Here is a 70420-nt window from a genome sequence, read left to right as displayed (position 1 = left end):
AAATGAACAACCTCAGAGAAAAGACGTTAGCATTCTGGCATTCAGGGACTCTGCAGCATAGCAAGTTAGCTCTCTAGTCATCCTAAAGGAAGGCCACCAGTTGCCTAACCCTGCCCCCATACACAGAGCTTCTGATCAGATTTTTATTGCTGCATTCTTAAATATCAGCAAACAACTATGGATCACTAGGCATTTGAGAAAAGACTGCAACTTGAAAGAGACCAAAATAAGTAAACAAGGGAAAAAATAATCCAAATGAAATAGATATCTCAAAGAACAGAAAGAAATATAAAAATACCCTCTCTATTATTTTCAGATTCAAGATGATAGTACATCCATAAAACAAGAACAGCATGCAATAAGAAAGGAAAAGAGAACAAGAGTGAATACTAAGAAATTTAAAATGTGATTGCCACATGAAAAGACATGCAATAGAAGGGTTGAAAGATACAGTTAAGTCTTCTCTCAAAAAGTAAACAAAAACGAAAGGAAGACAGGGACAAAGCTAGGGAGGGAGGGAGGGAAAGAGGAAGGGAGCGAGAGATGGAAAATAGGAGAGTGGATAAAAAATTACAAAAGATAAATTCAGGAGATCTAACATCGAACATTAAGGATTTCCAGAAAGAGAGAATAAAGGAAATGGAGAAAAGGAATATGTCTTTAATTACAAAGACATAATATGTGAGAATTTCCCAGAGTTAAAAGACTTCTAAATGAAGGGATGTAACAAATGACCAGCACAATGAATGACAAAAGATCTGAAACATAAACACATAATTATTAAGTTTCAGAATACCAAGAATACAATTCTGAAAAAATAACAGGAGGCCAGTCGCGGTGGCTCACGCCTGTAATCCCAGCACTTTGGGAGGCCGAGGCGGGTGGATCACCTCAGGTCAGGAGTGCAAGACCAGCCTGGCCTACATGGTGAAACCTCATCTCTACTAAAAATACAAAAATTAGCTGGGTGTGGTGGCAGGCGCCTGTAATCCCAGCTACTCGGGAGGCTGAGGCAGGAAAATCGCTTGAACCCGGGAGGTGGAGGTTGCAGTGAGCCGAGATCACACCATTACACTCCAGCCTGGGGAACAAGAGCAAGACTTCGTCTCAAAACAAACAAACAAACAAACAAAAACAAAAACAAAAAAACAGGAGAAGGGATGGATGGAGTAGAAGTACTTTTCCCTATGCTTCCCACCAAATACAGCTAAAATTGAACTTGGACATTATGTATAAACACAAAAATCTGAAAGGTGGATAGAAGGCAACAAACCGGGTAGGGAACTTGGTAGCAGAGAAGTGACATACTGGTGAGTTCCCTGAGTTTGTTTTTTGTCTCATATATCCCAGACTTAGGGCTAGAGAAGCCAACAATTAGATAATAACTGCTCTAACACCACAGAAGAAAGCTGTAGTCCCACTCCTATCCACCAGCAAAGGCCAAGAGGGAAGCTTAGACTTCCACCCTTGCTAGCTGTAACTGGTTGTCCCCTCCCTTTCTGCTGGGGTGGTGTCAGAGAAGGTTGCACAGGCAGCTGGAACTCCCACTCCCACCTAGCAGTAACTAGGAAACCCTCTCCGTGAGGTATCAATAGAGAGTGAGTGGGGAATCTGGACTTCTACTCCCACCTGGCAGTAATGAGGCAATGTGCCCTCTCCATTGCCAGAGTGGTATCTGAGGAAGCAAGCTAAAATCGAGTATTTAAATAGCTCCAACGTCTCACAACGCAATACCAAAAATGCCCAGTTTCAATCAAAAATCACTCATCAAACCAAGAACCAGGAAAATCTCAACTTGAATGAGAAAAGATGCTCAATAAACACCAACATTGAGACGACAGAAATGTTAAAATTATCTGACAAGAGCTTTTAAGGAACTATCATAAAAATGCCTCAACAATTTGCTTAAACATGCTTAAAACAAGTAGGAACTGTCAGCAAAAAAATAGACGACATGAAGAAGAACCAAAAGGGAATTTTAGAACTGACAAATACAAAAAAATCAAAAACCTCAACAGATAGGCTAACAGCAAAATGGAGAGGACAGAGGAAAAAAATCAACGATCTTGAAGATAGAACAATAGGAATTACTCAATCTAGAAAACAAACCGGGGGTTAGGGGGTGGGAATGAACAGAGCCTCAGGGACCTGTGAGGCTACTATAAAAGATCTAACATTTGTGTCACTGAGGTCCCAAAAAGAAGAGAAAAAGTGATGGGGAAAGTTAATTATAAAGCAATGAGACTCAGACTGCTATCGCACATCTTATCATCAAAACTGAATGCTAGAAGAAAGTGAAACAATACCTTCAAAGTTCTGAGGGAAAATGACATTGCTCTTCAAACTTTATAGCCAAGTGTGAGGATGGAATAAAAATATTTTCACCATCCTGGCTAACACAGTGAAACCCTGTCTCTACTAAAAATACAAAAAATTAGCCAGGTGTGGCGGTACACGCCTGTAGTCCCAGCTACTCAGGAGGCTGAGGCAGGAGAATCGCTTGAACCCGGGAGTCAGAGATTGCAGTGAGCCAAGATCACGCCACTGCACTCCGGCCTGGGTGACAGAGCGAGTCTCTGTCTCAAACAAACAAACAAAAAATATTTTCAGACATGCAAAGACTCAGGAAGTCTACTTCCTATACAACCTTTCTGAGAAACTTACTTGATGTGCTCCATCGAAACAATGGAACAAGCAAACAAACAAAACAAAAACCTTGGGAATGAGCAAACAGTGGATATAACCACAGAAAGCAGTGAAGAGAAGTCACAAGATGACAGCTATGCATCAGACCTTAGAAAGCAACTAGTTAAGATTTGAAAAGGAGATTGAGGGCTCTGGGAAGGTCTCCTGAGGGGCAAAAAGTAGACTTGATTGAATTCCTAATGGAGATTTTGAGGGAAAAAAAAAAAAAAGGAATATATGATAAAGAGGAAAAACAGAATTAGAAACTTCAGAAAAAATAGAAAGCTGCTACAAGGAAAAAGTATAAAAAAGTACATTGCTTTGCTCTGCAATGAAGAATACATAGTCATATTAACAGCTGTTTATTGCTTTTCAACTTTTAGAACCCAACTATAGACAAACATAAAAAAACTCAATTATGATTATGGAACAGAATTTAACGTTATGTTTTGACAATATAAAAGACCAGATGACAGAAGCTGGGAGGTTAATGGTGAGAAAGGGGGCTATAGGAAAGGATATTCTCTCATCTAACAAAGTTCTAGTTTAGAAGTATTGTCTGTAGTTCATGGAACAGGAAATAAAGGCATTACTCAATAACCCACAGAAAAACTAAACTATACTAGAAGCAGGAAGGAGTTGAACTTGATATAAATTATCTAAATCCTCATCTCTCAGCCCGAGCGCAGTGGCTCACGCTTGTAATCCCAGCACTTTGGGAGGTTGAGGCAGGTGGATCACGAGGTCAGGAGTTTGAGACCAGCCTGGCCAACATCATCAAACCCCGTCTCTACTAAAGATTCAAAAATTAGCCAGGCTTGGTATCGCACATCATTAGTCCCAGCTACTGGGGAGGCTGAGGCAGGAGAATCGCTTGAACCCAGGAGGCGGAGATTGCAGTGAGCCGAGATCGAGCCACTGCACTCCAGCCTGGGCAACAAGGGTGGAACTCTTGTCTCAAAAACACACACACACACACACACACACACACAAATTAAAAAAAAAAAAAAAAAAAGAAATCCCCATCTCTCATAGCAGGACATCAACGGGTAATGTCTGAAAGTAATGATTTTTTAAATGCCCACATATTATGGAGGTATGGAGATAAAAATCAGAATAAATAACTAAAAGTGGTTGCGAAAAGTGAGAGTGGGGGTGGGGATGTGTGGGGCAGTAGACTTTTGCTTTTCACGAGTCCGTCTGTAGTGATTTGACTTTACTGATTTGAGTTTTCTAAATAAGGTACATGGATTACTTCTATTTTAAAACGAGAAAAAAATTTTAAAAAGGATACTCCTGCCCACAACCCTCCTCCCCCCAAATTCCCTTATCCCTCCAGACCTACTGTAGCAGAATATAATAAAGTTTGGGAAACCTTGCAGTCTCTCTTCCTGCTTCTCCCTTAGGTGAAGCCTCTTTGCTTTAGTCAAAATGGAGTATTTGTTAGCCCAAACAGGGAATATTTATTTTCACCTTCTTATTTTTATGTCTCCCAGGCCTGGAAAGCCTTTCTTCCTTATCTCCACCAGTTGGAATCCTCCCTTTTAAGGCTCAGCTCAAATTCCACCTCCTCCAAAAGTCTTCCTTGTCCCCTGGTAGAACTCTCTCTCCCCCCTTGGGGGTTCCTACGAGTCTTCATTTATGCCTCTGATTATGACACTTAAATGTACTTTTTTCTTTTTTTTTTTTTTCTGAGACGGAGCCTTGCTCTGTCACCTAGGCTGGAGTGCAGTGGCGCGATCTTGGCTCACGGCAACCTCTGCACCCTGAGCTCAAGCAAGTCTCCTGCCTCAGCCTCCCTAGTAGCTGGAATTACAGGCATGTGGTACCACGCCTGGCTAATTTTTGTATTTTTAGTAGAGACAGAGTTTCACCATGTTGGCCAGGCTGGTCTCGAACTCCTGACCTCAGGTGATCCACCCGCCCTGGCCTCCCTAAGTGCTGGGATTATAGGGGTGAGCCACTGCACCTGGCAAATGTACTTTTTGCAAGTACCCTTTTTTTTTTTTTTAGACTTACTCTGTTGCCCAGGCTGGAGTGCTTGGTTCAAGCAATTCTCCCACCTCAGCCTCCCGAGTAGCTAGGATTACAGGCACATGCCACCACACCCGGCATTTTTTTTTTTTTTTTTTTTTTTGAGACGAAGTCTCGCTCTTGTCCCTCAGGCTGGAGTGCAATGGCGCAATCTCGGCTCACTGCAAGCTCTGCCTCTCGGGTTCAAGCGATTCTCCTGCCTCAACCTCCCAAGTAGCTGAGATTACAGGCACCTGCCACCATGCCTCGCTAATTTTTGTATTTTTAGTAGAGATGGGGTTTCACCATGTTGGCCAGGCTGGTCTCGAACTCCAGACGTTAGATGATCCGCCCGCCTCAGCCTCCCAAAGTGCTGGGATTACAGGCATGAGCCACCGCACCTGGCCTAATTTTTGTATTTTTAGTAGAGATGGGGTTTCGGTATGTTGGCCAGACTGGTCTCAAACTCCTGACCTCAGATGATCCTCCCACCGTGGCCTACCAAAGTGTTGGGATTACAGGCGTGAGCCACCGCGCCCAGCCTGAAGTACATTCCTTAGGTCAGTGTTTCATGCCCCCAACCTTCCTTCACTCCAGCTACTAGAGTGGTCCTCCTAAATACCAATCTGGCCCGGTTACTCCCTTGCTTCAAATCCTTCTACAGCTTCCCATTGCTCAAAGCTAAGCTTGACTGCTTGGATTCCACCACTTCTCCCACTGCATGGGGTGATGCCCCGTTCTCCCCTGAAATCCATGCACTTTCACACTCTTAACTGTGCTTAGGCAGCTCCTCTGCTTGGAATGTTTTTTACTCCCTTTCCATGTGGTAAGCACTAATTCCTCTTTCAAGACTCAGTTCAAGTGTTCCATCCTCTATAAAGGCTTCCCCACTCTGGGGAGAACCATCTAATACTTCCTATATGCTCACTTTGCCTCACCTAGACTTCCATTATATCATCTTCCACACTTAGTGCACTTAACTGCTTACTTATCTGAGTTCCCAGTTAATCCAAGAATTCCTGGAGGGCATGTATATCTTATTCCCAGAACCTAGCACAGGGCCTGACACATGACAGGAATTCAACATATCCTGCTGAACAAATGGATGGAAAAATGATGCATGAGTGAATACAGGAAAAAGTAAATGAACTGGTAAATGCTTACATTAATGCATGAATGAATAAGTGAGTCAAGTTGTGAGCTAGTGCATATATAAGTGAATGAATAAATGAGTGGATGAATGAATGATAAAAATAAGCCAAGTAAATGAATGAAAGGTGCCCGTGCCCGTGCCAGTGAGGCAGGAAAGGATGAGTGAATTCCCACCTCTGTGTCTTGCTTCAAACCCACCAGGAAGACCTCCTGCCCTACTTTCCACCCATCTAAACTGCACACCACAGTGTTAACTTCTTTTAGATTCCAAGGAACAAAGACACATTCAGGTTAGTGATGGGGATTTATTAAAGCATTCACAGGGAAATAAGGAAGACGACAGCTACACAGGCAGCCTCATGGAAGAACAGAAACTTGAAAATGGTTCATGATCCAAAGCAGCTCTAGAGCCTGGCTTATCTTGTCACCCCCTCAGCTGCAGGCATCTGTTGCTCCCTTCTCTAGTGCTTCCCAAATTGGTGACTCAACTCCTTTCTGGCTGTATTTATACTCCTCCTACTGCTACTGACTAACTTCTTTCTGCCCCCCTCGATGCTAGCCCATGGCTTTTCCTGCCTCATGGGTCCTGAAGCTTCATGGCTCCCGGGGCTTCGGTTCCTATTAATCCATGGCTTTTCTGCATTGTAGCTCCTGCTGCCTCTTTCATTCCTATTGTCATGTTGCCACATGGTTCTGGCTACCTTATGGTTCTTGCAGTCTCATCGCTTCTACTGTCTCATGATCTTATCTCTTCAAGCCTTCTGCTGCTTTGTGGATCTCATAGTCAGTTTTGTCTCATGGTTTCTGTTCCTCGTGGCTCCTATTGCTTCATGGCTTCTGCATCCTTTTAGCCCATTGTTGCCTTGCTGCTTCATGGCTTCTGCCACCCTGTGGCCCCGTGATCTCATTATACAAATGTCTCATGACCTCTGCTTACTTATGGTTTCTGCAGCTTTCTCTTTGCTTTTGCTGTTTAGTTTCTGGCCACCCCTCATCCACCATTAATGCCTCATTAAATTCTAATTAACTGTTCACTTCTTCTGACTATCTCACATTCTGCCTCCCTGAAAGATCTGGTTGTTTCATGCGTTTGCCATTTGATACATGCCATCCCTGTAAGGTGGAGTCCTTATGCCAGTCCAGCTAATAGGCCGCTGGCCAGCATAGAGATTGGTTGCCCTTGAATCAGACACTATCCACATCTAGCTATCTGTGGCCAGGATTGTGAGGTCACATGGTACAGAGCACGGCAACTTATGCTAAAGAAACCCCTTAGAAGGGACTGCAAGCATGGCAGGTTTGCTAAGCGTTTCCACAAGGGGGCAGTGTAATTGGCAAGCATCTTGTTTGACCCGTCCAATATATCGACCTTCAAGGTTCAACCTAAGTCCCACCTTCTCCCTGACCACCTCTGCCTGTCCTGATCTACAATGGGGTATATCAAGATCAAGACTCTAGAGATGACATAGAAAGGAAACCTAGGTTCCATTTCTGGCTCTGACACTTCCTAGCAGTGGGACCTTAGGAAGTCAATTCCCCTCTGAGGACCTCGGAAGGGGTTTGGGCAGTCTTCCCTTACAGGTCTGACATTCTGGGTATTTTACTATAAGTTATTGTATAAGGGATGTGACTCTTACCTGGGAAGCCCTCAAAAACATCTTGAGGTAGGAAAGAGGGAGTCAGAGTCCTGGCTTGGAAGAGCCTTACTGCACACTGGAGGTGCTTAGCCAAGATTTATTGAACTGGATGAATGAATCAATGGCTTGTGGAGGGGTGCGGGGGGGGGGGGGGGGACGGCAGTGAGAGACCACACAGCACACAGAATGTCTGTCTAACTTGAGGAATTCCAATTGCTGAGGAGGATGTAAGGAGATTCTGTTTCAGAGATGGATAAGGAAAGAGATGACTGGGATAGGGTAGGAATCCTGGCTATTCATGGGTACTCATTCTATCCTCTCAGTCACCCTCCATATCCAATAATCAGTCATTAAGTTCAGCTTATCATCTTCCCTTAATAGTTCACACCTTAACACCTCCAATCTATTCCCACTGGCCTTTGCCCTAGTGCAGGCCTCCTGGTCTTTTTCCAGGTTCCTAACTAATCGCCCAGTCTCCATTCGCTCTCTCACAAATGGATTCACTCATGCATTCATTCATTCAAAAACTTTACTGGGTGCCTGTTTTGTGTCAGGCACTGTGCTTTTTGCAGGGGCTATACTGGTAAGCAAAATATCTCCAGGCCCACCCTTGTGGTGCCTAAAGCTTATTCAGAGACAAAATGAGCAAATATAGTAGTGTAAGAAGCTTATTAATAGGGAAACTACAGCACGAGCACATATAGCATGAACACCTAACCTAATCTGTTTTCCATGCTGCTTGGCTAGCCAGCCAGAAACAGGTTAAGTTCACATCTGATCTGGAGTCCCCCTATTAAAAACTATTTCATGGCTCCCTCACTGCCTTCAAGCTATGCTTTCCAAATCTGGCTGTACCCTAGTCATGTGGTAACCTTTATAAGCATTCAGGATTCCAAATCCTCACCCCAGACTTACTGAACTTTTAGAGGTTGGGGCCCAGAATGCCCCACCTGTTTGTGGTATATAGCCAGTTTGGGAACCACACAGTCCTACAAGACAAATCTGAATTCTGTAGCCATGCATTTACGACCCTCTTCCAATCTGGTTCCTCTCTACCTTTTCCCCCACCCCAGGAATCTTCATGCTTCAGTATTTGTTTTGCTGTTTCTTGCCTTCATGTCTTTATGTGTACTGTTTCCGATATCTGGAAATTCTTTATACTTCCTCAACTGGCTAATTCCTACCAGCTCCCAAGACTCAGTTCAGGTGTCACCACCTAGACTAGAGGATGCCTTCTCTGAATCGTCACATAAGCTAGATGTTTCTCCTGTGCTCCTGTCACAGTGTTGATCACACTGTATGGTTAATGGCTGTTTTACAAATTATTTCCCCAACTAGACAGTGAGCTCCTCAAAGGCAGGATCAAGATTTGACTCATCTTTGTGTTCCTGGTGCACAACACTGTGATTTCCAGAGGGAAGTGCCCAATTAAACTTAGACACTGTTGTGGAGTACTCAACTCCCTATAGCAAGGCTACTGCGTCCACAGTATAAGGGAGTCAAACTAGTTCCTCCAACAAGCCCTAGGGAATCTACTCGGATCCAGCCTGCTCTTGGAAACACTGTGGTGCCTGGCCTCCCGCGAGCACAGCCTTCACTGACAAGGGTTGCACTGTGATGCCAGGAGGTGGTGGGGCACGACAGGAGAGAGCAGGGGGCAAGCACTAAATAGATCCAAGTGGAAGTCTAGGCTCTGCCACCAAACCAGTGGAATCTTGGACAAGTCACTTCACCTCCTGGATCCTTAGGACTTAAGTCCCCAAAGCTCCTTTGTAGCACGTGTGTGCCAGGGCCTTAGCCTAAGGCAGCTCATGTAATACTTTTTATCCTGTGAGGTAGGGGTTATCTGGGTTATTATCCACGCCTACTGAATCAGATGTCCAGAGGTGGGACCAGAGCATTTATTTTTATTTATTTATTTATTTTTTTGAGATGGAGTCTCGCTCTGTCGCCCAGGCTGGAGTGCAGTGGCCGGATCTCAGCTCACTGTAAGCTCCGCCTCCCGGGTTCACACCATTCTCCTGGCTCGGACTCCCGAGTAGCTGGGACTACAGGCGCCCGCCACCTCGCCCGGCTAGTTTTTTGTATTTTTTAGTAGAGACGGGGTTTCACCGTGTTAGCCAGGATGGTCTCGATCTGCTGACCTCGTGATCCGCCCGTCTCGGCCTCCCAAAGTGCTGGGATTACAGGCTTGAGCCACCACGCCTGGCCCAGGGCATTTATTTTTAAAGAGTTCCACATACTTTGGATGTGGGGGTGCAAGCAGGGAACTGCTGCTTCTCATTATAAGCCCTTCTGTACTATTTTATTTTTTACCTGTGTATATATTGCTTTACTTTTTAAAAAGGAAAAAGAAAAAGCTTTACAAACGATTCAGATGTGCAGCCAAGGTTGATAACCACCTGTACAGTGGAGAAAGCACTTGAATGACTTGGAAGACCTGGGTTCAAATCTTTTTGGGCCTCAGTTTCCTTATCTGTAAAGTGGGGAGAATAGCAAAGGTGACGTTTAAAGGGCTGTGAATGATCTAGATGCCAGTCAAATTGCTTCATATATATTTAATTTTCTCTTTGCTTCACTACTGCAAGGTAGGTGTTTATTATCTCCTTTTACAGATGTGGAAACTTAGGCTCAGAGGTGAAGTAACTTGCCCAAGTTTCTACAGCTAGAATTTGAACCAGGTCTGACCCCCGAATTGTGGCTCTTCCATAAAGGCCAGCATTTGCCAAATTATGGCACACAGTACCACCAGTGGTACGTGACTTCTTTGGTTGAAAACAGACAAATTTATTTTGTTTTGATAGTTATGTCTTTTAATATGTATTAGAAAAATACATAATTAGCACACATCAAACCTGTGATTTCACAGATATCACTACTTGGGATGAAAATGATATAGGATAACAATGTTAGACCTCAGATCAACCTCAAGAAAAATACTAAGTAAATAGTACAGGAGGGCAATTTGGAAGTATTATTAAAAACCAATATATAAATATCCTATGACTTTGCAATTCCACTTCTAGGAATCAACCCTAGGTAAACTTTCACACATACACTTTCACACAGGCATAGGGATGCTCCTGTGTAGTATTTTGTAATAGCAAAACCTGAAAACAGTCTTAATGTCCATAACAAGAGAAATGCATAAGTAAAATGTGGTAATCATATGATGGCAATCTATACAGCAATTACAGAAGATGTATTGAGCTACATTAAGTAACATGCACAGATCTCAAAAACATCGTTAAGCAAAGAAAACAAATTGCTAAACAATTCAATATACCACTTGTATTAAACACACAATATTTCCAATGAGTTCATATTATGTAAGTACAAGCATTAAAACAAAGTCTAAATGGAAGTACAACAAACAACAGCCACTAAGAGGGAAAAGATCAAGAGGGGGAGTGGTTGATAGCTGAATGAGACTATCTTTAACAATCTAATTTCTCAAAAGGAGAATGAATTCATGCATTATTTGGGTAATTGAAATGGACTTAACTTTTAAAAAGCAAAAAAGCAATACACAGATTAGAAGTGAAGTGTGATGGTGTATGAGAATGAGTAAAGGCTGAGCTCATCGCACCCGGCTTTGCTGCCTCTGCATGATCCTTATAGCTAATGAGGTTAGTTCCTAAAATGAACCTCACACGTGTTAGGCTGGGATGTGGCCCAGGCTACCTCTCCCCTATTTCCTCACAACCCAGATTGGGGCTCAGGCACCCGGTTACCATACATGATTGAAGCTACAGGTTTCCTCAGGCCCTCCACTTACCAGGTAGACCCCATCAGTGCCCTGAAACTTTCCCAGTCAGCAGGGCATTCAGCACCTTCCAGATTTGAAGGCTTCTTCTGTCCCTAATAGCTGGGATCAGAAGCTCTCAGGGATCCAGGCATGAGGGTTATATTCTGAGGGGTCGGCACCTAGTGGGCTCCACGAAGGGATAAGGCCTCCAGTGAGGAGCTTGACATCATTAAATCCTATGAGGTAGGTAATATTGTTAGCCCCATTTTACAGTTGAGGAAACTGAGGCACAGAAGGTCAAATGACTTGCCCAAGGTCAAACAACTAGTAAGCGATAAAAAAAATGGGACCAGAACCCATAACTGTCTGTCCCCAGAACTCATGCTCTGCTCCTAGTGCCTGACCAAATCCTACCAATTTGTCAAGGTCTAGCTTAAATGTGACCTCCAGGAAGCCTAGAGGGGATCACCCTCTTCTCAAATTCAAAGTACATATGACATTCAGCTAACCATAGTCATTCATGAACCCATTGTATCTCCTTACTAGGAGGGTAGAGATCATGTCTGATTCAACTCTGTATTATAAGCACAGAGCCTGGCAAATAGAGGGTGTTCGGTATGTGTCTGATGAATACACAAATGAATGAATACACAAATGAGTGAATGAAGGCAGTTTCAGGTAACTGCCTAAGACTCCTATGAGGTCCTGAGTACCTTTGCCCAGCTCAGGGGTGCTGTCATCCTAAGCTCTCTTGGAATCAAATTCAGCCTAGGCTCCTTCTAAAACAAGTCTCCAATATCCTTTATTATTTTGCAAACATACTCACATGCACACATGCGGATACATACATACACACATACATACCCACACACACAGTGGGCAAGAGGCCCAAGGGGCCCACGATTATGGGTGACGAGGGGGAGGAAGGGGGTGTGTGTGATGAACAGATGGCCCTGTTCAGCTCAGCACCTCCTTCCAGAGGCCAGAATACTCCCTGTCGTTCAGGAATTTTTGCTCCAGACCTAACATCACCTCTGTTCCTCTTCATGCTTGATTAGCAGTGCCTAAATCCCATGACTACACCAAAAAGGGCCAGGATGTAGGGGGAAGGTTGGGAGTCAAATATCCAGAGATTGGGAGAGGGACAGCTTAGGGATCCAGACAGGGTGGGAGGGCAGAACTACTGCTACTGCTCATTGGGGTTGGGGTTGGCATCTGGGTACTTGGTGAGGTCGAAGGTCAGGACTTTGCTGATCACACAGTCCCCTTGCTGAAGGAGGAGGGAGAAAAAGAAAAATAAAATTGTAAGGAGAGAATTAAGAGGGGTCTAGTGCCCCAGGATCAGGGGCCTCAAACCCTCCTCCCTACATACCTGCCCAAAGCCCAGTCAATGGTTCTCTCTGGGTGTGAGAGGATATGCTCAGTCCCATGTGCCTTCTCTCCCTGCCTACTTCTGTACTCTCCTCCTTTCTCCAGTCTGGCTGCCTCTGCCTACCTTTCCACCTGTCCCCAAATGCAATGGCCCTGCCTGGCTGGGCTGGGTAAGCCTCCAGAGGCAGGGCTCCAACAAGCCCAACTGGCCATTCAGGACCTGATTCCCTATGCTCCCCCACCTCCTTTCCCCTCCTCTGCAGCCTTCCTTTCCTGCCCTGGGAAATCAGGCAGGGAGTAGGGCTGGCTCCTGAGCCAGGCCCGCCCTACCTCAGGATAGACTCCAATAAGGCTCTCGGCCTTGGTGTAGAACTCCTCCTTGAGAGAGATGACGATGGCCTGGAAGTTGCAAGTCGACTGCTCCTTGATGTAATTTGCCACCTGTGGGAAAGGCCGCCAGGCACTTAGCAAGGCTCAAACCTTAACAGTCCCCTGTATTTTCCAGCCACAACCAGAAGGCAGAAGAGGTAGGGTAGGGAGAGGAAGGTGGGGAAAAGAGAGGTTGAGAGAAGGAGACTACTGACTACGACAGCATGGATGACTCTGGGCCCAGCCTCCCAGCCACAGAGAGCAGGCAGCAGGAACGGCTAGGGCACACTCAGGAGGTGTTCCCTGAAACCCAGCCCCAACCTGGGGGCATCCCTCCCAGGCCCCACTTTCTTTGCACCCACCTTGCCAATGTTGGTGTTATCCAAGGCAGCATCGATCTCATCCAGGACGAAGAAGGGGGCTGGCTTGTAGCTGGGAGGGAACCAGTAGGTGAGCTGACACTGAGGTGGGGAGGGGGTGGCAAGGCGGGGTGGGACAGCCCCAGGACCCATCAAACAGGCCAGCTTCCCACTCCACTTCTTCAGAGACTAAAAAACCCAGGTCTCAAAGCTGCCTGAGCCCCTACAAGCCAACACATCAACAAAGCCCTCCCCTCTGCACTCAGCCCTGTGTTCCAGGTTCCTACAGAATCACAAGAAGACATGGTTCCCTCAGGAGCTTCCAGGCTGGCTGGGGAGCTAAATCTGTCCAAGGTTTTAGTCGTAATGATCGAGCTACCTAGAGGTCCACCCCATTCCAAACACACGCCATCACAACATGCTCTGTCATGCCTCCTTGCCTCTGCACATGCTGCATTCTCAGCCTAGAATGCCTGCTGGTCTCCCTGGCAAACTTCTACTCATCCTTTACATCTCCTGCTCAAGTGGCACCTGTCCTTAAAAGTCTTCCCTGGCTTACCCACACCCTCCCCACAGACTGGATTAAGTGTACCTCCTCTGTGTATCCATCACACCCATGCTCACCCGGTTACAACACTTAGCACATGTCTGTTTATGCATCTGGCTTCTACTAGACTGTGAGCTCCTCGAGGCCGGAGACCCTGTCTGATACATCTGTGTCCCTAATCCCTCCGCAGGGTCTGGTACAGAGCAGCACTCAAGAAATTGATGCTGTACAATCAAGCAATATAAGCTGCAGGAGTCAGACTCAAGTACTGGCATTCAGGAGGGGAAGGTCAGGGTATGACACAGTGATCAAGGAGGGCTTCCTAAAGGAAAGGGAGAATGAGAAAGGGTGAAGGGGTGAAAGGTGATGATCAACCTAGATTTACATGGAAAGGGATTATTAGCCAGCAACCTTGTGAGCAAAAGCCTGGAGGTGGGACTGAATACATGCAGAGGCCGGTGAGGGCATGCTGAGCGGATGAGGGTGGATGGGGAAGACAGGTCCAGAAAAACCAAAGCCAGATACGCTGCAGTAGTTAGTGAAACAGGGATGCAATCCAGATTCCACCAAACTATCTTCACCTTTGCAGATCTCTGTGTATCCTTGGGCCCCAGAGCCTCTGGTGGCCTCAGTTCAGTCTTCGTCAACTGACCTAGGGGATCAGCCTTACCTGTGGATGGCAAAGAGCAGGGCCAGAGCTGCCACTGTCTTCTCCCCGCCTGATAAGTTGTCCATAGGCCGGAAGCGTTTTCCAGGAGCCACACAGTTGTAGTTGATGCCATCCAAGTAGGGCTCTTCAGGGTTCTCAGGGCCCAGGAATGCCTAGGGGAAGGCAGATGGGTCAGGATCTGTATCTGAGTCCGGATGGAGATAGGGACAGGAAGCCTAGAGGGAAAGATAACTGAGGATGGTAGCAGCTGGTTGGGTAAGGGGCTCCAGCCTACCTGGGCACTGCTATTGCGGGACAGGGCTTTATAGATCTCATCAATGTTGGTAGCCACAGATTCAAAACAAGCATTGAAGCGGTCAAAGCGCTCCTTCTTGATCTGTTCGAATGCCTGCTTGGCCTTCTTTGCTCGCTTTCGGGCTGCTTCAAACTCTGCCAGAAAGAAAGACAGGTGACCCCTCAGTGCCCTGGCAAGAAGGACCTGCAAATGACAATCCAGAGCAGGGACATCCCACCAAGAGAGAGAGAGGAATGCCTGAGGAGGGTCCCAGAAGGATCTGTATCCAGTGGACTGGCCACTGGATACAGTGCAGAGGAAGAAACAGGGGCCTGCAGCCACACAAATATGGATTCCTGTGTTCCACCAGCAACCAGCTACGTGACCTTGAACAGGTCATTTACCCTCTGGGAACCTCAGCAATTTTCTGTTCTATAAAGCAGGTGTAATAACCCCTACTGTTTAGGGCTCCTGGGAGTTTTAAGTAAGAAAGCATGTCAGAACAGGAACTGCTGTGAGGTACAGCAGGCCCGTGGCATACCTTTAGCCTCTTGTCCTTATCATAGGCCCAAGTAGAAGGGTAAATCTTACCATCTGAGGTCTCCTGGAACTTGTCTCGGACACTTTCCAGCTTTTCCATGGCCTTCATGTTGGGGGCGGCAATACGCTGAAGCACACTCTGCTGCTCATTCAGCTTCTGCTGCAGTGTGTTCATCTCTTGCTTGATCTCTTCCTCAGCCTGGGCATCCTGTAAGCCCCAGGCCCAGCAACATCAAGAAGGGCCTGGCCCCTGTGCCCAGGCCCCCACCGAGAGATGACCGAGTGTGGCCTGGGTGCCTGCTCCTATATGGAGGGCAGGTTCTTCTTCTCCAGCTTGGTTCCTTCCATCAGATCCTACCCATAGTAACCATTCCCACCATCTCTGGAAATTATAGGCTGAGGCTGCTTTCTAATCTCTAGCCCTTCCCCCAGGCCCTGCCGACCTCTTTGTCTCTCAGGAGGAGCAGTTGGTGGTGCCCCTCTCTGGCTCTCAGCCCAAGCCATGAGCCAGTACCACCCCAGGGTGACCTGGAGGCTCCCACACTGGCTGCTCTGGACTCCACTTACAGCTCCACAATAAGTAAGGCAATTCACGTTTTCTGCTTAGATCACTACATTTGAGCAAATTCCATTTGAGTTTAGTTTTAGTTCTTATGGACGTTGCAATGCATGTCTGGGCTTGTGCCTTTCTGCCACTTTCAGTCAATAAATATTTACTGATTGCCTACCAAGTGCCAGGCACTGGGGCCATCCTGTCCTGTGAGCCCTGGTTTCTGTGCTCACAGAGCTCAGGGGTCTAACAGAGGAATGCACATAAGTAAACAACCAGAATACTGTAGGATGAATGTGAAAACAATGATAAGCAGGCAATGTTGAATCAGCTCACAAGAAAGACACCTAACTCAGACTCAGGAGGACCAAGACTCCTAACTCAGAGATCAGGAGACTGATAGTTCTTGAGTGGTGAATGTTAGTACTATTATGTTTAGTGAGCCTAGGGTATTTTAGGTATAAATAAGTATAATAAGTAGAGGGAAGGTCCCACTAGTATATAGAATAAGAAATATGTGACCTGCATTGAGGCGTTCTGGTTGGTTACCTCATCGGGTGATAAAAATTAAGGTAGGCTTCCAGGAATATGTTTAAGCTAAGGACTACAGGATGAACAAGTGAAGACAGAGAAAAGGAATACACTTTTTTTTTTTTTTTGGAGACAGAGTCTCGCTCTATTCTCCCAGGCTCAAGTGATCCTCCCAAGTAGCTGGGACTACGGACACACACCACCATGCCTGGCTAACTTTTGTATTTTTTGTAGAGACAGAGTTTCGCCATGTTGCCCAGGTTGGTCTCAAATTCCTGAGCTCAACTGATCCACCCATCTCAGCCTCCCTAAGTGCTGGGATTACAACACCATGCCCGGCCAGGAACAGACTTCTATGCAGTTGGGAGCATCACAAAAAGTAGCCAGGGGAGGTTGCTCATGGTCCATTCACCGAATTGAAAAGAATTCAAAAGAAAAATCAAGCCAGGAATGGTGGCTCACGTCTTTAATCCCAGCATTTTGGGAGGCTGTCAGGAAAATCGCTTGAGAACAGGAATTTGAGACCAGCCTGGGCAAAACAGGGAGACTCTGTCTCTACAAAAATAAAAAAAATTAGCCAGACGTGGTGGCACATGCCTGTGGTCCCAGCTCCTTGGGAGGCTAAGGTGAGAGGACTGCTTGGGCCCAGGAGATCGAGACTACAGTGAACCATGATGGTGCCACTGCACTCCAACCTGGATAACAGTGTGAGACCTTGTCTTAAAAAAAAAAAAAAAACAATATGGCAGTAGTAGCAATTGTGTGTGTATGTGCATGCGTGTGCATTGATGCATGTGTACAAGTGTGTTGGGGGAGGGCACAGAAAGAAAAGATGCTAGATAGACAAGTAAAAGCCAGATTACAAAAGGCCTTATAAGGTTTAGACTTTATCCTGAGAAAGGTGAGGTACCAGTGAATGATTTCAAGAATAAAAAGGACATAAACATATGTACATTTTAAAAAGTCCTTATGAAGAACTCTATACACTACTTTGGAGTGGTGTCCAGGATAGGTTTTTTTTTTTTTTTTTTTTTTTGAGACAGAGTCTCACTCTGTCGCCCAGGCTGGTGTGCAGTGGCGCGATCTCGGCTCATTGCAAGCTCCGCCTCCCAGGTTCACGCCACTCTCCTGCCTCAGCCTCCCAAGTAGCTGGGACCACAGGCGCCCACCACCGCGCCTGGCTAATTTTTTTTTGTATTTTTAGTAGAGACAGGGTTTCACCATGTTAGCCAGGATGGTCTCAACCTCCTGACCTCGTGATCTGCCCGCCTCGGCCTCCCAAAGTGCTTGGGATTACCAGCACGGGCCACCGTGCCCGGCCCCAGGATAGGTTTTTAAGTCAAATATGAAAGCTACACAATAGTGTATGCTATCTTTTATTTAAGTGAAGGTAGAAGGAATACAAATATATTTGTATTTTAAACATATAACAACAACAAAAAGAATAATCCAAAAACTAATTAAAGGGTTATCTATCGAGAAAGAGAGATGAAAGGGACAGGAACGGAAGCAAGAATTCTCTTCATGTACCTTGTTTTATACTTTTGGTTTTAGAAACACATAAAGATGTTATATATAACTATTAAAACAAATTTAATCAAAATGTGAAAACCACTGGGTAAAAAATTTTTGGGGAACAAGATATTCACAAAATGCCAAAGCATCACTCTAAAGATTACTAATTAATGACAAAGGCAAAAGTGTACATTTAGCGTTGAAAAACCTAGCAACTGACACTTTAACTGAGGGATCAAACTCAGTATCACTAATAGTGGGCACATCCTGACATGATGTACCTCCTGGAGGAATGCCACATAAAGTTCACTAATAAAATGTTCTTGCCAAAAAGTACTTAACATGAATCCATTGAGCCTCCAGACTGGATGAAATTTCCAATTTACAGGAGATACAAGGGTTGGAAGAACAGGTTAAATAATATTGTTAAAAAAAAAAAAAAAAAGAACATATTCATAATGTGGGACATTTTCCACAAAAACTCTCACAGACTCTTTAAAAGATCAGTGCCGGCTGGGCGTGGTGGCTCATGCCTGTAATCCCAGCACTTTGGGAGGCTGAGGCGGGCAGATTACAAGGTCAGGAGATCGAGACCATCCTGGCTAACACTGTGAAACCCCGTCTCTACTAAAAATACAAAAAAATTAGCCAGGCATGGTGGCGGGCGCCTGTAGTCCCAGCTACTCGGGAGGCTGAGGCAGCAGAATGGCGTGAACCCGGGAGGCGGAGCATGCAGCGAGCCGAGATCATGCCACTGCACTCCAGCCTGGGCGACAGAGCGAGACTCCATCTCAAAAAAAAAATAAAAATAAAAATAAAAATAATTTTAAAAAAAAGATCAATGCTATGAATAAAAGGTCATATTAAAAGAAACTGAAGAGACATAAATAAAAGAAATTCACAAATTTTGATTGGATACTAGTTCCAAAAAGAAAAAAAAAAAATACAAAAGACACTTTTAGAACATCTAGGGAAATTCAAATATGGGTTGAAGATTAAATATTAAGAAACCTAATTATTCATTTTCTTAGGTATAATATGAAATTATGGTTAGGTAGGACAATTCCTTGCTCTTAGCATGCTGAAGTATTTAGGACTGAAGTATCATGGCCACACTTCCTTCAAAAGGTTCAGCAAAAACAAAATAACTGCATGTAATGGGAGGCAAAAGGGAAGGAGGGGAAAGATGAGAGAAAAAGCAAATGTGGTAAAATATTCACTGGTGAATCTAAGGTGAAAGGCATATGAGTGTTCACTGTTCTAGTCTTTCAAGTTTTTCATAGGTTTGAAACATTTCGAAATTAAAGCTGGAAAAAAAAATCAAAATGCTAAAAAGAGTAACCCCTAAAAATGAAAAACAAACTAAAGCAAAGAAACTTAACTATATATTAAGCTGGTTAAACACTCAGATAATCCTTTCAAATTACTTTAAAACATAGGAACATGACTATACATGCCCAATGAGGCTTTCCTTAGCTTAATAATAAAAAGAATCTCGGAAAATCTTAAACTATTTAAAATTACATTCAATAATCAAATTGTTACTAATAAAATCTTTTTTGTTTGTTTTTTTGAGACGGAGTCTTGTTCTGTGGCCCAGGCTGGAGTGCAGTGGCACGATCTCAGCTCACTGCAACCTCCACCTCCTAGGTTCACACCATTCTCCTGCCTCAGCCTCCTGAGTAGCTAGGACTACAGGCGCCCGTCACCACGCCCAGCTAATTTTTTGTATTTTTAGTAGAGATGGCGTTTCACCATATTAGCCAGGATGGTCTCGATCTCCTGACCTTGTGATCTGCCCGCCTTGGCCTCCCAAAGTGCTGGGATTACAGGCGTGAGCCACTGCACCCGGCCCTTTTACTAATAATATCTTATTGTGATTTTTCAAACTATTATATACATAGTAGGATAAAGTAAATGTGTTATTATGTTAGTGTTGCTAGGAACTGAGATTTTCAGCAACAACAACTGGGAGACTCAAAAATAAAATCAATGATGTTAAACTAAAAATTACAATTTCAATTCAAAGTATCAATATGAATTCATGATGCATTTTTCCTTCAAAATAATAATAAAAAAACAACACATTTAATAGCCCAATCTATTGAGAAGTTCTGGAAGCACTAACAAACCCAGCAATCATGAATACTCCAATATCCAGATGGTAGTTGCTAAATAATAGCATTTCCCACTAAAGGAAGTCAGAGCTTCCTGGAGAAATAGCTGATTCCAGGTCTGGGTGGAAAATAGGGAGGATGAGCCTGGACATATTGGAAAGCAAGGGAGATATCAAAGACTACCAGGGTTGTGTTGAAATAATTCAGAAGCCAAACTGAATGAGTTACCATTGGCCAAAGATGGGACAACCTGAGCACCAAGAAGGATAATAACCAAAACAGACTGAAAGACACGAAATATATTTAAATTCATAATGATACGAGAACTCAGTGGACAAATCTTGAGAAAGCCAAGGAAGCAATTCCTTATTTTATAAACTGATGGGGGGGGGGGGAATCAAGCATATATATCCTGCCTTTCCTATACAAACTGTATCTCAGAATAACCAAATAAAATGATGAGAGGAAATATCTATAGTACTACAGCTGGTAAACACACAAATGATAGAGTAAGGTCACCATTTTGCAACCCCTGAGTAATTAATGGATCTATGCAATAATAAGCATGGCGGCAAACCATACTAAAAGAGCCACTAATGGACATTATGTACCTTCTGATGGAAGTACCACCACCACCTGTGGAGTTGTAGCTACAACAAACAAGCGAACCCCAAAATTTGAATCTAACCAAGCCTCTGTGCTGTCCAATCTGGTTGCCAGTAGTCACATGTGGCTACTTAGCATGTGATATTTGGCTAGTGCAACTGAGGAGATAAAATCTTAATTTTATGAAACTTTAGTTCATTTAAACTGAAAACCTGATATTCAATTCAGTTACTGGAAAACTTTGATGTATATTTGGAACAACTTGGGTATGTGGGTCTCCTTTTTCAATTGTAAATTTTAGGAAATCTAAATACAGATCAAGTATTTCTGAGGAAATTTTAGCATCTGAATTGAGACGTGCTATAAGTGTAAAATACATAGTAGATTTTGCAGACAGTACAAAAAAGGATCATCAAATATCTCATCAATAATTTTTATATAGTTCACACACTGAAATGATACTCCTGAGGATACCAGGCTAAACATAATATAGTATTAAAATTAATTTCACCTTTGTCTTTTTATTTTTAAAATGTGGCTACTAGAAAATCGATAATTGGCTGGGCGCAGTGACTCATGCCTGTAATCCCAGCACTTTGGGAGACCAAGGTGGGTGGATCACAAGGTCAAGAGGTCGAGACCATCCTGGCTAACAAGGTGAAACCCCTGTCTCTACTAAAAATACAAAAAAAAAAAATTGGCCGGGTGTGGTGGTGGGAGCCTGTAGTCCCAGCTACTCGGGAGGCTGAGGCAAGAGAATGGCGTGAACCCGGGAGGCGGAGGTTGCAGTGAGCCGAGATCGTGCCACTGCACTCCAGCCTGGGCAACAAAGCAAGATTCCGTCACAAAAAAAAAAAAAAAAAGAAAATCGAAAATTACACATGTGGATCACATTTTATCTCTATTGAACAGCACTGATCTACATCTAATTACTCACTTACAAGAACTACGGAGGATAGCAGAACCATTTTTGGGTTTTTTTTGGAGGGGGGGTGGGGTGAAGGGAACATTTTAAACACCACAGGACATAATAGCAAAGTATAGAATGTGAACAATCCTTCAGAAGAAATGAGTTAATTTCTACAACAACAAAAAAATTGTGCAAAGAAAAATAAAAACAGGTGGAGGGGGGATCCTATAAGTTAAATGAGATTCAAGTGACATATCAACTAATGGCTTTATCAATCATCCAATAACTATCGATCAATCATCTTATTTGACTTCCAATTCAAGCAGGTAGAGTGTGTGTTTGCGTGTGACCATCATGGATGTGTAACACTAATTATTGTATTAAGAAATTACTGCCAGGTGCAGTGGCTCACGCCTGTAATCCCAACACTTTGGGAGGCCAAGGCGGGTGGATCACGAAGTCAGGAGTTCAAGACCAGCCTGGCCAACATAGTGAAACCCCATCTCTACTAAAAGTACAAAAAATTAGCTGGGCGTGGTGGCAGGCGCCTGTAATCCTAGCCACTCAGGAGGCTGAGGCAGGAGAATCTCTTGAACCCGGGAGGCGGAGGTTGCAGAAAGCCGAGATTGTGCCACTGTACACCAGCCCCTGTGATAGTTCAAGACTCTGGCTCAAAAAAAGAAAAATTATTTTTAGGTATGTAATGGTTCTAATTATTTTTAAGAATTCCTATCTCTTTCAGAGATGTATCCTGCAATATTTGCAAATGAAATATGATGTCCACAATTTCTTTTTTTTTTTTTTTTGAGACGGAGTCTTGCTCTGTCGCCCAGGCTGGAGTACAATGGCATGATCTTTGCTCGCTGCAACCTCTGACTCCCGAGTTCAAGTGATTCTCCTGCCTCAGTCTCTCGAGGAGCTGGGACTACAGGCAGGTGCCACCATGCTCGGCTAATTTTTTATATTTTTAGTAGAGACGGGGTTTCGCTGTGTTAGCCGGGATCAATCTCCTGACCTCATGATCCGCCTGCCTCGGCCTCCCAAAGTGCTGGGATTACAGGCATGAGCCACTGTGCCCGGCCCAGAATTTAATTTTAAAATAACCTAGGGGTAAGGAGGGATAATAAAGTGTGTGGGGGACCGAGCCCAGGGGCTCACACCTGTAATCCCAGCACTTTGGGAGGCCAAGGCGGGCAGATCACGAGGTCAGGAGTTCGAGACCAGCTTGGCCAACACAGTGAAATACTGTCTCTACTAAAAACACAAAAAAATTAGCCAGGTGAGATGGTGGGCGCCTGTACTCCCAGCTACTCGGGAGGCTGAGGCAGGAGAATCGCTTGAACCTGGGAGGCGGAGGTTGCAGTGAGCCGAGATTGTGCCACTGCACACCAGCCTGGGCCACAGTGTGAGACTCATCTCAAAAAACAACAACAACAACAAAAAAAAACTGTGTGGGGGTGCACATTAAACAAGTTTGGCCAGCAGCTGATTGTTGTTAAAACTGGTGATGGCTATATGAGGGAGCATTGTACTATTTTACTTTTGCATATAAAATTTTCCATAATAAAAATCTAAAAAATAACAACAAAAAAAATAAACTTGAAGTGGTTCCCACTGGCCAAGGATGAACAATGTGAGCATCAAGAAAAACGGGGGCCGGGCACATTTGCTCACACCTGTAATCCTGGCACTTTGGGAGGCTGAGGTGGGCAGATCACGAGGTCAGAAGATCGAGACCATCCTGGCTAACACGGTGAAACTCCGTCTCTACTAAAAATACAAAAAATTAGCCAAGCATGGTGGTGGGCGCCTGTAGTCCCAGCTACTCGGGAGGCTGAGGTGGGAGAATGGCGGAAACCCGGGAGGCGGAGCTTGCAGTAAGCCAAGATCACGTCACTGCACTCCAGCCTGGGCAACAGAGCCAGACTCTGTCTCAAAAAAAAAAAAAAAAAGAAGAAAAATGGGGCTGGGTGTGGCGTCTCATGCCTGTAAGCCTAGCATTTTAGGGGCAGGGGGATCACCTGAGGTCAGGAGTTCAAGACCAGCCTGCCCAACGTGGCAGAACCCCATCTCTACTAAAAATTTAAAAAATTTTCTGGGCATGGTGGTGCATGCCTGTAATCCCAGCTACTCAGGATGCTGAGATAGGAGAATCACTTGAACCCAGGAGGCAGAGGCTGCAGTGAGCTGAGATCATGCCACTATACTCCAGCCTGGGTGACAGAGTGAGACTCTGTCTCAAACAAAAACAAAGAAAAATGGGCCAGGTGCAGAGGCTCACACCTGTAATCCCAACACTTCAAGAGGCTGAAACAGGAGGATCACTTGAGGCCAGAAGTTTGAGACCAGCCTAGGCAACATAGTGAGACCCTCTCTCTACATTAAAAAAAAAAAAGAGAGAGAGAGAGAGAAGAAGAAGAAAAATGAAACATCGAAGTTTCTTTTTTGAGACAGCATCCCCGTCACCCAGGCTATAGCACACTGGTGTGATCTAGGTTCAGTGCAGCCTCAACCTCCCAGGATCAAGTGATCTTCCTGCCTCAGCCTCCTGAGTAGCTGAGACTACAGGTACATGCCATCATGCCCAGCTAATTTTTAAAAATTAGCTCTTGGGCTCAAGCAATCCTCCTGCCTCGGACTCCCAAAGTGCTGGGATTACAGGCATGAGTCACCACACCTGGCCGACATTTATTTATTTTTTATTTTTTGAGACAGGGTCTTGAACTATTGACATTTTGGGTCAGGTAGTTTGTTGCTGTAGGGATTGTCCTGTGCACAGTAGGATGTTTAGCAGCATCCCTGGTGTCTACCCACTAGATGCCAGTAGTAACCCCTCTACTCCAGTTATGACAAGTAGGCATGACAAGAGTATCTCCAGACATTGTCATATGTTCCCTGGGGGAACAAAATATCTACCTTCTCAATGAGAATCACTCCTATAAAAGATAAGGACTTAAAAAAAATAGTAATACCACTATTACACTTAAAAATTTTAACAATTCCCACAGCCGGGCACAGTGGCTCACGCCTGTAATCCCACCACTTTGGGAGGCCAAGGTGCGAGGATCACGAAGTTAGGAGATTGAGACCATCTTGGCTAATGCATTGAAACCCCGTCTCTACTAAAAATACAAAAAACTAGCCAGGCATGGTGGCACGTGCCTGTGGTCCCAGCTACTCAGGAGGCTGAGGCAGAAGAATCGCTTGAACCCAGGAGTTAGAGGGAGGTTGCAGTGAGTCAAGATCATGCCACTGCACTCCAGCCTGGGTGACAGAGCAAGACTCTGTCTCAAAAAATAAATAAATAAATAAATAAATAAATAAATAAATAAATAAATAAAAATAAAAATTCCCTAACATCATAAAATACCTGGTTGGTGTTCAAATTCCTCTGTTTTATACCTTTTTTTTCTTACGGGTTTTTCAAAGTAGGTTCCAAATAAGGTCCACACATTGCAATGAGCTGATATGTCTCTTAAGTCTCATTTACTTTTATAAGGTCGCTCTCCCTTTCTTTTCTATGTAACGTATTCAAGTGAGGTCCACACATTTCATTTGGTTGATTTGTCTCTTTTAGTCTGCAACAGCTCCCCCCTCTCTATTTTATTCTCCCCATTTATTTACAAAAGACATCAGGTCTTCTGTCCTTTAGAATTTCCCAGTCTCAGGCCGGACGCGGTGGCTCCCGCCTGTAATCCCAGCACTTTGGGAGGCCAAGGCGGGCGGATCATGAGGTCAGGAGATCGAGACCATCCTGACTAACACAGTGAAACCCCATCTCTACTAAAAATACAAAAAAAATTAGCCGGGTGTGGTGGTGGGTGCCTGTAGTCCCAGCTACTTGGGGAGGCTGAGGCAGGAGAAACACGTGAACCCGGGAGGTGGAGCTTGCAGTGAGCCGAGACCACGCCACTGCACTCCAGCCTGAGTGACAGGGCAAGACTGTCTCAAAAAAAAAAGTTTTCCCAATCTGGATTTGGCTAACCACATCCCTGTGCATTTCTTTGAGACGGAGTTTCGCTCTTGTCACCCAGGTTGGAGTGCAATGGCACAATCTCAGCTCACTGCAACCTCCGCCTCCAGGGTTCAGGCAATTCTGCCTCAGCCTCCCAAGTAGCTGGGATTACAGGTGTGCACCACCATGCCTGGCTAATTTTTGTATTTTTAGTAGAGATGGGGTTTCACCATGTTGGCCAGGCTAGTCTCGAACTCCTGACCTCAGGTGATCCACGTGCCTTGGCCTCCCAAAGTGCTGGGATTACAGGCGTGAGCCACCACGCCCATCCCTCATGTGCTTTTTTAACATTCCCCTGGCACCAGTGTTTCTGATAGGTGGTGGATACGGAAGCTTGATCAGATCCACGTTTGTTTTTTGGCAAGAATACCATAGCTAATGTTGAACACTGGTCAATTTTAACATTACAAAGAAAGTGAGAACCGACATCAGGTGTCTACTGATGTGATGCAGAAGGAAGTTCACAAGTACATAGTACCACCTATGATATATTCTTGCCAAAAAAAGAACTTGAATCCAATCAAACCCTAGATTTACCTACCAGTTTATAGGAAATACAAGGCATGGAAAAACATGTTCAGTAACATCACGAGGACATAATCAGCCAAATCCAGAATGCAGACAATTCTATACTACCAATGACCCAGTTCCTTCCACAGATAAACAGGAAGGAAAACATAAAATAAAAACAAAGAAGAAAATGTTATAGACTAGCAGAGACCAATTTTAACATAGGGACCTTACTGGAATATTGATCTAAACATATAAACTGCAAAAAAAAAAAAAGTTACAAAAAAAAAAAAAAAGGGACTTTCATGGAAATCTAAACATTTACTGATTAGACGATATTATGGAGTTATTGTTAAATATTTTCAGGTATAACATTGTGGTTGTTTTTCTTAAAAGTTCTCATATTCTAGAGATACATGCTGGGATAATTATGAATGGAGTAATGCTTAGAGTTTTCTTTAAAATAGTCCAATAGGGGGTATAAAAAACAAGATTGCTTAACTGTTGAAGCTGAGTGCCTGAGGTTCATTATCATCATTCTCTTTACTTTCATATGCTTGAAATTTTCCGTAAGTTAAAAAAATCAAATTCTCCTGAATATAATGATTGAAACACATCATAAACTATTTAGGAGGCTCCTGTAGGTGGCTATGTGAGATGAAAGTGGCCTGCATTAGAGACAGTGGAAACAAAAACCAGAATTCAATAGATATTTAGGGCCGGGCACACTGGCTCACGCCTGTAATCTCAGCACTTTGGGAGGCCAAGGCGGGCGGATCACCTGAGGTCAGGAGTCCAAGACCAGCCTGACCAACATGGTGAAACCCCGTCTCTACTAACAATTAGCAGGGCATGGTGGTGGGTGCCTGTAATCTCGGCTACTCGGGAGGCTGAGGCAGGAGAATCGCTTGAAGCTGGGAGGCAGAGGTTGTAGCAGTAAGCCGAGATCATGCCACTGCACTCCAGCCTGGGCAACAAGAGCGAAACTCCGTCTCAAAAAAAAAAAAAAAAAAGAAAAAGAAAGAAAGCTACTTAAGAAGCAGAATCCACAGGGCTTGGTAATTAATTGATTATATAAAGTGAAAGAGGGAGAAGTCAAGGATGAGGCTCAGATTTCTGGCTGAGCATGTGAGTGGGACTGAGATGGGTAAATATGGGGAGGAAGGCTAGGGTTTGAGGTACCTGTGGGACCTAGCATAGAGATTGCAGTGGAAGCCATGGAAGTGAAGTGATACCCAGGATGAAAGAATGCCAAGTGAGGAGGAAAGAGCCCTAAGGAACACCTGAGGTCAATCTGTTCACTGTACTGAAGTCTCTTCTCTGTGTGTACCTAGGCTTAGCTTAGTTATATACACACAGGTAAGGGGAAGACTGATAGCAGGAAAGGGCAGGAGTAACTCGGGGTGTGGGGTAGGGAATGTGCATATGTCTGTATGTATATGAGGGGGAGATCCTGCCTCACAACTCCATACTCCCTCCCTTGCCAGCTTTCCCCGATGGGCTAACCCCCTCTCTGGACAGCTAGGAAGATGGTCCCCCTCACACCCAGCTCCCACCTCCACATACCCCTGTGGCTGATCCTCACCTTCAGATCCTCACACAGATCACCGTAGTCAATCTCAATGAGGGCCTCTCGTGCATAGATACTGGAAATTCTCTGTGAACCACTCACTGAGTCCTCCCCCTGGGAGCTACCCTGCAATGGCAACAGAGAGTCAAGTGGAGCAGACTGGCCATGAGAGTGCACCTCTATAAGGAGCTCCTTTGCAGCCTTCAATCTTTGAGAAAGCACCTTGCTAGAAAGCACCATGGCAGAAGGAGCAGAGGCTTTGCAGGCAGAATGACTCAAGTTCAAAATTGAGCTCTATGGCCAGGCGCAGTGGGTTGTACCTATAATCCCAGCACTTTGGGAGGCCAAGGCAGGTGAATCACTTGAGGTCAGGAGTTTGAGACCAGCCTGGCCAACATGGTGAAACCCTGTCTGTACTAAAAATACAAAAATTAGCCAGGAGTGGTGGTGCATGCCTGTAATCCCAGCTACGTGGGAGACTGAGGCACAAGAATCACCTGAACCTGGGAGGCGGAGGCTGCAGTGAGCCAAGATCACACCACTGCACTTCAGCCTGGGCGACAAAGCAAGACTCTATCTCAAAAAGAAAAAAAAATTGAGGTCTACCACTTACTAACATTGTGATTTTGGGCAAGTTACATTCTCAGATCCTCAGTTTCTTCACCTGTAATGTGGGGATAATGCCTGTCTGGCAGGCCTGTGGTTAGGATTGGGGTAATTATGTCACATGCTACCATGATGCCCAGAACATTTCTGGTATTCAAAATATTTTACTGAATTAAACTGAAATGCCATTTGGAAAGTGAGGAGGGAGAAAGACACATGGGACTGAGATATATGACTAGGTCTAAGACAAGATATTAATATATGCAAACCCCCTCTCAGTTAACATTTCCCACCCCCTTGCTACAAATCTTTGCTTCCACTGCTCCTCTTTGGCTAGTATCTCTGGTTTTCCTGTAACTAAACTTCCTCACCTCTGCATTGCTGATGTCCCTTACCCAACCCTCTCCTGGCCAATCTCCCTCACTGCAGCTAAGCTATCATCCTCAGGTCCCCCAGCTTTCTGTCTTCCTTTGCTCTTGGCTAATGTCCCTCAATTCCCACTCCTACCAATTTATGTCACCTGCTGGAGCTAATATAGCTCAGGTCCCTAAGGTTAATGAATTACTTCATTCTTTCCTGGCTCAACTCTTTCACCACCCACTCACTGGCTTGCAGCTCTACTCCCAATTCAACTTCTCTCTCACACCAAAGCTATTATTACCTTCCGCCTCACCTGCGTTCACCACTGCACCTTGCCTCATCTCTCCTGCATCCCTTTTCATGTCCCTTCACCATCTGCCCACCATGTTTCTCTCTCTCATTGCCCTTCCTGATCACTTTCACTCCCCATCCCTAGTTAATGATGTTCATAGCCCACTCCCACCACCAGCCACAATACTCACCTCTTCCTGACTAATATCATCCATGGTGCCTTTTGACAGTGGCAACTTAATGTCCTGCATCTTACAGGCCTGTAGCAAGTTGTGACGGTCACTGCGTTTCTGTTCAAGTTTAGTCTCAATGGCTGTCACCTCCTTCTGTAAATGGGTCATTTCCCTAAAAAAGGTCCAGGGGCTAGGTGAGACCCAAATCTGGCAGGCTGCCTGCTCTATCTATGTCCTCCCACCCCAGGCCTGAACCCACTCACTTGTTGGCGCCCCCCAGTTTCTTACGAATCTCCTCCATCTCGTGATTCTTGTCATTCACTTCCGACTTCTTGGCCAGATGCTGATTCTTCAGGTCTTGTAGCTGAGCCATGGTCTCATCTATGATCTTCATGTGTCTTTGTTCCTCCTGGTCCCAGCAGCGGGAACAGGACAATAGGTGAAGACTTTCTCCATCTTACCCTGGGATATTCTCCTGCTCCCACCCTTCCTACTAGGCAGTTTATTGGAATCACTCATCAATGAGCTTTGCTTTCACACCCCCATCACCCCTCAGCCTCCTATCTTTTTAAAATTTGGTTGTCCTCTCCCACACATCCCAATTTTACAAGTGATCTAGTGTATGTACGAAAGTTAAAAGTATAGAGAAAGTATTAAGGGGGGAATTACTCACAATCTCATCAGTTAGATAATCAATTAACATTCTAGCACATTTTCTCTCAGCATTATTTACAGACAGCTTTACATAGTTGGGACTAGACTGTAATTAAAACTCTGTATTCTGACTAAATGTTATATTTGAACATTTTTTTCTACATCAAAACTTTCTGTCATGTGCAGTATAGTAACATTTGTTTTTTTTAAAAAAAAAAAAAACCCACACAAACAATACTGTGCATTTTCTATGAATACACATATGTAAATGTACAAGTATTTAAGTAAATCCTTAAAGGGTCTGGAAGAATCACCTCTGACAAGAGGAAGGGGACTAGGTCAGCCAAAGCGGATCATAGCCTTATGTATAATGTTCTGATTTTTAAAAAGGAAAATTTTTGTTTTCATTTTGATCTTAAGTCACATAAAGGGGGCCTGGTGGAGTGGCTTACATTTGTGATTCCAGCACTTTGGGAAGCCAAGGTAGGCAGACTGCTTGAGCCCAGGAGTTCGAGACCAGCCTGGACAACAAGGCAAAACCCCGTCTCTACAAAAAATACAAAAATTAGCTGGGTGTGGTGGTGCACACCTGTAGTCCCAGCTACTTGAGAGGCTGAGGTGGGAGGATCACTTGAGCCCGGGAGGCGGAGGTTGCAGTGAGCTGAGATCGTGCCACTGCACTCCAAACTGGACGACAGGGTGAGACCCTGTCTCAAAAAAAAAATAATAATAATAATCACATAAAGGAGATATATCTGCAACTTACTCCCAAATGGCTCATAAAAAATAATAAGCATATATATAGAGCAAGAGAATGCAAAAGATAATGTGGCAACATGTTAATGATCGATGAATCTTGGTGATGGGTAGATAGGAGTTCTTTGTACTATTCCTTGCAATTTTTTGCAAAGTTGAAAATTATTTCAAAATAAAAAGTAAAATAATTGCGTATATGTAATATCCCAAATCATCTAGGTATCTAACTTGTCTTGCCTCAGGATTTTACTGCCCAAGCTACAACTGCATTTAAGATTTCAGACACCAGGTTGGGCGCGGTGGCTCACACCTGTAATCCCAGCACTTTGGGAGGCCGAGGCGAGTGGATCACTTGAGGCCAGGAGTTCGGGACCAGCCTGGCGAACATCGTGAAACCCCATCTCTATTAAAAATACAAAAAATTAGCCGGGCTTGGTGGCGGGCGCCTGTAATCCCAGCTACTCGGAAGACAGAGGCAGGAGTATTGCTTGAACCCGGAAAGCAGAGGTTGCAGTGAGCCGAATGCTATTGCACTCCAGCCTAGGCAACAAGATCAAAACTGCGTCTCAAAAAAAAAAAAAAAATTTCAGACACCAAAGAGTACTAATTTAATCATCAGGGGTTAATGAAGAAAACACACAAACAAGCAACAAACATAGGCAGATGAAAGTCAAACAGTAAGTTCAAACCAAGTGAAGGCCAAATCACCTCAGGAGGGAATGATGTAAGGAACAAAGGCTTCATAGTAGTTTAAAGAGAAAGAGTGTGAGAAAATTGAGTCATCACACAATACATGGTGGCACAGGCATGCTAAGCTCAAAAGAACTGAGCTGTACCAGTCAGTAGCACAGTCACACTGTGAAGTGACTAGGTTTCAGCAAAACACCATCATTTGTTGCACTGAATTTACATGGTCAATCTAAATTTTGCTCATTTTGCTAGTATTTAATTTTTAACTTAGTCTTAGCATTTGATTAAGTGTTCCAAGTATATATATTTGTATATACGTAAGTAACATCACGGATTTAAGGCAACAATGGCAATCTTAGGGACTACTTTTCCTTTAAAAAGGGTCTGTGTATTACTAAAGTTTGAAAACACTACATAAATAATTTTACAAATGTTGCATGATTTGCTAAATTCCCACTTTCCAAGGGGCACTGAGTAGTTTCCAATTTGGAACTATAAATAATGCTTGTTAAAAACATCAAAGTGTTCGCATAAAGCCTTGCCAGCATTTTGGATGATCTCCTCAGGTATTACTGAGTCACAGGGTATAAATGCATTGTGAAGCTTCTTGAAGGATGGTGCCACATTACGTTAAGAATACTGGTCTCCTGGCCAGGCACGGTGGCTCATGCTTGTAATCCCAGCACTTTGAGAGGCCGAGGCGGGTGGATCACGAGGTCAGGAGTTCGAGACCAGCCTGGCCAATATGGTGAAACCCCGTCTCTACTAAAAATATAAAAATTAACTGGGCTTGGTGGCACGCACCTGTAGTCCCAAATGCTCGGGAGCCTGAGGCAGGAGAATCGGTTGAACCCGGGAGGCAGAGGTTGCAGTAGCTGAGATGGTGCCACTGCACTCCAGCCTGGGCAACACAGCAAGACCCCATCTCAAAAAAAAAAAAAGAATACTGGTCTTCTATACTATGGCTGGTATTTAAGCATTGTGTCCTTTGTTTTTACATTTTCCATGATGTACTAGAAAATACATTGCATCTGACTGTTGCTTTAATTTGCATTTCTTTAGTAAGACTAAATTATTTGTATGGGTTTAGGGACTATTTGAAAGTCTTCTTGAACTGTCTGTGACACTTATCCATTTTTCCTGTTTAGGTCTTGATATTTTTCTTATTGGTTTAGATGAGAAATTTCTAAGTTGTGGACATTATCTTTCTGTCATATTTCTTCCCATTTTTCCTCCCAGTTGTTAGTCTGTCTTTTAATTCTTTCCTTCCTTACCTTTTTGAGCTTTTCTATCTCATTTTCATCTTTTTTCACTGTCTGCTCCCACATGTGTACTTTATCCTGGTCCTCCTTCAGTTGGTTCTTTTCAAAATCCAACTGAATGCCCAAGCGAGTCTTCTGATTCTCAAACTCCAAACTGTGTATAAAAGTGGGGGAGAATCACTCATAATCTCATCAGAGATAACCAATGCACAAAATCCGGCTATGGGAAGAAAGGGAAACTAGACCCAGGGCTCAGGGACCAAGAGTTACTGATTTTCAGTCACAACCTGCTTCATCCATCCATATGCACATAAAACGGTCCCCTGAAGCTGAAGAAGTAAGTTCCTCAGCCTAGCCCTGTAGACATGGTATAAGGCAGGGAAGATTCGGCCAAACCTTATTTATTCCCCTTTAAACACTGGAGACCCTAGCGCCCTCCAAGTTCCTACAAGGAGGCATAAAAGAGTCCATGTGAATCCACCAGCTATGGTAATTCCTATTTATTAAGCTTCTATGTACTTTACATATATTATCTCTAATCCTCTAATCAACAGCTCTGCAAGTAGGCATTATTATCCTAATTTTACAAATGAGGAAAACTTAGGCCAAGAGGTAAAAGATCTTGCCTAAGGCCACACAGCTAGTAAATGGCACATGTGAGACTGAAACCCAGATTTAACACCAAAACTCGGGCTCTTTCTAGTATACCACCACTGCAATATAATATAGTGGATTAGTAAGATTGGTATCTCAACTCTGCCAGTTACTAGTAGTGTGATTCAGGCAAGTTGGTTATACTCTCCAGGCCTGTTTCCCCATCTGCAAAATGGACATAATAGTACTTACCTTAGGGTTATTGGGAGATTTTTAAATGAGTTAATATGTATAAAGTCCTTAGAAGCACACCGGGTCCACGATAACTACTCAATTAATTTTAGTTGCTATTATCACCAGGTATATTGACTGTACTCAGCTTACTTTTGTCCAAGGGCTTCAATTACAGCATCCCAACTTCTGCCCCAAGGTCCCAAAACCTCTTAAAGGGCAGAACTTGGGTAGTACAAAAACATGGAGAAAATACTGGATTCCTGCTATTGTCCTCCTCTCCATCTCTTCAGAAACTCAGAGTATGCAACCAGCATACACAGGCACTGGCAGGCCAGGCAGGACTAACTTCCAATTGCCCTCTCCAACTCCCAATATGGTGTGACAGATGCTGCCAGATGTCATGCTAGCAGCTTAAACCTATTAGCCACTATAATCCAAATGAAATATAACTAACTATAATTTTGAGCTATGCAATTTTATGTCCAGTCTCCTAAGTATGACTCATAAAGGCCTCTGTGATCCGGCCCCTGCTGACCTCTCCACCACTCCCCGCCTTCTTCCTGACCCTGCTTTTATGCTCCAGACATTAAAAACTACTTAGTATCCAGAACAAGGCATGCTCTCTCATACCTCCAAGCATGCTGTTCTCTCTGCCTGGAATTCCCTTTTTCTGTTGCTGCCTGGCTGGCTAAATCCTACTCACTCTTCAGTCTCCAGTCATCACTCCCTGTTTTGTAAAACCTTTCCTGACGGTTCTGAGCAGGTTCCTAGTTTCTATTACACTTTGTTGGGTTCCTCCGTTTTTAGACTTCAGGTGCAGAAGCGAGTTAATCATATCCCACAGTTCATAACACACTTATCATCACTGCCTGGGCAAGACTCTTCCCTTGTCCTCTTTGTTTCAATCCCCAATTTCCATTCCCATTACCTTCCCTACTGTGAACATACACCACAAGTGACATATACACATGCATTCCTTAAAAATGCATATCCTTGTAAAATATCTTAGACCTAAAATTTACACAAATCTACTGTGTTACAAACTTTATTCTTTTTTCTGGTCAATATCCAGTTTATAAATTATCCACTACTGCCCACAAATCTAGTTCTTGCTGTGAACTCCTACATAGTACTCCAGTCTATATATTCATTTGACTTATGCTTCCCCCAGTAATGGCCGTCTACATTGCCACCAATGTCCCACTACTACAAGTTATGCCAAGATGAATAACACTGAATGTGTGTCTCTTTGGGACCCTATGGCAAGACTCTGGGATAAATACCCATAGGTTTATATATATATATATATATATATATATATATATATTTCCCCCCCCCACATACTACACAGGACATCTATAGATTTCCACCAAATATTGTTAGACTTTTTAATTTGCATTTCTCTGATTAAGAGGTTAGACCTCAATTCCTATGGTCATTAGCCACTTGAACTTCTCTTTCCATGAAAGCCTATCTATATTCTTTGCCACTTTTGTTTTTTTAACTTTTTTCATTGCATTAGATATCATAAGTACTTTGCCACATTTCTACTGGGTTTCTTGTCATTGATTTTATTTTTCCTGTTGTTGATTTGTAGCTCCTTGAAAATTTCTTCAGTATTTTGTATCTACCATAATTACACCATTGATCACACTGTCCTCAAATTGATGTTTCCCCCAGTACTCTATAGTTTCCTGAGGAAAGAAACAAGAGTCTGATTCAATTCTGTATCCCTTGAGACTGGCTTAAGGTAGGACAGCAATGAATATTTACTGTATGGGCAAAGCGCTAAACTGCTAACTGAAGCCCAGGTTACAAGGGATGACGTCCTTCAGCAACGACTGTGTTGTGTTCATCTGTCTTACCTCCATCTCCCTCGTCTCCCTTCCAATACCTAGCACAAGACAACCTGGCACAAGGCAGGTACTCAAAAAAGGTTTGTTGAATGAATGAATCAACTAAAGTGAGGAAAAATGAGAAGATTATTTTCTTCTGGCTATTGTTTCAACCAAGAATTTAATCTCCCGCCTCCCTCCACCTCACATTGCCCATTATGATAATAACAACAAAAGCTAGTATTTCTTGCTCTTAGTAGATGCTATGTGAGCTGCTAAATACCTTTTAAAAAGGTAAAAAAAAAAAAAAAAAAAAAAGGCAGGCGGGGGTTAGGGCCAGGCGTGGTGACTCATGCCTGTAATCCCAGCACTTTGGGAGGCCAAGGTGGGCGGATCACAACGTCAGGAGTTCGAGACCAGTCTGGCCAGCATGGTGAAACCCCATCTCTACTAAAAATACAAAAAATTAGCCGGGCATGGTGGAGTGCACCTGTAGTCCCAGCTACTCGGGAGGCTGAGGCAGGAGAATTGCGTGAACCTGGGAGGCGGAGATTGCAGTGAGCCGAGATCATGCCACTGCACTCCAACCTGGGCGACAGAGCAAGACTCCATCTTGAGGAGGAAAAAAAAGGCTGGCACTATGGCTCACACCTGTAATCCAAGCACTTTGGGAGGCTGAGGCAGGAGGATCACTTGAGCCCGAGTTCCAGACCAGTCTGGGCAACATGGCAAAACCCCATCTCTACAACAACAACAACAAAAAAAAAACCAGAAAAACAAAAATTAGCCGGGTGTGGTGGCAAACATCTGTAGTCCCAGTTACTCAGGAGGCTGAGGTGGGAGGACCACCTGAGCCTGGGAAGGTCAAGATTGCCACTGCACTCCAGTCTCAGCAACAGGGTGAGACCCTGTCTCAGGAAAAAAAAAAAAAAAAAAAAAAAGGAAAACAGGTAATCTTAAAAAAAGAAATTATTTCACCTGATCCTCCCAACAATGCCATGAGATAGGTATCATTATACCATTCTGCAGATACTGCAGCTTACAGAAGTCAAGTCACTGCCAAAGATAACGAGTTGTGGAGCTGGGGCTGTAATCCAGGAATCCAGGAAATCAAGTTTAGAGTTAGCACTCTTAACCACTATAACTATGCCATACTGCCCTCCTGATTTCTGTTCTTTAAGGCCTACCTACATAAACTCACACAGTTCTAAGAGCTGACCTTTGCCTATGACAGCATCTGGTTTTCCAAGGATGTCAGGTTAGAAGCTCAAGGGCATCCCAATCTCTTCTACCAATCCTCCCACCTACCGCTTCTTGGCGATTTCATTCTGCCGTTTCACCTTCTCTTCCTCAAACTCCCGGATGTTGCGCACACCAATCTCCCGACAAAACTCTTCAAACACCTCATCCTCTACCTGAGAAGAGAAGCCAGGGAGGGCACCGGCCCTTTTAGTCTGTCCTGCTTCCAGTCCCAGTCCTGCCCTGATGCACACGCTGGCATGGCCCACACCCTACCAACCTGGTTCATCTTCTCCTTCAAGTCTTTCATCTCCCTCTCTCGGCTCTGAATGATCCTCTTGATATCATTAATGCGAGGCCCAAAGTTGGCTAGCTCACTCTCCAGCTTGGATTTTTCCTACAGGCAATGGGTTGAGAGGACAAAACAGACCAGGGTCCTTGGAGGAAAACCTACCTTGACTGCATTGGTCCCACAGTCAGGAAGGGCTAGCTCTCCACATCTGAGAGAACCTGGCTTAGCACTACTGCCCTAGTCAAGTCTCCATGATGTTGCACAGAAGCCATCACATGGCTTCTTCCCTGGCATCCAGTTCAGCCAGCTTCAATCCACAGGGCTGGGCACACAGTAAACATCATTAGGTATAGGTCCCAATCTTTGATCTATAACCCCTGGGGGCAGAACTGTTTCAGAATTCAGTTTAGGGTTTTTGAGTTTAGAAAAAGATATATAAATACACACACTACATATAAGACCTCCAGGGTGGTCTGGGGAAGTACTCAATAATAATAATTTAAAAAAACATTAATATACCTAGAACAGTACTGCCCCCCACCCCACCACTACCACAAGCAGGGACTGAAATGCCCACAGCTCACTTTCAAAAATTCAAATTTGCTGAATGAACAAATTATGCTAACAATAGCACCTAACATAAACTGAACACATAGCAGTCTTAAGCACTTTACATGTTAACTCATTTAATAATGACCCTATAAAGTAGGTATCATTTATTTATTTATTTTGAGACAGAGTCTCTCTCTGTCACCCAGGCTGGAGTAAAATGGCGCGATCTTGGCTCACTGCAACCTCCACCTCCCAGGTTAAAGCAATTCTCCTGCCCTCAGCATCCCAAGTAGCTGGGATTACAGGCGCCTGCCACCATACCCGGCTAATTTTTTATATTTGTAGTAGAGACAGGGTTTCACCATGTTGGCCAGGCTGGTCTCCAACTCCTGATCTCAGGTGATCCACCGTGTTCGGCCGAGTAGGTATTATCTTAACTTGCATTTCACAGATTAAGATGTGAAAGTTGACACTGAGAGGTGAAATTACTTGCCTAATGTCATACTCAACGCAGAGCCAAGCTCTGAATCCCTGGCTGTCTGACTCTATGCTATACTTGGCTTCCTGCGGCAGGCTGGGAGGAGACAGGGAAGTGAAACAAGTTCCCCACCCTCAGAGAAACCTAGGCCAGGAATGTGTGGATGGCCTTTGGAGAACAGGGCTGAAGGCCAGGCCCCACCTGCAGATTCAGGGCTAGATGTCGTGTCTTGGTCTGTTCTAGGTCACTCTGGGAGTACTTGAGTCGCATCTGCAGTCCATGGGCCTGAGACTGCACCTGACGCAGCTCTGCCTCTTTCCGTTTTGCCTTCATCTGCTCCTGAAGGGAACAAGAAAGAAGGGCTAGGTGGTAAGGTGGTGGTTGACCTAGGCTTAGGACTCCCACTGCTAAAAACAGCACTGCCTGTGGCTTACTTTCAGCTCCTCTGTCAAGCGCTCCTTCTTCTCTTTCAACTTGTCTACTGCTTTCTCATCCCAGCGCCGCGCCTTGGCCTTCAGGTCACTGGCCCCACCAGAGATCACTCCTGACTTCTGGAATAGGGTTCCATCCAGTGCCACTGTCTACACACAGCAGGGGGAAAAGAGAAGAGGGGGAGAAGCTGAACAAATGAATCTCCAGTACTGAGCCTGTCCAGCTTCAACCTGGGCAAGAGAATCCACACCTTGTGGCGCTGGTGGCCTCCAAAGGCAATGCGGCGGGCATCCTCCACGTTGTCACAGACAAGGGCATTGCCACAAGCATACTGCAGGGCCTTTTTGATGTGAGGTGGCTCATAGCGAATCACATCAATCACTAGCTTGGCCCCCTTCAGCTCCCGGAGTTTTTCATCTGTAGGCTTCACCTGTGGGGAGAAGCTCAGTTAGTGGCAGAACACAAACAGGGAGTACTAGAAGAGGGGCCCTTGAACACTGGCCTGACCCAATCCCCAAGAAGCCTTACCTCCAGGTAGTCAAGAGGCAAGAAGGTCTCAGGCTCCCCACGCTGTTCCTTGATATACTGAATACAGTCCCGGCCTGTCTTCTCCGAGTCCACAATAATGGCATCCATGTTCTTGCCCAAAACCTTGGTTACAGCAATCTGATACTTCTTTTGTGTGGGCTGGCACAGGTCAATGAGGCGGCCATACTGAGTAAAGTAGGAAGGGAAAACTGAAGTATGAAGCTTTTGGGAGCTGGCTCAGGAATCCTAATTCCCAGTGTGGAAAGGGGGACAGACTAGAATCTATATCAGGAAGTGAACGCAACTGTATTGCCTAGTGGTTAAGATAACCCAATACCAAGCATGGTGGTGTGTGCTTGTAATCTTAGCTACTTGGGAGGTTGCAGTGGGAGGATCGCTTAAGTCCAGGAGTTCAAGACCAGCCTGGGTAACATAATAAGACCCTGTCTCAAAACAAACAAAAAAGACAGCCCACTAGTTCTGTACCCAAGTAACCCTACCTTAACTGAATGGGACTGTATGGACTGAGGAGGAAGCAATTGCAGACTAGCTTGCTGTGTGCACTCTAGATCAGCACAGTGGCCAATCCTAATGTCCCTTCCAAAGGTGGAAAAGTTTGGGTAACAGAAGGGAGGTAAAGAAATGAATAAATGAGTTATGTAATGAGGGAAACTCAGTATTATATTAACACCTCAAAACAGGTTCAGAGCAAGAGATGATATTGTCTCTTAGCACAATTATCCCAGATGCCTGAAAGTGTGAAGCTAGAGAACACTCCTCGTTTTGGAACCTAACAAGATTGAATAAAAGCCTGCAAACCTGAATGGTCTCACCCTAGGAAACATTTTCATGACATGATCATGGACTAGACTAATTATTAATTAATGACTAAATGGGATTCTAGTAATGTACCAGTTATTTTTCTACTTTTTTTTGGAGACGAAGTCTCACTCTGCAGCCCACGCTGGAGTGCAGGGGCATAATACCAGCTCACTGCAACCTCCACCTCCCAGGTTCAAGTGATTCTCCTGCCTTAGCCTCCTGAGTAGCTGGGATTACAGGTGCCTGCCATCATGCCCAGCTAATTTTTGTACTTTTAGTAGATGGGGTTTCACCATGCTGGCCAGGCTGGTCCCGAACTCCTGACCTCCAGTGATGCGCTGGCCCCCAGCCTCTTTCTATTTATTACATGATTGTTCTGATGTAAGGGATCTGTGTTTGAAGATCGAAGTGGACTGTGGTGTTTTATGAAATATATATTTAGTCTTCTACGCGCGAGTTCCCGACACACAACCCCTAAAACCCTTAGAATCTCAGGAATGAGCATTTTGTATGTTAATGAGATGATTATGGCTAGAGGCCCACAGATAGCTTCTGGATAGGGGCTGGTTACCAGAAAGACCAAGGCAGGATGAGATTTGCGACTCTTAGCTCCACCCCCACAACCTTCAGGAGGGGAGAGGGGCTGAAGTTTGAACTGATCACCGATGGCTGATGATTTGATCAATCAGGCCTACGTAATGAAGGCCCTGTGTGGGGGTACCTGGAGGGTGGCTTGCCCAGATTGGGCATGGAAGCTTCACACCTCTTCCCCTATACCCTGCCTTATGCATCCATATGGCTGTTCTCTGCATCCTTTGTAATATCCTTCATAATAAATGGGTAAACATAAGTAAAACATTTTCCTGAGTTCTGTGAGCTGCACTAGTAAATTAATCGAACCCAGGGAGGGATTCTCAGGAACTGTAATTTACAGCAGGTCAGTCAGAACCACAAGTCACAACCTGAGACTTGCAATTGGCATCTGAAGTCTTGGACTGAGCCCCTAACCCATGGGATCTGATGCTATCTCCAGATAAATAGTGTCAGAGTTGAAGTGAATTATAGGTCACCCAGCTGGTGTCTGCTGGAGAATTGCTTGGTGTGTGAGGAAAAACCCCCACACTTCTGGTGTCAGAAGTGAAGTGTTGTGCTGGTTGTGTGAGAGTAGAAAAAACACTTCGGTTTTTTCCTATCTCACAGAAGAACACAGCCCCCATGCTATAAAGAAAAAGACTATTATAGCTCCCAAGCAATGACTTCAGGCAGTCATGTCTGAATCCAGGATCATCTTTCTAAACCTCATTTACCATTTTACAGACCACCGCCACCCAGGCACTATGCCAAATATCTTACATATATTATTTCAAATTTTCACAAGTACTTAGTGAAATAAATCTGGCTGGGCGTGGTGGCTCACGCCTGTAATCCTACCACTTTGGGAGGCTGAGGCGGGCAGATCACTTGAGGTCAGGAGTTTAAAACCAGCCTGGCCAACATGGTGAAACCCTGTCTCTACTAAAAATACAAAAAAATTAGCTGGGCATGGTGGTGGGCACCTGTAATCCCAGCTACTTGGGAGGCTAAGGCAGGAGAATCGCTTGAGCCTAGGAGGCGGAGACTGCAGTGAGCCGAGGTTGTGCCACTGCACTCCAGCCTGGGTGAAAGAGCAAGACTCCATCTCAAAATCAATCAATCAATCTCTTTTACCAGTTCCCTTCCCGCAGTCTCCAAAACCAAGCCTGGCTCCCTAAGAACTATCAGATTAAGAAGGCAGGGACTGACTCTAATCATACTTATCTCCCCAGCAGAGCCTCTAGAGAAGTGACAGGGAAATATTAGTAGAACCAAACTAAGTTGAACCCAGGTATGGGATAATATTCAAGGAACCTGGGAACTCAGGATTTGGTGAAAGAGGTCAAAAGATCAAGAGGTCTGATAAAGCTCAGGGTGTCCCTAAAAGCTACTGGGCCAGTTAATACATGCCAACGGAGCCCATATAGAAGACTGCAGAGAGCTACTTCCTGAGAGAGTAATTCCAGCCCCATGGTCCCACCTGCTTTCAAAATCTTTCCTGGTTTTCCAATTCCCCTCCCAGAGGCATGGACACAGCAAGACAAACCCTTCAGAAAAACGTAATTGTTATGATGAAAAGAACATGATTGCCTAGTATGACAGGTTGAAAAATTAAAAAAAAAAAAAAAAAAAAAAAAAGAACATGAGCTTAGGAGAACAAGTTGGGTTTGAACTGCAGTTCTTCCACTTAGAAGCGGTGCTTTTTTAAACCACTCCGAGCCTCATTTCCCCTGACAATAAAAATGGGATTGGCAACCTGGTCCTCACAGGGCTGCTGGGAAAATCATGTGACAGTGAGTGTAAGTACTCAGGAAATGAGTTCCCCCTCTGCTCTTACCACAGAGCCAGGGTAAAGGCGCTTGATGCTTTCCATTATCTCTGCCTTACGCTGCTGGCGGCTGCTCTCCTGGCGGTCAATGCGGGCATCCCCTAGCTGCTCCATCACCTGATTCAGCTCCTTATTGATTTCATCAATACGCCGCTTGGCCATCTCCACCTCCTCTGTCAGCTCCCCCTCTAGCTTCTTCTGCTCTTCTAGGGACTGCCTACAAAGTGAGGGCACACAGGAGTTACTCCTGCTGGTGAGAAAAATACTCCTGGCTCAGAGAGGCTCTGGGGGTCCTGCATGAAGATGGGTAGGTAGGTAGGGTCAACAGAACAGGCCTGGAAGTAAGGGGGACAGTTGCAGAGCTACATACTTGCTAGTGGTGATGTATTCCTCCAGTTTCTCAATCCGCTTCTGATTCTCTTCAATTTCCCGCAGCTTTTGCTTGATCTTGGCCTGGGAAACAAACGTATTCTATCACCAGGGGCTGCACAAGTTTACGCCAAGACCACGGGAGCCCTAGATAACACCCCTTATGTGCCCACTCATCCAAGAGCCCAACAGTCCAGGATAATCTGTCGCTAATATAGGAGGCCTACTAAAAAGCAGACATAGATGGTGTTCGGTTGGATCTACTAACTGATGATGGGGGCCTCCCAGATCTCCAGAACCTCTCACAGGTGTTCTACTCAGGCAAGGCATCTTCTTCACCAACCATGGAGGCTCAAATCAAGATAAAAGCTTCACAGGCCTTTCTGTACCTGTTTCCTCATCTGCAAAATGTGGGTAATCTCCACTGCATAGAATATACATTAAGTGCTTAATAATAGGGTTGCTATTAATATTAATGACTATCACATTCCTCTTTTAAAAAATTTTATTATTTTTTAAAGTTTGAGACAGGGTCTCACTGTGTTACTCAGGCTGATCTCAAACTCCTGGCCTCAAGTGATCCACCAGGCCTGGCCAACATTCTTTTAAATATTTAAAAGTGCTTAGCAGAATGCCTGGAACACTGTACACTCCTAGGACACTATGACAACTGTCTATCATTGTTGTTATTACAATATTGGTATCAGGGAGGCAGTAAGTGAAGTATATTTGGTAAGAGTATGGGCTTTAGAGCTACATTGCCCAGGGTCTGGTTCTGACACTTCATAGTTATGTGAGTGGCCAGGCACAGTGGCTCACGCCTGTAATCTCAACACTTTGGGAGGCCGAGGCAGGCTGATCGCAGAGGCAGGCAGGAGTTTAAGACCAGCCTGGGAAACCAGCAGAAACCCTGACTCTACAAAAATAAAAAAATTAGGAGGCCGAGGCGGGTGGATCACTTGAGTTCAGGAGTTCAAGATGAGCCTGGTCAACATGGCGAAATCCCATCTATACTAAACATACAAAAAATTTAGCTAGGTGTGGTGGCACCCACCTGTCATCCCATCTACTCGGGTGGCTGAGACACAAGAATCACTTGAACCGGGCCAGGTGCGTTGGCTCACACCTGTAATCCCAGCACTTTGGGAGGCCAAGGCGGGTGGATCACCTGAGGTCAGGAGTTCGAGACCAGCCTGACCAACAAGGTGAAACCCCGTCTCTACTAAAAATATAAAAATTGGTTGGGCGCAGTGGCTCAAGCCTGTAATCCCAGCACTTTGGGAGGCCGAGATGGGCGGATCACTAGGTCAGGAGATCGAGACCATCCTGGCTAACACGGTGAAACCCCGTCTCTACTAAAAAATACAAAAAATTAGCCGGGCAAGGTGGCGGGCACCTGTAGTCCCAGCTACTCGGGAGGCTGAGGCAGGAGAATGGTGTAAACCCGGGAGGCGGAGCTTGCAGTGAGCTGAGATCACGCCACTGCACTCCAGCCTGGGCGACAGAGCCAGACTCCGTCTCAAAAAAAAAAAAAAAAAAAAATTAGCCGGGCATGGTGGCTGGTGCCTGTAATTTCAGCTACTCGGGAGGCTGAGGCAGGAGAATTGCTTGAACCCAGGAGGCAGAGGTTGCAGTGAGCCGAGATGGCGCCACTGCACTCCAGCCTGGGCAACAAGAAAGAAACTGCATCTCAAAAAACAATAAAAATAAAAAAAAAGAATCACTTGAACCCGACAGGCAGAGGCTGCAGTGAGCTGAGATCATGCCACTGTACTCCAGCCTGGGCAACAGAATGAGACTTTGTCTCTCAAAAAAAAAAAAAAAAACAAAAAAAAAACAAAACAGCAGCCAGGCATGGTGGCAAGCACCAGTCACCAGTAGGGCTGGATACTCGGGAGGCTCTGGTTGGAAGATTGCTTAAGCCTGGGAAGTCAAGGCTGCAGTGAGCCATGGTTGCACTATTGCACCTCAGCCTGCGTGACAGAGAGAGACCCTGTCCCAACAATAACAATAATCTTGTGACCTTAGGCAAATTACTCTGTGTTGTAATTTCCTCATTTGTAAAACAGGGTAACAGTAGCCATTCCATAAAGGTAATCATAAATGAAGAATTAAATGACTGAATACATGTAAAGAACACTGCCTATCATACAGTAAGTGCTCAACAGATGTGAGCTATTGTCATTATCATTAAGATTATCATGGCTAGGTGCAGTGGCTCATGCCTGTAATCTCAACACTTTGGGAGGCCAAGGTGGGTGGATCACAAGGTCAGGATTTCAAGACCAGCCTGGCCAACATAGTGAAACCCCATCTCTACTAAAAATACAAAAATTAGCCAGATACAGTGGCACGCGCCTGTAGTCCCAGCTACTCGGGAGGCTGAGGCAGGAGAATTGCTTAAACCCGAGAGGCGAAAGTTGTGGTGAGCCAAGATGGCACCACTGCATTCCAGCCTGGGCAGGAGCGAGACTCTGTCTCAAAAAAAAAAAAAAAAAAAAAAGAAGACTATCATTACAGCTTGGGTAACTCTAATCCAACATGCTTGAGACCAGAAACGTTTCAGATTTTGGATTATTTTGGATTGGGGATGTTCAACCTGTATCCTTTTCTGTGGACCATCATCCCTAATCTTATAACTATAGCCCACCTCTGTCTCTACTTTCTTCCGTTCTTCCAGATCCAGACGGTCCTGGTCAGCTTTCTGGTCTCGATTGAATTTCTCTAGCTCCTGGGCCAGGGTAGCTGCTCTCTTGCTGGCTTCTTCTTTCAACCGGTGGTATTTCTTCACCTGTATTAGGGACAGAGAAGGAGAACAGGGATGACCAAGTCAGCAGATGTCAGCCCAGGGATCTCTTCCCTGCCAACCCCTTCCAGAGCTTACCTGATTCTCCTCCAAGGTCAAATCTCTGCCCTGACTCTGACTCTCTTCTTCCATCCGTTCTTCAAACTCCTGCCGGGCCTTCTCCACTGACAGCATCTCCTTCTCCAGCTCATCCATGTCACCTTTACGCTTCTTATAGTGCTTCTGAGCATTCTGCAGAGACTTCTTGGCTGCTTCCAGCTTCTTGATTTTGTGGGAGGTGTTCTCCTTGGCTTTGATGTACTGAGGCCGCTTCTGGTTCAATTCTGAGTCCTTCTCCCTTTTGCCAGAGGGGTGGGGGAAACCAGTGAGCACTATGGAAGAAGGGAGGGTTCCCAAGCTTTTCACCCAAAGGGGAGCTTGAGCCCCTGAGCCAACCTCAGGGAATTACCTAAAAGAACAAGGGCGTGATGCCCCACAGATCCTGAAAAAAAGGGGCAGTCTGACTACTCCCTGAAAGGTATGACTTTTAGGATCTATGAGCCAGCCACTCCATAAGGCAAAGCTACCAACTCTGCCTCAACCCTGGCCAGGACGCTCATTAACAACTCCCAAGAACATCCTGTATTTACCTAGTTGGCCCCTCAAATTCCTATCCTTTAAACTTCTAGCTTCAGTTTTCCTCTTCTAGGAAGGCCTTCTCAGCCACTCCACCGGCTAGGCCTCACACTGGTTCCTCGTTCTTGGCAAGGCCACCACCCCTTTTGAGTTCTCCCTCATCTGAGCACCTGTTTACCCAGGGCCTGAGTGCTTAAATATTCTATTTGTCTAAACTGCAAGTCAAGAAATGTGTCTGGTTCTCACAAAAGCAAGTCAGGAGAATAACAGAGAAATGAGTATGGGTACTGAACTCCGGGCTCAGAGGAACCCTAATAAACAGCACGGCCTCTTGGTTTCCCATAAGTCGCAGGCCCAGGTCTGTCTCTTACTTGATCTCCTTCTCAATCTGCTGCTGCTCCCGCATCATTTTGCCCAGCTCCTTCTTCTTCTCCTTCAGCTCATCCTCCACCTTGTCCATACGCTTCTTGTCCTTCTCGATCTCCTTGTTCTTAGAGGCCAGTTCCTTGTTGAGCTTCTCAATTTCCACTTCATTATGGTAAAGCTTAAAGAGCTGCAGCTGTACCTGAGCTCGTACTACCTCATCCTTCAGGCGCTGGTAGCGGTCAGCCTGTGCAAACAGGGGAATGGTGGCAGGGGTGCATCGATAAGGCACTGGCTCCATCTTGGTCCCTCAGAGCCAAGAGGTAGCTTGGCCACCTACCTCTTCTTTCTCCTGCTTTGCTTCCTTGCGTTCAGCCGCAATATTTTTCTTGCGATGGTAATTAAACTGTGTGTCCTCTTCAGCCTTCACCATTTCCTTCTTTCGCTTGTCATACTCCTGTGCCAGCTCCCCAGAACGACTAATCTCTTCAAACAGAGCGGTCCTCTCTTTGGGGTTCTTCATGGCAATAGATTCCACAGCACCCTAGTAAAGGTCGAAACACTCTTCCACTTCAGACCCCAGCCAGCCCAGTTCACCTTACCCATTTCCACTCCTTCATCCAGAAAAAGTTACCAACTTTCTCTCCCACGCCCCTGGTGCCACATTTCACACTGGGCTTTAAGGACAAATTCCTTGCCCTCTGAGGAGCACAGGGAGCCAAAGGGACAAAGACAAGAAAGTGTTACGTGCAGTAACAGAAGCAGCACAGGAAAAGGACAAAATGAAGCTTGGGGGTAGGAGACTGATAGGGATATCTATCTCAGAAGGCTTCCCAAAGATGACATCTGTGCTGAGTTTGGAAGATGGAGGGAAACTAACCAAGAAAATAAAAGAGAAAAGGTAGCCGGGTGCAGTGGCTCACACCTGTAATCCCAGCACTTTGGGAGGTTGAGACAGGCAGATCACCTGAGATCAGGAGTTCAAGACCAGCCTAGCCAAAAGGGTAAAACCCCCATCTCTACCAAAAATATAAAAATCAGCCAGGCGTGGTGGCGGGTGCCTGTAGTCCCAGTTATTTGGGAGGCTGAGGCAGGAGAATCGCTTGAACCCTGGAGGAGGAGGTTGCAGTGAGCTGAGATCGTGCCACTGCACTCCAGCCTGGGCGACAAGCCAAACTCCGTCTCAAAAAGAAAAAAAAAAAAAAGAGAAAAAGTTATTCTATGTAGAGGAAAATTAATATGCAAAGACCTGTAGGCCAAAGCAAGCAGGTGAATTTGCAGAACCATAAATGGTTTAAGTAGGCTGGAGTGCAAGGCTGGAGGAGAAGAACATACAGATGGTATCTGGATTTTGATGATGGTGTTTCCCGAATGACAGGCTTAGGCGTTTGGATCTCATCCTAAGGCAATAGTTCTCAAATTTCAGCCAGCATCATAATAACCTGGATAGCTTGATAAAACACAAATTGCTGTGCCCCACCCCACAGTTTCTTCCAAGTCGGGAAGTCTAGGATAGGGCCTGAGAACGTGCATTTTCTAACATGTTACCAGGTAATGTTGATACTGCTGGTCTGGAGACTACAGTTTAAGAACCACCATTTTAAGGCAATAAGGAATCACTGAAATGCTTTAAGGAAAAAAGGGAGGGGAAACAAAACAAATGTGTGTCCTCCTAAGATGAACCTGGCTTAGGGGCCAGACTTAAGTCGGGAAGCTCAGTGAACAAGGTGCTAGATTAGTTCAAGGGAGAGATGATAAAGCCTGAGATGGAGCAGGCACACTGGGGATGGGACATGGTCTGGCAAAAATAGGATAGCCAATAACTGTTAAAAACGCCCACCTGGAAAACGAGGAAGTTACGAGCTTTGATGAGAATGCCCAACTTCTCTAATTCCTCACTGTACTCATGTAGTTGGACCACTTTGTTGTTGATCTTGTACTCAGAGGAACCCCCTACAAGACAATGCATGAGTTGGCAAGGGTCAGGCCCCCTTCCTGTTCCAGTCCACTAGTCTAGTCACCTCCCAGGACCCAAGGAGAGCCTTCTGGCTGGCCTCACCCACCTACAATGACACGGGCAAAGGTACGGTCCTCAGCACCCTCCTCAGAGTAAACCATGCTGACAAAGGCCCGGTTGGCAGCTGGCTTGCCCACAGGAGCTCCATGGATCAGGTCCCGCAGGGTCTTTACCCGCAGGTTGCTGGTTTTTTCACCTAGCACAAAGCTGATGGCATCCATGAGATTTGACTTACCTAAGGGAAGAGGGACAAGGCAGTAGAGGGAAAGTCAGGATGAAGAGGAGAGGAAAAGGAATAAAGATATTGAGACAAACAAGAATGTCCCCTAATCACTCAGTACTCAGACTAATGGGAAGAGAGACTACTCCTCTGTCCCCACAAAGACTGAGCACAACCAAGGCTCTGGGTCAAAGGCTTAGGAAAAACAGTCCTCTTGCAGTTACTATATAGCAGCCAGAAGCTAGAACCCAGGACAAGCGTAGTGACTCACACCTGTAATCCCAGCACTTTGGGAGGCCGAGGCAGGAAGATCGCTTGAGGCCAGGAGTTTGAAACCAGCTTGGACAACAAGGCAAAACCCAGTCTCTACAAAAACTTTAAAAATTAGCTGGGCATGGTGGCATGCGCCTGTAGTCCCAGCTACTCGGCTGAGGAGGGAAGATCGCTTGAGCTCAGGAGTTCAGGGCTGCAGTGAGCTATGATGACACCACTGCACTCCAGCCTGGGTGACACAGCAAGACTCTCTTTAAAAAAAACAGTGAAAAAAAAAAAAAGAGGAAAGAATAATTTAAAAAAAGAAGCTAGAACTCAATCTAAAGAAATGGTATATTCACAGAATGGATAGTTCTACAACCTTTAATGACATGGACAAAAGCCTACAATAGGTGAAACAAACAAGACACAAAACTCAATGATGTTAAAATAATATAAAGTGGGCCGGGCACAGTGGCTCATACCTGTAATCCCAGCACTTTGGGAGGCCGAGGCGGGTGGATCACCTGAGGTCAGGAGTTCGAGACCAGCCTGACCAATATGGTGAAACCCTGTCTCTACTAAAAAAATACAAAACTTAGCTGGGCGTGGTGGCGGGCGCCTGTAATCCCAGCTACTTTGGAAGGCTGAGGCAGGAGAATCGCTTGAACCTGGGAGGGGGAGGTTGCAGTGAGCCAAGATCATGCCATTGCATCCAGCCAGGGCAACAGAGTGAGACTCAATCTCAAAATAATAATAATAGTAATATAAAGTAAAATTTAAAAATAGGCTGGGAGGAGGGGAAAATGGGAGTCTTTTTTTTTTCTTTTGAGATAAGAGTCTTGCTCTGTTGCCAGGCTGGAGTGCAGGGGCATGATCTCAGCTCACTGCAACCTCCAACTCCCCGGTTCAAGGGATTCTCCCGCCTCAGCCTCCCAAATAGCTGGGATTACAGGCACACGCCACCATGCCCAGTTAATTTTTTGTATTTTTAGTAGAGACAGGGTTTCACCATGTTGGCCAGGATGGTCTCAATCTTCTGACCTTGTGATTCGCCCACCTCGGCCTCCCAAAGTGCTGGGATTACAGGCATGAGCCATCACGCCTGGCCTGGGGGTTTTTAATGGGTATAGACTTTCAGTTTTGCAAGATGAAAAAGTTCTAGAGATTGTATTGCACAAAAATGTGAATATATTTAACACTACTGAACTGTACACTTAAAAATGGTTAATTTAGGAAATGTTATGTGTATTTTACCACCATCTAAAAAAAGAGCATATTCCTGTTTTGATACAATATGAAGCACACAGCATCATTTATGATGTATCTTGCCAAAAATATTTAACCTGAATCTATTTTTTCTTTTTTAATTTTTTGTTATAATAAGGACATGGTCTTGCTATGTTACCCAGGTTAGTCTCTAACTCCTGGCCTCAAGTGATCCTCCTGCTGTGGCCTCCCAAAGAGCTGGGATTACAGGCATGAGCCACCATAACCAGCCTAATTTGAATCTAAACAAGCCTTTAGACTTATCTTCCAGTTTCTAGGAAATACAGCAATACAATATAGAGGAACATAGTAAGGTTTCCATGAGGAAATCTTAACACAAACACAGACTGTGGGATGTTCTCAAAGACAAATGGCCTGGTCTTTTCAAAAAATCAGTGTCTAAAAAGAAAGGTTGAGCTGGGCACAGTGGCTTGGCTGAGGCAGGCGGATCACCTGAGGTTGGGAGTTCCAGACCAGTCTAACATGGAGAAACCCCATCTCTACTAAAAATACAAAATTAGCTGGGCATGGTGGCACATGCCTGTAATCCCAGCTACTCAGGAGGCTGAGGCAGGAGGCTCACTTGAACCCGGGAGGCTGCAGAACCCGGGAGGCTTGAACCCGGGAGGCTGCAACAAGAACCCGGGAGGCTGCAACAAGAGCAAAACTCTGTCCCACCCCCCCCCCCCAAAAAAAGGTTGAGAAAACCATTCCAAAACATGAGAGATTTCTGAGACATAGGCAAACAGTGCACAAACTTTGACTGGACTCTGGTTCCAAAATAACAAAAAGACATTTGAGGAGCACGTCAAGGAAGCTTAAATATAAACTGGATAACTGATGACATGAGGAAATTTTCTTAGTTGTGATCACTGAATAGTGGTAGTACAGGAGAATGATTTTAAGAGGTGAATGCTGAAGCACTTAGGGGTGAAATGTAATTGAGTCTGTAATTTACTTCCAAATGACTAAGTAATGCACATATATGCTTGCAAATTTTCTTAATAAAATTTGGGAGAAGAGAAGGCATAGGAAACAAATATATGAAAATGTAAACAGTACAGTAGTGATCGCCTCTGTAAAGGAAACTAAGCAGCTAGGGTCAAGGGAGTCTTTTTACTACTGTATATCCTTAAGGATTTTTAAAATTGTATACCATGTGCATGTATCAGCTATTCAAATAAATAAGGTTTTCAACATTAACAGTGGCTATCTTTTCAGTAGTGGAGTTACAGCTTTTATTTTCTTCATTTTAGAATCTGAAAACAAAAAAGATTTTATTTATTTATTTTGAATCTGAAAACAAAAAAGGTTTTATTTATTTTATTTATTTTTTGAGATGGAGTCTTGCTCTATTGCCCATGCTAGAGTGCAGTGGTGCAATCTGGGCTCACTTGCAGTGAGCCGAGATCGCATCTACCAAGTTCAAGTGATTCTCCTGCCTCAACCTCCTGAATAGCTGGGACTACAAGCGTGTGCCACCACACCTAGTTAATTTTTGTATTTTTAGTAGAGATGGGGTTTCATCATGTTAGCCAGGCTGGTCTCGAATTCCTGACCTCAAGTGATCCACCCACCTCGGTCTCTTAAAGTGCTGGGATTACAGACGTAAGCTACCACGCCCAGACCTTATTTATTTATTTATTGAGACAGGGTCTGACTGTTGCCCAGGCTGGAGTGCAGTAGCAGTATCACAGCTCACTGCAGTCTGGACCTCCTTGGCTCAAGTGATCCTCCTGTCTCAGCCTCCCAAGTAGCTGGAACCATGGGCATGAGCCACCACGCCCAGCTAGTTTTTGGATTTTTGTAGAAGCAGGGTCTCCCTATGTTGCCTAGGCTGGTCTCAAACTCCTGAGCTCCAGAGATCCTCCACCTTGGACTCTCAAAGTGCTGGGGTTACAGGCATGAGCCACCATTCCAGGCCAAAAAAATAGATATTGTTTTAAAAGTTGAGGCCGGGTACGGTGGCTCATGCCTGTAATCCCAGCACTTTGAAAGGCCGAGGTAGGTGGATCACCTGAGGTCAGGAGTTTGAGACCAGCTTGGCCAACATGGTGAAACCCTGTCTCTACTAAAAATACAAAAATTAGCCAGGCATGGTTGTGTGCCTGTAATCCCAGCTACTCAGGAGGCTGAGGCACGAGAATTGCTTAAACCCAGGAGATGGAGGTTACAGTGAGCCGAGATGGCACCACTGCACTCCAACCTGGGCAACAGAGAGAGACTCTGTCTCAAAAAAAAAAAAAAAAAAAAGAAAAGAAAAGTTTAGTCGGGCTGGTGCATAAGGAGGAACAGTTTAGTCTCTATAATTTCTATCTCAAGACTGTCCCTAAACAACTTATATATGACTTTGAACTGAAGATCTGATTTCCAACACCTTTCTACTCAGCCATAAAAATAGCAGCCCAGGCTGGGCGCGGTGGCTCAAGCCTGTAATCCCAGCACTTTGGGAGGCCGAGACGGGCGGATCACGAGGTCAGGAGATCGAGACCATCCTGGCTAACACGGTGAAACCCCGTCTCTACTAAAAATACAAAAAACTAGCCGGGCGAGGTGGCGGGCGCCTGTAGTCCCAGCTACTCCGGAGGCTGAGGCAGGAGAATGGCGTAAACCCGGGAGGCGGAGCTTGCAGTGAGCTGAGATCCGGCCACTGCACTCCAGTCCGGGCTACAGAGCAAGACTCCGTCTCAAAAAAAAAAAAAAAAAAAAAAAAGCAGCCCAAGTCCTTCCATGGAGACGGTATAAGACTATGATTAGGTTGGGCACGGCGTCTCACGCCTGTAATCCCAGCACTTTGGGAAGCAGACGTGGGTGGATCACTTGACCTCAGGAGTCTGAGACCAGCCTGGACAACATGGCAAAATCCCGTCTCTACAAAAAATACAAAAATTAGCTGGGCATGGTGGCACACTCCAGGTGTCCTGGCTACTGGGGAGGCTGAGATGGGAGGGTTGCTTGAGCCCAGAAAGTTGAGGCTGCAGCGAGCCATGACTGTGCCACTGTATGCCAGCCTTAGTGACAGAGCAAGACCTTGACTCCGCGGAAAAAAAAAAAGGCCAGGCGTGGTGGCTCACACCTGTAATTGTAGCACTTTAGGAGGCCCAGGTGGGCAGATCACAGGGTCAGGAGTTTGAGACCAGCCTGACCAACGTAGTGAAACCCCATCTCTACTAACAATACAAAAATTGGCCAGGCATGGTGGCGCAAGCCTGTAATCCCAGCTCCTCAGGAGGCTGAGGCAGGAGAATCTCTTGAACCCAGGAGACAGAGGTTGCAGTGAGCTGAGATGGTACCACTGCACTCCAGCCTAGACAACAGAGCAAGACTGTCTCAAAAAAAAAAAAAAAAGAAAAAATAGGGTCCCAATAAATAAAGTACTTGACACACAGAGTAGGTATTCAATTAATTAGTCCTATCTTAAGTCTGGACTCAACTCTTGTCTCCCTCATCACAGCAGGACTAGCACATCATGCAGACCAGGAGTCAGCCTTTTAGGAAGAACCAATACCCAACCTTTGGGCTTCTCCCATCATTTCCAGGGATGACAACAACATCTCACAACCACAGGCCTCTCTAATCACAATCAATATGGTAAACATTTTTGTAATATATATTATGGACTGAACACCAGTACGTTTCAAGGAATGTCTGCTTTAGGGTACTCACAGGCCAATGAAGATACAAAAACATGCACCATCAATATAAGACTTAATAAACATTAATGTGTACCAAGTGTCTACGGTATGCCACAGAGGAAGAGTAATTCACCAAACGGACTAAAAGAATGGCTTGTAGAGGTGGGCCTTGAAGAACGAGGGCAAGTGGGGGAGTGCCATGGCCCTTTTCAGAACAGCTGGGAATACAAATCTACTAATGCTGAGGGGACTGAATGCCAAGAGGTACATCCTAGCTCTTTCAACAGGGGCCACTACACTAAAACCCTAGGAAACCGGGTGGACACCAAGCATTCGCCCTCCAGGCCAGTGGTTCTCACAACAAGTTGGGTGTTTGGGGGAGTCACACCCACCCCCGTGACATCTGGCAATGTCTGGAGACAGTTTTGATTGTAATGCCTGGGGAGTAGGGGTGCTACTGTCATCTAGCAGGTAGACGCCAAGGATGCTGTTAAACGTCCTACAATGAATGCACAGGGCACATCCCACAGCAAAGGATTATCTCGCTGGAAACGTCAATAGTGCCATTGTTGAGACACTCGGTGTCCAGGAAAGGCACTCCGTATGTGCTACTTCAGCAAGGGCAGCCTCTTAGGCTAGGATATGATTCAGTTAGAACATCTCTGGCGTGGAAGAATACAGCAGGATTCCAAATGAACCACATCTGAGGTGAGAGGAATCCACGGTATATCGTTTAGAGTTGGGAAGTTAAGATATAAAATAGAGGCTTTACCTGACCACCCTTTCTAAAGACACCACCCAAGTCACTTTATCACATCCACCGGTTTCATTTCCTGTATAGCACTTATGACAGCCTAAAACCATCTTATTTTCTCCTTCTTTATCTTCTTTCCCCTCTGGAATATAAGTTCCCTGTGAGCATGGAGTTGGTTTATTCTATCCTCCGCTGTTTCCACAACTTGCAATTGAATAACTCCTGATAAACAATAAGCATTCAACAAATCTGGTAAATCAATTTCGGCTTTTGACGGTTTCGGTGGTAGGAAAGGGGCGAGTTCGAGGCAACTACCTCTGACATAGCGGTTGGGGGTAGGGATCGAGACCTCAAGCACTCTAAAGTCTGGAGGGCTGGGTCTGAAATACAAAACTGCCGCCTCCGGAGAAGAGTAGAAAGAGTTGGAGTGTACCAATGCGAGGCGAGAGTAGACGCTGGGCTGAAACAGAAGTGCACCCTTTGGGACCGCAGGCTACGGGAGAGCTACCAGCGTCCCCACATTTTCCGGAGGGGATCAAATACGTCTGGGAAGCCGGCTCCGGCGGCGCGGCGGGGAGCCGCGAGGCGGGGGACTGGCAGCTGGCGGGAATCTGGCTCCAGACGCGCCTCCTTTGGCGGGAGGGGGAAGTAGGCGGGGTAATTGGCAGCTCGGCCCGTACCACTCGGCCGGGGTGGGGGCCGCGCAGAAAGAGGCAAGTGACACCTGGAAGGGGTTCGAGTTAGAGCAGCCGCGTGGGGAGAGTGGGTTCGAGCAGAACCCCCTCTGGAGGGGCAAGGAACCCGTAAGGGTCCGCGACGTTTCAGGTTACATGGGCTGGGTTGTACTACTCCGGAACCGGATAAGGGGTCCAGGCCGGGACGTGCGCAGGGCCGCAGCCAGGTTTATCTCACCAGAGCCATTGGGTCCAATGATGGCGGTGAACCTCTGAAATGGTCCGATAATCTGTCGACCCTTGTACGACTTAAAGTTCTCGATCTCAATCAGTTTCAGGAACCCCATGACGGCCGCGGCGCCGGCGGCGGTAGGACAGGCCGCGCCGTACGCCCGGGAACCGAGGTGGCCCGCGCGGGAAACGCCGCAGTGCAAGCCGGGCGGCCGGCAAATGTCGCGAGAATACCTCCAGGCCTAACGGGATTTTCGGTTTCCGGCAGGAGTGGGACCAGGGGCGGGGACTGATGTTGCGTATACGAGGAGCGAGCTGACGACTGGCGTGGTGCCTCCGCCCCCCTTTCTTGTTGCATGGCAACAACAAACACTTGCTCCTGTGGACCAGGTCCTCGGAGGAGTTGGTGCTGGGCGGAGTCAGAGCAGCTCTTGAGGCTCAAGGAGGCGGGGGAGACCTGAGCTCACGCTTGCTGAGACAGAAGTCACAGCAGGATTATGCCCCTCAGGGCAAGAGGAAGGTGGGAGCTCGGCTGTGGCTTTAGCCTGGCCAGCCTTCACGGCTAGGACAAGGACAGGGGCGGGAATTGGAAGGACCCGGGGGGAGCGGAGGGCTGGACGAGAAGGAGGGGCCAACGGGAGGATTCAGTGTTAGGTGAGCTCAGACTTTGCTAATGGTGGGGTGGGATTGGAGGCGGGACGGGATGCCAAGGCGGATGGGGTGTGAATGGGGCTGGGGCTATTCCCAGGCAACAGGGATACAGGCTGGGGAAGGCTACGGCCTGAGATACTACCCCTATCCGCTACCTCCCTCCTGTTCTACCAAGCAGAGTTCAGAAACTGCCGCCGTAACCCAAGAACAAAGTTGCATGCAGAGCCAACCTAAGAGCTTCAAAATCGGGATTCCTTACTGAGAAAGGTATTTTGTGTGAACCCCCAGGAGTCAGGGTCCCTAAGCCGGTGCTCTCCACCTCCACCTACCTCTCCCTCCATGCCTCTCCCCCATCCCATTCCCACAGCTCTATACCACGATGCCACCTTACCTCTCTTCCCTCTCTGCTCTCTATCATTAATAAGGCAGGGGCCTTAGCAATCCAAGAAGCTTAAAATGTCTGCTGAATCTTCCCCTTCAGTGACCTTATACTGTGGTGGCAGGTGGAAACAGTAGGTAAGTTGGTGCCATTCTCAGACTTAAACACGGAAAGAATCTGGTGATTGCCATAATTATTCCTTTAACTATTTATTAAATTATGTCCGAAGGCTAGAAAGAGTCCTAAAGACTTAGGACAAGTCCAGGAAAGTGAGGAAGTGGCTGGGTATGGTGGCTGACACCTGTAATCCCATCGTGAGGGAGGCAGGCCAAGGCAGGAGGATCACTTGAGACCAGCAGTTCAAGACCAGCCTGGGCAACATAGTGAGACCCTATCTCTACTAAAAATTTAAAAATTAGCTGGGTGTGGCAGCTCTCACCTGTGGTCTACCCAGGAGGCTGAAGCAGGAGGATCACTTGAGCCTGGAAGGCTGAGGCTGTAGTGAGTGGTGTCTGCACCACTTCACTCCAGCCTAGGTGACAGAGCAATACCCTGTCTCAAAAATAAATAAAGGGAGGAAGCTTGGTAGATGGAATCTAGTAGGGGAGCCATAGATGAAGTTCAGTTGGGAGAAACAATCAGGCTGAGGGGATAAAATGGCTAAAGGAAAGCAATCTCATGTAATCCATGGGGAAATACTGTTCCCTTTTAAAAGATGAGATGGTGAGCCCTGGGTAACATAGCAAAACCCCATCTCTACAAAAAAATTTTAAAAATTAGCCAGGCGGCCGGGCGCGGTGGCTCAAGCCTGTAATCCCAGCACTTTGGGAGGCCGAGACGGGCGGATCACGAGGTCAGGAGATCGAGACCATCCTGGCTAACACGGTGAAACCCCGTCTCTACTAAAAAATACAAAAAACTAGCCGGGCGAGGTGGCAGGCGCCTGTAGTCCCAGCTACTCGGGAGGCTGAGGCAGGAGAATGGCGGGAACCCGGGAGGCGGAGCTTGCAGTGAGCTGAGATCCGGCCACAGCACTCCAGCCTGGGCGACAGAGCAAGACTCCGTCTCAAAAAAAAAAAAAAAAAAAATTAGCCAGGCATGGTGGCACACACCTGTAGTCCAGCTACTCAGGAGGCTGGGGCAGGAAGATCCTTTGAGCCCAGGAGTTCAAGGCTGCAGTGAGCCATGATTGCACCACTACACTCCATCCTGGGCAACAGAGAGAGACCCCATCTAAAACCAAAATAAAATACATTTTATTCTCTGCCTCAACCTCCCAGGTAGCTAAGATTACAGGCGCCTGCCACCATGCCGGCTAATTTTTTTGTATTTTTAGTATAGACAGGGTTTCACCATGTTGGCCAGGCTGGTCTTGAACTCCTGACCTCATGATCCACCTGCCTTGGCCTCCCAAAGTGCTGAGGCGTGAGCCACCGTGCCCGGCCAAAAATAAAATACATTTTTAAATTAAAAAAAGATGAGATGGCACTTGAGAAAATTAAATTGGATTCTTATCTCACACCATACACAAAATGCTATTCCAAGTGGATTAAAAACCTAAATGAGGCCGGGCACAGTGGCTCATGCCTGTAATACCAGCACTTTGGGAAATCGAGGCAGGAGAATTTCTTGAGTTCAAGAATAGCTTGGGCAATATAGTGAGACCCCATCTATATTAAAAAAAAATTAAATGGGACCTGGCACGGTGGCTCACGCCTGTAATCCCAGCACTTTGGGAGGCCGAGGCGGGCGGATCACGATGTCAGGAGACCGAGATTATCCTGGCTAACATGGTGAAACCCCGTCTCTACTAAAAATACAAAAAATTAGCCGGGCGTAGTGGCGGGCGCCTGTAGTCCCAGCTACTCGGGAGGCTGAGGCAGGAGAATGGTGTGAACCTGGGAGGTGGAGCTTGCAGTGAACAGAGATCACACCATTGCACTCCAGCCTGGGCGACAGAGCGAGACTCTGCCTAAAAAATAAAAAATTAAATAAGGCTGGGCCTGGTGGCTCATGCCTATAATCCCAGCACTTTGGGAGGCCAAGGCGGGCGGGTCAGGAGTTTGAGACCAGCCTGGCCAACATGGTGAAACCCCGTCTCTACTAAAAGTACAAAAATTAACCGGGCGTGGTGGTGGGTGCCTGTAGTCCCAGCTACTTGGGAGGCTGAGGCAGCAGAATCGCTTGAACCCGGGAGGTGGAGGTTGCAGTGAGCTGAAATTGCGCCACTGCACTCCAGCCTGGGCAACAGAGTGAGACTCCATCTCAAAAAAAAAAAAAAAAATTAAATGAGAAAGGCAAAACTTTAGAAATATAGGAGAATATCTTTATGACCTCTGGATAGGGAGGGATTTCTTAATACTACTAAGCTCAAAGGAAAGATGGGTAAGTATGACTACATTCGAATTCACCATAAAGAAAGTAAAAAGATGTTGTAAGTGCATACAGAAAGCTTCTAAAATATTGATAATGTTCTATTTTCCAAGATTTGTGTAGAGTCCACAGGTGTTCATTTTGTTAATGTGCTTCAGAACCTACATGTATATTAACCACATTGCTTTGTATGTATCAATTATTACCTTAAAAATCAAGTGAGGCCGGGCGCGGTGGCTCAAGCCTGTAATCCCAGCACTTTGGGAGGCCGAGACGGGCGGATCACGAGGTCAGGAGATCGAGACCATCCTGGCGAACACGGTGAAACCCCGTCTCTACTGAAAATACAAAAAAATTAGCCGGGCGAGGTGGCGGGTGCCTGTAGTCCCAGCTACTCGGGAGGCTGAGGCAGGAGAATGGCGTAAACCCGGGAGGCGGAGCTTGCAGTGAGCTGAGATCCGGCCACTGCACTCCAGCCTGGGAGATAGAGCGAGACTCCGTCTCAAAAAAAAAAAAAAAAAAAATCAAGTGAAAGCCAGGGCGGTGGCTCACACCTATAATCCCACACTTTGGGAGGCTGAGGCAGGCAGATCACTTGAGGTCAGGAGTTCGAAACCACCCTGACCAACATGGTGAAACTCCATCTCTACTAAAAATACAAAAATTAGCTGGGCGTGGTGGTGTGCGCCTGTAGTCCCAGCTACTCAGGAGGCTGAGGCAGGAGAATCACTTGAACCCAAGAGGCAGAGGCTGCAGTGAGCCGAAATTGCACCACTGCGACCTGGACAACACAGCAAGACTCTGTCTCAAAAAAAAAAAATCAAGTGAAAAAACAAGTCACAAATTTGGAGAAGATATTTCCCACTTTTAAACAAAGAAATTATTAATGTGTAGAATATTAAAGGAACTCCTACAATTAATTTTAAAAGGAAAACCTGGCTGGGCATGGTGGTCACACCTATAATCTCAACAACTGGGGAGGCTGAGATGGGAGGATTGTTTGAGCCCAAGAGTTCAAGACCAGCCTGGGTAATATAGAGAAACCCTGTCTCTACAAAAAATACAAAAATTAGTCACACCTGTAGTCCCAGCTACTTGGGAGGGTGAGGTGGGAGGATCACTTGAGCCCAGGAGGCGGAGATTGCAGCGAGCTAAGATCATGCCACTGCATTTCAGCCTGGGCAACAGAGTGAGACACTCTCAAAAAAAAAGGACAACCTGATTTTTTTTAAAATGAACAGATATGAATGGGCACTCCAAAGAGAAGTAAATAAAAATGATCAAAAAAAAAAAAAAAACACATGAAAAGAACTTTATTAAGGAAAATTCCAATTAAAACAAGTAATTATAATTTTGTACCCACAAATTGGCAAAAATGTAAAAGTCTGGTATACCAAGTGTTGGTGACAATGTAATGACTAGAATTTTTATACACTATTGTGAAAGTGTGAATTACAATCTCCTTGAAAAACAACTTTAGCAGTATCTTGTAAAGTTAAACATGCATATACCCTATGATCCAGCACTTCCACTCCTAGGTATATACTAGAGAAACTTCCACCCTGTATATATAAATCTTAAAATTTATAGGTCCTTCTGTCTTTTTCTCTTGGAAAAAAAAAAATTAGCTGAGTTGTTTGTCCTGCAGTCCTAGTCTCTCTTGAGCCCACCTCAATCAGAGTTTCATCCCCAGAACTCCATCAAAAATGTTCTTGTCAGGCTGGGCATTACAGGTGGCTCACACCTGTAATCTCAGCACTTTAGGATGCTGAAGCAGGAGGAACACTTAAGCCCAGGAGTTCAAGACCAGCCTGGGCAACACAGTGAGAGAGAGAGGGAATGGTAACACATTTTGGATAGTATGTGGAATGCTCTTGGAGTAAGGATGAGGGGGAAGAGACTCGGGACACTTCAGTGGTATCAATAATGTTCTGTTTCTTAGCTGGGGAGTTAGTTCATGGATTTCTATGTTATCATGCATCCTAACTTACATATATGGGTTATATATGTTCTCCTGTATGTATCAACTACTTCACAGTTACAAAATGGAACACACACACCCCAAAAAGATCCAAATAGCTATAGGAGGAATTAAAGAATCATGCTCCAAACAAAGGAACAGCACATACAAAGGCCCTGGGGTGGGAACAGTTACTGTGTTGGAGGACTTGATCAGTGTGCCTGGAGCACTGTAAGCAAGGGAGACGGTGGTTTGAGACAAATTGGAGAGGTGTGCAGGAACTAGATCTTGAAAGGCCACCGTAAGGAGTTTGGATCTGATTCTAAGTACAGTGGGAAGCTAGTGGAGGATTTAAGCAGGTGAGAGACATGATCAGATTTATGTTTGCTAAAGTTTTTTTGACTGCAGCTTTGGCTGGGTTACATGCAAAAAGTGAGCTTCCCAAAATATGAAAGAACACAGGCAAATTTAAGCTTTCTAGCCTTTCATTTGACCAGAAAATAAGTAATAAAAGTAATTAAAAAAAAAAAAGAGGGGGACATATATTTCAGAAAAGAAAGCTGCTTCTGGTTTCTGTGATTGGGCTATAGGAGTCAATAGAGGAAGCTGGAATACCAACATGGAGACAGTTGTGGTTATTCAGGAAGGTGGCGATGGTGGCTTGGACCAGGGTTATTTTGAAAGAAGAGGAAGTGAGGGAAAGGAAGGATTAAAGGATCTCTCCTAGATTTGGCCTGAGCAACTTGGTGAATGGTGGTGCCACTTAACTGAAATAAGGAAAACTGAGTACAGTATAATGAAAAAGGAGTGTCATAGATGTGTTTGAGGCTTAGAAAGGTGAGCAGGGGTCAGATCATGAAGAACCTTATAAATCTGGCAAAGGGGTTGGGCCTTATAAGCACTGGGGAGCCATTTGCTTTAAAGGTGCTTTCAAAAGCTTTATGCTGAGGAGTGCCATGGTCAGATTTGCTTCCCAAAGATCACTCTGGTAGCCAGTGTAGAGAAATCCAGTGCAGAGAGGGTAACGTTGGAGCAAGAGAGCCCAGTGAGGCTCCTGAGATATTTCCTGACACCAGATTGTGAGGCCTGAATTAAGCTGGTGACAGCAGAGATGGGGGGCACAGATATGAAATATATCAGGAAGTAAAATCAGTAGGAATCAATAACTGCTGAAATATTATAGGGAGAAAGGAATGGGGGTGGCATGTAGTCAAAGATGGTGGTTGGCACTGATGGGCCATTCCACCTCCCTTTTGCTCCAGATGTATAACATAAACCAGTCAACAGATACCAAGGAAGCAGCAGCCATCGAGGCCAGAAGAAATCGAGAAAAAGAGCGACAAAACCGATTCTTCAATGTGCGGAACCGAGTCATGGGGGTGAGTGGGTAGTAGGGACTGTTGCTCAGGATCAGGGCCACCTCACTCTTACACCTGGAGAGGAATGTGTAGCAGTGCCCATGATAGCCCTTCTCCTGATTCAAGCAGGCCCCTAGGGTGGGAAAGGAAGGAAAGGGAGAGAAGGCACCCACCCCTACAGGCCTGGAAAGAGCTTGGGAAGAAGGATGGGTCAGTGCAGGGGAAGAGACTAGGGGAGACGGCTGACCCTTCTCCAGTCAGCTCTGGGCCATGTGACCTGGTTCTTGAGACAGGCAACATGGAGCTAAAAGAGGCCTAAAGAATATTTGGAGTCTGGGTGCGGTGGCTCACACCTGTAATCCCAGCACTTTGGGAGGCTGAGGTGAGCAGATCACATGAGGTCAGGAGTTTGAGACCAGCCTGGCCAACATGGTGAAACCCTGTATCTACTGAAAATACAAAAATTAGCTGGGCGTGGTGGTGCATGCCTGTAATCCCAGCTACTTGGGAGGCTGAGGCACAAGAATCACTTGAATCCAGGAGGAGGAGGTTGCAGTGAGCCGAGATCACAACGTTGCACTCCAGCCTGAGCAACAGAGTGAGACCCTGTCTCAAAATTACTGCATATACCTAAACTATGTCTGCAAGGCTATGTTAAGAAACTGTTAACTAGGCTGAGAGACAGAGATGGAAGGGACACTTACTCCTCACTAAACTGTATTCCTTTTTGTATGATTTTGAAATGTGATAAATGAATTATAATCAAAATAAAGAGAAAATATTGATAGTTTAAGAAACAAAAGATTGTTAGGTGAGTGGATAGAGGGGGGATGCAGCATGGTATTCTGGAAAAGACCCCGTAACTATTTAAGGCCAGGTCTGCTGACTGTTGTGTGTGTAGCTTTGGATAAATCACCTATCTTCTCTGAGCCCCAGGCTCCTTTTCTGTAAAATGAGGCTGAAGGAAGTCAGGTGGGTATTAACACACAGTGGCAACTTTGAAAACCAGTTCATAGTGCCTGCCTTAAGAAGTTGGCTACAGTATTAGCGGTCTGATTCAGATCCAGCTGACAAGCTGACAAGCATTTCCTCGGGGCCTGTTCTGTGCCTAGCACTGTGTTGGGCAGTGGGGATACAGAAATGGCTAAGGCCCTGAAAGGGCTCACAGTCTGGTGGAGGAGAGAATACAGAGAGGCGAACTTCAATATAATGTAGACAGTGGGTTCTAGATTCTATGGGAGTAGAACCTGCCTGAGGGGTCAGGAAGGTGAAGGCTGAGCTGGTCTCGAAGGACGAATTGGAATTTGTGTAAAGAGGGGAGGAAAATGTTTCAAGTGGAGGGAGCAGCTTGAGCAAAGGCTATTGGTTCAAAACAGCCTAAGATATTCAGGGAACTGTAAGCACAGCTCAGAAGGGTAAGGTGGGACAGGGGAAGAGGGTACTAAGAGATGAGACCAGAGAAGGAAGCAGAGGCTAGACCATGGAGAGGCTTGCAAACCACGCTCAGGAGCTAAAACTTTATCCAGTAGGTACTGGGGAGCTACAGGAGGATTCTGAAACAGGTAAGTTCTAAGAAGTTTGTGGTAGGACATTGAAGGCCCCCTGCTGGGCCCCTACTCTGATTGTGCTCCTTTCTTTGGGATCAGGTGGATGTCCAGGCCCTGAACAACCAGGTGGGAGACCGAAAGCGTCGGGAAGCAGCAGAAAGAAGCAAGGAGGCGGCTTATGGTAAAAGCCCAAAGCCAGGGGCCAGACAAGGGTGTAAAGAAAGAGCTCGACTGGGCTGAGGTAGGGCAGTTCTGCCTCTGAGTGTGGCCTGAGGCCCTGGGGTGGTGGGACAAACTGGATGGACCTTGAGAATAGAGGCCATGCTAAGTGGACTCTGTCCCTCCTGGGGTATCTTCTCCATATCCTTGCTCACCACCCCCAGGTACCAGCCAGGTGCAGTATGATGTGGTAGTCCAGATGTTAGAGAAGGAAGAGGCAGATCGAACACGTCGGCTGGCCAAGAAAGTCCAGGAGTTTCGGGAGCAGAAGCAGCAGCTCAAGAACGGGCGTGAATTTAGTCTTTGGGATCCAGACCAAGTCTGGAAGGGGCTTCCAACCTATCTTAGTTACAGTAATACTTATCCTGGTCCAGCCAGCCTGCAGTACTTCTCTGGGGAAGACCTAGACAGGGCCACACGGCTGAGAATGCAGCAGGGGCAGTTCAGGTACAACTTGGAAAGGCAGCAGCAGGAGCAACAGCAAGCCAAGGTTCATGAGAATTGTGCAGGTAAGCAGCCTGACCCTCCAGACTCCGAGACCTGAGGCCTAGTGGGGATCTGTCCTAAGCTGAGTACAGCACCCAGGGGACCAGAACTGTGTGGGGAGGTCCAATTATCCATAGGGTTGGTGCTGAAATGTTAGGTTGTGCAGACCCCAACCTCCCTGACTTCCTTCAGTAACTGACAGTGTAGCATTGTTCTTGATTAGTTTGGCACTCTATTACCTGGAGGCAGCACAGTGCAGACAGATCTAATGGCTCTGCCGCTTACTAGCTGGTTTGGGCAAATGAATTTTCCCTTCTGTGCTTCAGTTTCTTCATCTTTAAAATGAGAATAATAATCTATAACACATAGAGTAGCTACTATTATGGTATTATCTGTGGCCACATCCTTTTCTTCCATTAGAAGAAGCCCTTCAAGGGCAAGGACCATGTCTTAATCTGCTTGCACTGTTCACCCTTCACATCAACCCTGTTACAGCACTCCTGTTCGACTACTTATTTTAGTTGTAGCTAATTGTTAAAGTATTTGTTTAATATCTGTCTTCTCCCTAAAATGTCAGACTACTGAAGATGAACCATCTCTTTCATGTCTACCCATCTCCCATACAGTGTCTGACAGGTCTTAGGAACAGCAAGGAGCTCAGTGTGGCTGAAGCAGAAACAAATTGTCAGTACCTTTGCTCATGCCATGCCCTCAGCCTGGAATGCCCTTTGCTCTTTTAGCCTGTATACAAAATGTATTTCAAGGATCACCTCTTCCTGGAAACCTTCCTCTTTTCCACCACCCAAAATCCTCTTAATACCCTGTGTACATCCCTGCCATTGCTCTTGCCAGATTGTGGTCTATCTAGTTTGATCTGTGTCCCCAACTAGACAGGGAGTTATCTGAGGATAGGATTTAATTCAATGGTATCATTAGAACCCAACACATGGCCCTTAGACTGAGATTCAGAGATATGAAATGATTTACCCAAAATCACACAGCTCAGAAGCAACAGAGCTGACATTGGGACCCAGGTCCATTGGAGGCATCTTTTAGTTATGCACTTGAGAAATCCTTGTTGCTGCACCTTGGCTGTTCCTAGCCAAGGGATGTGGAAGTAGTTCCTTCCACATCCCTACAACTCAGACACTACCCCCCTCCTAAATATTCGTACACACACAAACACAAAACTTGCTGAACAAATGGCTGGATGAGTGAAACAGGAATGGAGCAAGCCAGTACAGTACCCCGGCCATATTTCTCTGTGTAGATGCGCTCAGTAACCAGCTGCGCCTCGCCATGGACGCGCAGGCCACCCATCTGGCCAGGCTGGAGGAGTCCTGTCGTGCGGCCATGATGTGTGCCATGGCCAACGCCAACAAAGCGCAGGTATGGCCTGAGCCATCCAGTACCCTGGGCTCTCCCCAACTGCTGAACAAAGTCCTGGGGAACCTTAGCCACATTCTTCCTCTTACATCCCCTCTTCAATCAGCATCAGCCCTCTCATCTGAGTACTCCCCTTTCACCAAAGGCCCCTCTTAGGGTACAAGTCACCTCTCCCCACCTCCAGAAGCAGGATGACTTGAGAACAGAACATTGCCCTCTCACCCTCCGCTTCTCAGTCTAAAGGTTTCCTGAAGGCAGAGAAGTTCCCTGCCCATTATCCCCAACACATACATTAGGGGCATTGAAAGGCCATGTAGTATGTGTTCTTTCTTTCCTTGAGATGGAAGAGTAGGGCCACGTTCCCCCCTCCCCTGTGACAGAGTTCCCTGAGGTTGGGCACCCAAATGTTTGCATTTGGGGGCTCCACCAGGCAGCTGTGCAGGCTGGGCGTCGGCGCTGTGAGCGTCAGCGTGAACAGAAGGCCAACCTTGCAGAGATCCGGCACCAGAGCACAAGTGACCTACTGACTGAAAACCCCCAGGTCGCCCAACACCGTACGGCTCCCCACCGGGTCCTGCCCTATTGCTGGAAGGGCATGACTCCAGAGCAGCGAGCTGCCATCAGGAAAGAGCAGGAAGTACAACGCTCTAAGAAGGAAGCTCACCGTCAGGCTGAGAAAACACTGGATACTGAATGGAAAAGCCAGACCATGAGTTCAGCCCAGGCATTGCTGGAACTAGAAGAGCAGGAGAGGGAATTGTGTGCTGTATTTCAAAGGGGTCTAGGTTCCTTCAACCAGCAGCTGGCTAATGAGCAAAAAGCCCAGTGAGTTCTAGGTGGTGGTGGTGGAGATAAATGCCAAGGGAGGGAGAAGAGGGATGGTGAGGAACCAAGGAGAGAGGGAAAGCATGTCAGCTGAGATCTCTGGACTTCTTTCACAGGCAGGATTACCTGAATTCAGTAATCTATACCAATCAACCTACAGCCCAGTATCACCGGCAGTTTAACACCAGCAGCCGCTAAGTTCAGGATGTTTATCTCTTCCTTCTCTTCCATCAAGCTCACAGGCGGTTAGGAGTCAAAGAGAAAAATGCTGCATACTCCCACCTTCTAACCTAGGTAATAAAGTTCTTCACTCAAAATCAAGTCCACGTGTTGTAACAGGACACAAAAAGTATTATGAAGGTATTGCCTTTCCCACTCCACCCTGGAGCTCTGAGCATCCAACCCTGTCACAGCCTTCACATTTCTTCCCCATGCCAGGCCCCCTAGCACACAACACTGCCTACACTCTATGAGAAAAAGAGACTTTATTAGGCACAGAGGACAACTGGTAGGCAGTTACAAAATTGCTACTGGGCTTCCTCCCAAGCTGGAGAGTAGTACCCCAGGGGAAGGAAGGGCAGAGGAGCGTGTGTTTTCTCTGCCTTCTCCCTTCAAGGCTGCATACGAATGGCCCCATCCAGCCGGATGACCTCTCCATTGAGGAATGGGTTCTCGATGATGGCCTGTACCAGGTGAGCATACTCAGCAGGGTCACCCAGTCGGCTAGGAAAGGGCACTTGGCTGGCCAAGAAGTTGCGCACTTTCTCTGGGAGGCTGGTCAGCAGTGGGGTCCCAAACAGACCTAAACAATATAGCCAAATTCAGAGACTCACCCTTGCTTTCATATTTACCTCGTTCTTCCTCACTTTAGCCCTACTTCTTGGTGCTTCCCTGGGGCCCAAAGATAAAAGGCTGCTGTTGCTTAGGTGGTGAATACCTTCTCCTCTCAACTGTCCATGGATCCCACCCAATCCCAGGTGTGATGGAGAGAGAGGGGATATGTCTACCTGGAGCAATGGTCATCACCCGGATGCCTATGGGAGCCAGATCCCGAGCAATGGGCAGTGTCATGCCCACTATTCCCCCCTTGGAAGCAGAGTATGCAGCTTGTCCAACCTGGAGAAAGAGTAGAGGTCATAGGTGGGAGGGCCCCAACAAGTCACTTAGGAGGCATAAGTCTTGCCCCTGCCCACACACCTGACCCTCAAAGGCAGCCACACTGGCGGTGTTGATGATGACCCCACGTTGGCCTCCCTGGTCTGGTTCATTCTGGCCCATCTCACCAGCCACCAGGCGGATCACATTGAAGGTGCCCATGAGATTCACCTGTAGGACAGGTGAAGACATAGTATAGGACCTGAGGCAGAAGAAGCCTTTGTCCCCTAAAAACTTTGGGGTCCTCCACAGCCAGACACCTCTTACTCCCACTATCCTTGGAGAACTTCCAAGGCCTTACATTAAGAACTCGCTGGAAGTCTTCCAAGGTATGGGCCTGGCTCTTCTTTAAGTTGTATGTCTTGATAGCCACCGCGATGCCTGCACAGTTGACAGCTACATCCACACGGCCAAACTTTTCTTTTGCTAGAGCCAGAGCTGTTTGCACATCCTTCTCAGAGGTCACCTTCAAAGGGAGAAGTGGAGAAGGTATTCACCTCCCAGCACACACTCTCACCACTAAACTTGAGGGAGGGCAGGGCAGGGCATGCCCAGTACTTGGGTGAGAAGAGATTTGTGAGAAGGCATAGGCCAAGAGAAAAGGTTGTAAAACTTGAGAGATAGGCTGGGTGCAGTGGCTCATGCCTGTAATCTCAGCACTGGGAGGCCAAGGCGGGTGGATCACTTGAGATCAGGAGTTTGAGACCAGCCTGGCCAATGTGGTGAAACCCCGTCTCTACTAAAAATACAAAATTAGCCGGCATAGTGACACATGCCTGTAATCCCAGCTACTTGGAAGGCTGAGGCAGAAGAATGGCTTGAACCCGGGAGGCAGAGGTTGCAGTGAGCCGAGATCGTGCCATTGCACTCCAGCCTGGGCAACAGTGAGACTCTGTCTCAAAAAAAAAAAAAAAAAAAAAAAAAAATTGAGAGAGTAGGTCAAAGGTGAAAATGTTAGGTAATGTAGAGCAATGTTTCAAAACATTTTTCAAATCAATACCCTCTTGATAAATTCACATGCTCCTGAAGATTCTTAATTGCTGTGGATCAGAGCACTAATACAACCCTGTTGTGAGGCCATGTGCAGTGGCTCACACCTGTAATCCCAGTACTTTGGGATGCCAAGGCAGGCAGATCACCTGAGATCAGCAGTTCAAGACCAGCCTGGCCAACATGGTGAAACCCCATCTCTTCTAAAAATACAAAAAAACTTAGCTGGGCGTCGTGGCGGGTGCCTGTAATCCCAGCTACTTGGGAGGTTGAGGCAGGAAAATCGCTTGAACTCAGAAGGTGGAGGTTGCAAGGAGCTGAGATTGTGCCACTGCATTCTAGCCTGGGCGACAGAGCGAGACTCCATCTCAAAAATAAAAAAAAATAATAACCCTGTTGTGAGAATTATTGATAGGAAGATAAACTAGCTTTTTTGTATCCTTACCTGCTAAGATGATTCATCAAGTTTTACTTTCTGTAGTTTGTTTCATAAAAACAAGTTTTTTGACTTTGTAAATATAAAATTACAAGGCACAATATGCATTTTCAAATCATACATAACTCCTCCAGGAGATTGTTATGTCCAATCCCCATCCCCATTGTTGTGAATCCCAGCTTTAGAGAATCCTTATCACAGGTGGTCTCACAGTGCTTGAAGGCTCAGGCCAAAAGAAACAAGGAGATGGATCCACCGGCCCCATAGAGGAGACCCTTATGGGAGGGACCCCCACAGGTTCCCAGGCCGGTATTGGTGACCTCATGCACACCCTGGGAGAGGAGAGGTGACCCCACTTACGTCGGCTGGGGCGAAAACGCAGTTGTTTCCTAACTTCTTGGCCTGGGCCTCCCCACCCGAGTTGGGCAGGTCCAGAAGCACAGCGGAGGCTCCCTGCCCCACCAGTCGCTCCGCCGTAACCAGGCCCAGGCCCGAGGCTCCTCCGGTTATTACCGCCACCAGGCCCTATCAAAAGCGACACGGTCAGGGTCAGCTGTTACATTGACCAGACCATCCCCACGCTGTCACCTGCCTGTTCTCCAGCCTTCTGAGGAGAAGGGGGGAGGGGAGCGGTAGTGGTCACCCCTGCGGGTAAACCAGGTGTGCCGCTTCTCCTCACCGTTGGGACCTCGGGGGCAGGGGGAATCTCATCCCCAGACAGCCCGTCCCGTGACCCTAAATAGATAGATAGATAGATAGACAGACAGACAGATGCGCCGCCGAGTGTTTACTTTCACCTCTTGAGCCCAACGGCCACAATACCAGGCCTACATAAGCATGACCCTTTCCCCCGAAACCGATCTTTCTCCTAGTTTCACGGCCGCGCTGACCCGGCCCGTAAAGGAGGGCAAGCAACAGAGGCAAAGCACCTACCTTCACGCTCCGACACGCTGCTGCCATCTTGTCGCCGGCCACTCCACCGGATGGGGGCGCAGACGCTCGCTGATTGGCCGAGGCGAAGCGGCGGAAGGGGCGGTTGCGATGGAGCGGGGTGTCTGCCGCTGCCGCGTGAGACGTGGGGGCGTGGCCTGGTACCTTAGTACCTTGGTCAGAGGGCGAATTCCTCCTGCTAAGGTATCCCCAGAGAGTTATTTCAGCTAGGGAAAGAGACCAATAGCAGCAGTACAGTACCACAACACCCCTCGCCCTACTCTCTAGCTGGCCTTTTGGCAAGTGGCCCGCTCCGCGTGGGGGAAGAGGGGTGGATATTGAGAACGGGTGCCTTTCTCCTCTGAAAAAGCCTTCCTTCGAGTATGAATGTATTTGAGACTCCTATATGCTAGACTGTGTGCGGGGCACCTGAGATACCCAGCGGAATAATAAAAGATTCATGCCTTCCAGGAGGGCACAGTCCAGTTGGAGAAAGAGAATTACAGTACAGACACAGACGAATGGACGGAACCAGATTCTGGGACATTCAGACAAGGAGATCCAAAGATGAGGAATCTGAGTTACAGAGAGAGAGCCATGTAAAGAGAAATATGTTGAGGCCGAGATAGGTA

General features: G+C 46.0%; 3 protein-coding genes across 6 annotated transcripts; 1 reads left to right on the top strand and 2 right to left on the bottom strand.

The window, feature by feature from the left end:
• Positions 1–10273: 10273 nt before the first annotated feature.
• On the bottom strand, positions 10274–55312 carry SMC1A (structural maintenance of chromosomes 1A). Its single transcript, XM_037994921.2, has 25 exons — positions 55101–55312; positions 48105–48293; positions 47882–47994; positions 46382–46585; positions 46050–46288; positions 45142–45400; positions 44908–45048; positions 42259–42341; positions 41898–42105; positions 38666–38851; positions 38388–38567; positions 38140–38286; positions 37907–38044; positions 36664–36780; positions 36453–36559; positions 32494–32635; positions 29383–29528; positions 29138–29291; positions 27705–27815; positions 15417–15573; positions 14826–14980; positions 14552–14703; positions 13338–13407; positions 12937–13047; positions 10274–12505 (listed from the first exon to the last, which is right to left on the bottom strand). The coding sequence occupies exons 1-25, from the start codon at positions 55207–55209 to the stop codon at positions 12422–12424; spliced, it is 3702 nt and encodes a 1233-aa protein (XP_037850849.1). The 5' UTR covers positions 55210–55312; the 3' UTR covers positions 10274–12421.
• Positions 55313–55382: 70 nt separating this feature from the next.
• On the top strand, positions 55383–66598 carry RIBC1 (RIB43A domain with coiled-coils 1). Of its 4 annotated transcripts, XM_007991778.3 has the most exons (9): positions 55496–55613; positions 55923–56011; positions 56170–56260; positions 61719–61835; positions 63461–63542; positions 63745–64089; positions 65337–65455; positions 65883–66277; positions 66394–66598. In XM_007991778.3, the coding sequence occupies exons 4-9, from the start codon at positions 61719–61721 to the stop codon at positions 66473–66475; spliced, it is 1140 nt and encodes a 379-aa protein (XP_007989969.2). In that variant the 5' UTR covers positions 55496–55613; positions 55923–56011; positions 56170–56260; the 3' UTR covers positions 66476–66598. The 4 variants fall into 4 exon arrangements, with proteins under 4 accessions (XP_072869763.1, XP_007989968.2, XP_007989971.2 ...); XM_073013662.1 differs by lacking the exon at positions 56170–56260 and having other exon boundaries at positions 55383–55613; positions 63955–64089; XM_007991777.3 differs by lacking the exon at positions 56170–56260 and having other exon boundaries at positions 55383–55613.
• Positions 66599–66745: 147 nt separating this feature from the next.
• On the bottom strand, positions 66746–69888 carry HSD17B10 (hydroxysteroid 17-beta dehydrogenase 10). Its single transcript, XM_007991781.3, has 6 exons — positions 69792–69888; positions 69219–69383; positions 67734–67898; positions 67475–67603; positions 67285–67393; positions 66746–67079 (listed from the first exon to the last, which is right to left on the bottom strand). Exons 1-6 carry the CDS (start codon positions 69816–69818, stop codon positions 66889–66891), a joined length of 786 nt encoding a protein of 261 aa, XP_007989972.1. The 5' UTR covers positions 69819–69888; the 3' UTR covers positions 66746–66888.
• Positions 69889–70420: the final 532 nt, after the last annotated feature.

Source organism: Chlorocebus sabaeus, chromosome X, assembly GCF_047675955.1.
Source record: "Chlorocebus sabaeus isolate Y175 chromosome X, mChlSab1.0.hap1, whole genome shotgun sequence".
NCBI classification, from domain to species: domain Eukaryota; kingdom Metazoa; phylum Chordata; class Mammalia; order Primates; family Cercopithecidae; genus Chlorocebus; species Chlorocebus sabaeus.
The sequence above is the reverse complement of the archived record's forward strand: the minus strand, read 5'-3'. Positions and strand labels throughout refer to the sequence as shown.

Bases quoted from the DNA above. Each gene is read 5' to 3' on its own strand.
- SMC1A (XM_037994921.2), bottom strand. From the start codon at position 55,209: ATGGGGTTCCTGAAACTGATTGAGATCGAGAACTTTAAGTCGTACAAG. The intron at 15,574-27,704 runs GTGAGGATCAGC...TGGGGCTTACAG, and splicing joins ATCTGTGTGAGGATCTGAAG to GATGCCCAGGCTGAGGAAGA. The intron at 13,408-14,551 runs GTAAGGCTGATC...GTTCCCTCCCAG, and splicing joins CTGCTCTTTGCCATCCACAG to CTACAAGCCAGCCCCCTTCT.
- RIBC1 (XM_007991777.3), top strand. From the start codon at position 61,719: ATGTATAACATAAACCAGTCAACAGATACCAAGGAAGCAGCAGCCATC. The intron at 63,543-63,744 runs GTAAAAGCCCAA...CACCACCCCCAG, and splicing joins AAGCAAGGAGGCGGCTTATG to GTACCAGCCAGGTGCAGTAT. The intron at 65,456-65,882 runs GTATGGCCTGAG...GGGCTCCACCAG, and splicing joins CCAACGCCAACAAAGCGCAG to GCAGCTGTGCAGGCTGGGCG.
- HSD17B10 (XM_007991781.3), bottom strand. From the start codon at position 69,818: ATGGCAGCAGCGTGTCGGAGCGTGAAG. The intron at 67,899-69,218 runs GTAAGTGGGGTC...CTCCCTTTGAAG, and splicing joins GCGTTTTCGCCCCAGCCGAC to GTGACCTCTGAGAAGGATGT. The intron at 67,394-67,474 runs GTGTGTGGGCAG...CTCTTTCTCCAG, and splicing joins TGGCTGCCTTTGAGGGTCAG to GTTGGACAAGCTGCATACTC.